Below are 72,089 nucleotides of genomic sequence, written 5' to 3'. Positions count from 1 at the left end.
CAACAAATGGTTCCAAAGATTCTAACATCTGCAACAAATGCAAATTGAATTACTTAACCACATAAAAATTCTAAAAGACACACTAACACACACACATGAAATTAAATCATATATACATTGGTTTTACTACACTCAATTAAGCATAATAATGTTTGAAATACAGCCCGTTTCCAGGCTGCGACAATGGAATTACATCATAATCCACCACCTCGTAGGCACCTTTTGCCAAAACACGCTTGACAATGTAAGGGGCCATCCATAGTGGTTCAAATTTTCTTACTCCTAGTTTATCAACTTCCTGATCATAAAGCAAGACCATGTCTCCTTATAAGAAAATGCGAGGCTTGACGTTTCTGTCGTATTGTGCCTTAATTCGTTTCTTATGTGCTTCGTTAGCCAATTCAGCCTCACGATGGGTTTCATCCAGATAGATGAGTTCTAAGAAACACGCTTCTTCATCAGAAGTGCCAAGTAACAGGTCAATTACAAGTTTAAGAGATGAAATTTCACATTGTATTGGCAAGATTGCCTCCAGACCATACACCAATTGAAAGGGTGTGAATCCAGTTGCATTCCTAACCGAGGTTCGATATGCCCACAAAGCAGAGTACAGGATTAAATGTCAGTTTCATTTATGAACCCCTATCATTCTTTGAAGCATTTGCTTAAGGACTTTGTTGATGGCCTCAACTTGTCCATTAGCTTGCGGATAATAAGGAGTAGAACTATCATGTGAAAGTCCTAACTTGGCAGTTAACTCAGTCATCATGTGATTGCAAAAATGTGACCCATGATCTATAACTATAGCCTGTGGTACACCAAACCAGGCAACCACGTGGTTGAAAAAGAAAAGTGCAGCCGTCTCGCCACTATTGTTTAATGTAGGCATCGCCTCGGCCCATTTTGTGAAATAGTCTGTGACGACTATAATGTACCCATGCCCCCCAGCCGAGGTAGGGTTACATGTCATGTTCAATGCCCCATTTGGCGAATAGCCCAACAATGACGACAAGATGCAATGGTGCAGGTGGTAATCTAGCTTTACGGTCATATATCTGGCATGCATGACAGCTTCTGACGGCAATAATGTGATCTTTGATTATAGTAGGCTAGAAGTAACTAGCACGGAGAATCCTCTTTGCAGTAGCATAACCAGATAAGTGTCGATCGTTCCCTAGTGTAGTCACCAATTTGTTATGTGGAATTTTGCATCTACAGATAAATACAATTTCCCTAGGTGGGTAGCTACACCTAGAACAATAGATTTAAAGTGTTTATCCTTTCTCTATAGAAGATAAATAAGACAAGGGACCTACTTGTTATCTTTCGCTTTCCCTTTGTCTCCTTTGTTTGGCTCGTCGCTCCTTCTCGAACTTAATTCGCTCAACAAGTACCTGCAATCATAAACAAAGGACAAAAACTAATCAAAGCAAGATATCTATCTACTATAAGCAAATGGAATCGAAAGAATTTACACATATAGTCATCATACATAAAGACAAGAATATGGGAAAAGGTGTAAACAACTTTATTAAGTAGAAGGAAGAGTTACAACCATGAAGTCTGATCCAATGTCACTCCTCCACCTTGGGTTCCAACCAACATAACATCAAAAGCACAACATTATAGGAGCATAACAATACTTTCTTACAATCTCAAACCTCACACCAACAATATCTCCTTACAAATTCTCAAAGTCCAACCCCTGATCACTTAGATGAGTGCTCAATATATAGGAAAATGGAGGAGGTTTGGCCATAAATGAGGGTATTGAATGGCCTTCCAAACTTAGAGTTAGTTTCCAAGGAGGAAGGGATGAGAGGATAGGAGGTTACTTAACTCATTCCCTATCCAATTTCGAGCTCATAGGAGATGATAAGTGTGGGAATCTTCTAGAAGGCTTCAGAATATAAGAATATTCCTAGAACGTTATGAGGATTTCACTCAATCTCGCCCAACGCAGGTCAAAGTGGGCCTAAGTTCTCTTAAATTCACCCTAACATGTGCCTTCCTGCACTAAAGCGCACTTAACCCTGACCAAGGTTGCATTGGTCCCTCAAGGAGGCATTTCTGGAGGGCTTCATCCCAGGAAACTCTCAAGGAAGGAGGCATTCAAAGTGATGAATTGTCTAGGGCATGTAGCAACTGAATTAGGGTTTGATGAGACCTAAAAGTATTGATCTGAATGATGGGAGTGATGTGTCCAAATAGACCTGTAACATATACCCTTAGCAACATTTTCCCATTGAAGGCCATACAACCGAAAAAGTGATACTAAATATAATTTTCCTCTTGTAAACTTTTGGGTGTGTGAAAAAAATTTGGTTGAAGTGTTTTCTTCTAGTCCATACCATCAATAATAAAACCCAAATATTTATTTGGATTATCATAACACTTCTTTCGATGCTTGTACAACTTTTTCCTTTCACTTGTTTGTTGTTTGCGATGCTCTTGAAGCGCTTTGACAAGGGAATCTACACAACATAAAAGAAAGTCATTAATAAATACATTTTAATAGTTGATGACTATACAATTTTAAAAATTAATGTTATGAATGCTTACCTATTTCTACCCCTTCACATTTATCCCTTTTTTATTTAAGAGAAGCACATTTACTGCTAATCCGAAATTGATTAAGGATCTAGAAAAGGCCTAAAATTTAAAGTTACTGGATTTAGGTGGAAGCAACGCCATTGCATAGAGCATGTAGAAACGACTCCAACGCAACTTTAACAGGTGCATTTGGACTCCGGATGAATAAGAAACTGCATGTGGAAGTTTGTGACGAACAATGGTTTACTGCTTGACACATAACAGAAGTACAGGTTTAACTTAGTGGCAGATCTCCAACTTCATTACAGTGGTAATGTCTTCAGTTTGGTTTCAAGGTAAAATAATAGGTTAGAAAGGTGATTTTACATGGTGATGGCATGTATACATTAAAATGTCATTTTTAAAAACAAAAACCATATATTAAAATCTATGTTATGAGATTAAATTCATACCTTAGCATAAAATTATTTAAAATCACATAACATATATTAAAAATGGAATGGCACAAATGTAATGGCTTATAAACCTTGGGAACGAAATATTACAAACCATAAAATATATGGTGGGGACATTAATATGTGGTGGATACATTGTATTAACGCTGCAAAGGATGTAAACCTATGTATTAAACATAGCGTATGGCAAAACTTATGGTTGAGCATATGTTAAATGGTGCGAAGTGTTGGTATAGCATGGTAACATTATCCACAGGAACCGTCAGAGTTAATGCTCCAAGCTGCCAACGAAACCACCGCCAGAATTAGCATGCAACGGTTACACAGGTTGAGGTATGTTGCCGCAAAGAGTTATGGTTAATGATAACATTCACCGAAATCGCCGCAGTTGTAAACCGACAAGCCACGGGGCTATGTTATATGCGGTTTGTTTAGTAACATTTTGTGCCATGGGTCAATAGGTTAGCACGCTAGAGTTAAAACATATTATATGGTTGTATGTATATAAATCTCATTGCACCGAATGTAACAATAGAACAATATTGTTATATGGTTATAACAATACGAGATTTTTTAATACATTGCTATATGTGGGTTATTCATATACTACATAATGTAATGCCATGTAAAAAAAATGAGAGTTGTGACATTTTGTACATTAGAGAAGAATTTTTGTGTAGTTTTGGAGATTTGGAGGCAGAACTTTGCAGGTTTATTCTGGGAGTTGTAGGGGGTCTTTTTCAGTGCCATCAGTTGTGTCAGATTTCTGAGGTCGAGCAAAACACAATTGGACTAGCTAGGGATCTTGTTGATGTAACTTTGATGTATTTTTGGGGCTTTGAACTTCTAATATAAAGGCCTCCCCGTTGAAGACTAGGCCCGAAGATGTAGGCTTTGAGATAGCTGAACTTCGTTATCAATCTCTTGATTCACTTTTCTTCTCATGGTTTGTTGTTCTAATTTGATGCAATATTATTATTCAGTTCTCCATGCTTATGTATTTAATGGTGTTTTTAAATCATGCATTAACACTTTCTAACAGCAAATAAATCACAATTTCAATTAAATATCTTTTTGGAGATCAAATGCAAACCCCCATCCTTGTCTTCTTAGGAATATGAGCATTGTTGAATTCTTTCTTCCATATATTCACAAAATATTGATATGTAATAAATCGACCATTTCCTTCAACACCTTCTGCATATCCTTTGTATAAGTTGTAGATTTCTCGTCTTGAGAAATTATCTGGAAATATGTATTATCTCTCTATTTGGCATACACTCTCCATGCTTTAAAAAGAAGTCTTTCATCCATGACATTGCAGTATTTGATAATGGTCGAAACTGTTGTTTATGACGTACTTCTGAATAAGATGTGGGATTCTTTTCCAAATTTTCTTGGATTCTTGATAGACGAAAATTACCCATTGAATGAAACATTTTGAAAGCCTTTCTACTGATAAATAAAGACCCAATATGATAATCATAACCTGACAATGTAGATTGCATGCACCCCACTAAATATGAATTTTGCATGCTTTTATTCATTGACAAATATCTCTTCATTTTCTCCATTGCAAACTTGAAATCCATATGTTTCAAGAAATCATTTTGACAACATTCACTTGAAATGAGAGCACTGATATAACTTCTTCTCGTGAGATATTCTGCTCTACCCCTTGTATAACTAGAACATCTTAGATTGATACGAAAATGTCTGCTCCTACTCCTCAATACAATATTTGCTGGAAACGTCTCCATCATTGAATCATCATCTGTATAAGCATTTTCATCATCATTATGAGGAATATTATCCTCACTATGATCATCTGTTCTTTTGAAATACTTGTTGGATACCTATACCAATAGGTTTCATATTTCATGATTGGCAAGGGAAAGTCCAAATATGCTCTGCTTTGATATCACAAAGATCCCATATTTCCTAAGAAAACAAGAGGTGTGTAAAGTGTTTCAAATGTTGATCACCTTATTTCAATTTTGGTGCATGATCCAACAGTTTAACCTGGATCATGCCATGTTTCAATTTTGAGTTATAGAATAGAGAAAGAAGTCTGTCCAAACTGCTTAATCTTGGCAGACAAGTAGTTCAGGTAGAGAAGAAAAGGCTCCCAACAGCTTAATCTGGGACCTTGGAAGAGATAAGGGTAGAAGTAGATAAAAAAAACAAAGAAAAAGCTAAAGAAAAGAAAAGGCAAGTAAGGGTCTGCAAGTCCAAGTGCACCCTCCAAGAAGAAATAAAAATGCTAGGCAAGTAGCTGGGTAGGTAGCTGGGGTTGCAGAAAGGTTATCCCTATCATTGCAAGAATGGTGATGGTGGGCATCAAAGCAAAAGATACAGCAGGAAGCATGACTAATTTCCCTCATTCCCCTCCAATTTCATTTCTAACATTCCCCCATCAGCTTAGATTCATGAAAATAACTAAGTTTTCATGGTGGTTCTTAATCTTTAAAAGCCACATTTCTTGTCTAAAAATCTTTTCATTTTGATCTACTCTCAAAACCAAGTTTGTTTCACATAAACTTAAATGGTTTCCCCCTCCACTCACCCTCTCATCCATATTAACTCTAATTCTACTATGTAAATCCCCTATATTACCTTTTCCCCTACTAGTATTAAACACCATGGTGTATAAATCCCAGCATTATCTACATATTCTCCTTTTGGCATTATAGCCAAGTAAATGGTCTAAGGGGACTTCAGTCCACCTGGGACTGTGGTCAACCTTGTCTTGGATGTGCTCTGACCTCTGGTTACGAGCAGAAATCCTGTCCCTCAACCCTCATCGTCTCCCTGCTGAAAACGCACAAAACCCCGTTTTCCTATATAAACCCTTGAAAAAGCCCAAAAAACCCAAAAAATGCAAAAAAAAAACCACTTCCCTATAGTCCTCCGCCCAATCATTGAATTGAATATTTTATTACGCTGGCGGGACCCCCCCCCCCAAACATGCTCGACCAGTCGGAAGGCCCGCCAGCCGTCAGATCTCCGTCGCCCGGATCTAAAGGTGGGCGGTCATTTTCACTCCCCGACCTGCCGACCTTTAGCGTCCGGGGAAAGTGGTTTTGGCCATCCCGTACAAGGGACGCGTGGCAGGCGGTGGGGTTGTTCGGAGCCCCCCTCCCCGTTACCGCCTTTGCCCAAAGGTGGTGCGGGAAACCCGCTTACCGCCACCCCTATTACCACTCTCCTCCCACGTCATTTGCACGTCACCCTGACGTCACTTCGCCGGTGCCCGCCCCAGCGTCCCGTGGCCCTCCACGCGGACCCGCCACTCTACCCGCCCGCCACCGTGTCCTGCCACCCTGGCAAACACCTTAGCCGCCACGTCACCTCCATATCTGGGCCCCGCCATGACGTCATCGGCGGAAAAGCGCCAAATGCACACTTTTGCCAAATTTAACGATTTAAACGACTAAATGAGTTGTTTTCGCTCATTTTCATGCGAAAGAGGAACTAGACGTTGCCAACAGCTGCTGTGAAACCTCTCATTCAGCCATCAAATTCGACAATTCGACCATTCAAAGTTCACATTTCGACGGCACCAAGTCTCCACAACCCGGCCCGCGAGCTTCCAAGTCGATTTTCCAGGTATTTTGCCATTTCCTTCCACTTTGCCCATGAATTCCAATTCTCTGCAGAATTCACCATTAAAGACTGATAAATTCACTTAATTCAGCTCCACATGATCACCTAAACCAAACCCAAGCAACCTGCCACATCCCTAAGCCACAATTTGACATTGGAGCAATCAGTTCGTGGGTTAAAACTGCAAAATTGCCCCCGAGGTACTCGGCATTGTTCCCTTTTGCCAAGTACAGGCCACCTGCACTCTTCCTAAAGAATTATCACTGTCTCTGCAACGTCCCCTTAGGCAATCCACATCCCTGAGAATTTGCAGCAATTTACCAACTTGCTTACAATTTTACACTAGAAGAGGACATCACCCTGTGTACAGTTTACCTGCTGCTTAAGTCTTTAAGGACTTATCAAACTATTACCTCTCCCTGCTCAGATACAGATTATATCATGGCAGCCTCTGCATCCTCTTCCCTCAGTGTTACTCCACTAAATCAAACCAATAAGGAACTGGAGGCCTTGCCATTTATTGACAAGGATTGTCTCATTGATGACTTTGAGGGAGACAGGGACTTTTTGAAAACCTTCACTACACTGAGGGAAGACCATAAGGAGGGACTTGGTACAGATGGAATGTGGGAGTCAAACCTGCCCTATTACTGTCTCCCAGCTGTGAATGTTTTCCCTGAAATCATTCACTTGTGTGCTCAAAACTATGATCTGGAGCACAGAGCTGTCAATACTCCATCAGGGAGGATCCTTTTTTATATAAATGCTGAGTCCATCAACAAGATGTTACAGTTTGATCAAACGGAGTTGCTAGTCCCTTTCTCCATGAGGTACTTGCTGGAAGCTGGTGACAAGATGACCAGTGAGGAGCTGCAAAAGGTCACCAGGAACTACATGAGAGCTGAGTGCCAGCCTACAGGGCCACCCCCTTATCTGCATGAACATTTCAATGACTCAGGCAGGCTGCTACTGGACATGATAGCCTATGTGCTAGGTTACCAAAACAGTAAGCATGTGGATCAAGCCATGCTCGTATTGCTGTCTGCTTACAGCCCACGTCAACCCCCTGCCCGAAAGTATAACTTTGCTAAGTTCATAGCCAATAGGATTCATGATCAATTGAGCAAAATGGACAGACAGGGGGTCTTCAGATACTCAGCTTACATCTACCACCTGTTCATGTTTTATCATTCTGAAGCTTTCCCATGCTACATCAGAAGGCTGGATAACAAAGGAGAGAGGAGATCTGTCATTTTTTGGACCTCACTCTATCATGAAATCACAAATTCACCCTATACCTACTGTGAATTTGTTGACCAGTTTGTATACCCAGTCTCCTGCATGCTTATGAAGTCCCCTCCACCTAGAATATCTAATGAGATCAAGAAAGCTTTGCAGCTATCTAAGAAGTACAAAATAGGTGATTGGTACCTATATGAACACCATACTGTGTTCAGAGTATATGGATGTGAGCTCTGTCCATACAGGCTACCCAAGTATGTTCCTATGAGATTATTTGCCTTGGAGTATTATAGGCAATTGATTCAGTCAGACCTTACCCATTTCCACAGCTCCAAGAAAAAGGCACACCTTAACTTCAAAAATGAGTTGGGCCCTTTCATCATGAACAAGAAGGAAGGATGGGAATCTGCAGACCTGATCCTCAAGGACAAATATAAATTGTCATACAGTTTTCGATGGGTCCCTTATGACCCTCAAGGTTTCATCACTGCTAGGAGAACTAAGTACAGACTCCTAGGGATTAAACACTGCCACTACCCACACATAGAAAAGTATGCCAACTTACAAGAATGGCAGCTGGACACTCTAGTTGAGAGCTTAACTGAAGAAGAAAGAATGCTTAAAAATATGAAAGAACTCGAGAAGACTATTGACCTGGACTATGTGCTCCAGGTACCTTTCAGATTGCCTCAATCAGTGGGAGGAGGGACCTCAGTTACCAGGACAGCGCCGCAGACACTCTCTACAGCAGCACCAGGCTTAGATAAAGGAAAAGGAAAGATGGATGCAGAGGATGAAGCAAAAAAGGAACAGTCAGAGCAACAATCACAGCAAAAAGATCAGCAAACAGAACAACAAACAGAGCAGCAACAAGGACAAACTGTCCTGCCACAAACTGGGCTGCCAGAAACCCCCCTAATGCAAACACCGCCACCTCAAATTGAGCCATTAACTACCTCAGTTTTGCAGACCCCAGCACATGAAGAGAGGGGTACTAAAAGGCAAAGAGAAGAGTCCACTCCCCTCAGTGGATCCTCCCACCAGCCAGAAGCCAAAAGGCAAAGGGCAGATTCCCCAGAGGTGGAAGACATTACTGAAGATGTCTTAAACGATACAGCAAAGGACAGGGAAGGCAGCCAACATACAGGGACAAGCTCCTTTCAGCAGGAGCAGAATTTACAGCTTGGTTTGGAGGTGTCATCCTCTTCTCAGCAAAGCCAGAAGCTTAAAGGTGCTAAGGCTTCCTTCAAACAAATCAAGGCAGCAAATGAGTTATTGAGGGCTGAAGTTTACAAACAGTTTATAGATGCCACTCCAGCCCAGCAGGAAAGGTTGATGTCGGTCTACGACTTCAAAGAAGAAAAAATAATATTCAGCCATTTCAAACCCAAGGGGCCGCAGCCAATGACAACTGCAGATTTCATCAAAACAAGAGTGGAGGTCCTGGCCAAAGACATACATCCTATGGACCAAATTGAACTCCACAAGCAGACTGGGGAGATGGTCTATGCCACTTTGGTAGAGAAGGCCACATTGGCTCATGAGCTGAAAGAATCTTTGAAGAACACAAATACTCAACTAGATTTTGAGAGGATGTCCTCTAAGGCCAAGGACAATAGGATAAAATCCCTTGAGGAGATTATTATTGATCTAGGGCATGACCCTAGTGATCCAACCGGGGTAAAAGCCCTCATGAAGAAAAAGGATGATGATCTAAATGCTATGAAGAAGAGGTTGAGGCTGTTACCTACAGAACACCCTCAGACAGCTGAATTGCAAAAAGAAAAGCAAGTTAATGAACAACTTGACCTCTTATTACAGCAAGATCAAAGGATCCAGCAACTAGAGAAAGAGCTGGAGGGAGCATTACAAGACAAACAGGGAGAATCTACACTCCAAGCTCCTCCAACAGATTCCACAACAGCAACAACTTCTGGGGCAGCAGTGGCCCCCACAACAGAAGCAGCAGGTACAACAGCAGCTCCAGATGCCCACCCCAGTGTAGAAGAATTGACCAAAGCTGTCAAGGCAATGGAGCTACAGGCGGATGAAATAAAGAAAGCAAAAGAAAAACTGGCAGAGATAGATGCCAAATATGATCAATCAAAGATAACGGTAGCAGAACAGGGCAGACAGATTAAGGCTCAAAAAGATAAAATAAAGGCCCTGGAGAAGGAGCTCAATCTGGAAAATACTATGGCAGAAATCAGAAGAATCTTGTGGAATAAAATTACCCAATCCATTATCAAACAGTGGAAATCCATTAAAACAATCCATGAGCATATGGATTTAATTGTACAAGCCCAGACAGATGTCCAGAGGGCCAAGACAGTGTTAGAAAACAGACCTGAGCAAGCTAGCCAATTGATAGAATTTTTGAACAGGCAAGACAAAGAGGAGCTGGCAGCCGTTGGAATCACCAACAGAACAGAGGCCATCCTCATGGCTAAAAAGGTGCTAACTCTCAGAGGTTATGTACAGACGGCAGAAAGAAAAAGTTATGAGATACAGACTGAAGTTGAAGATTATAAACTCAGAATGGGAATGCTACAAACAAGAGGACTGCCTAGCCTGTTGAGCAGCACAGGAAAATTGATCAGCAGAGATCAATTTACAAACAGGGTGGCCGCTTACATTGAAAATCAAATCACTGCATCCAGCAGTACTTCTGAGGAAACAGTTCCTCCAACAGGACAAAGCTTGTACACTAAGCTCGAAGGCTCATTTTTTGTTGAAAATGAGGTAAATCATTTATTTGAAACTCTTCCTAGTTTTTTCAGATATACAGAGCTTGATGAGACTCTAATTAAAATTCGAAGGCACCAAATGCCTAAGGAGGACTGGTGGCAGGCCATGCTCCAAATTCTGCCACGGTAGTTTCAAGACATTCGGCCACTGCCAGCTCAGGTCACCAGAAGACAAGTGTAAAAGGGTTAATGTTTGAAAAGCATCCAAAAAGTGATTCATCACTAACGATGACAGCTAGCCACATTTTGAACAGCAGGTCTCCAACCGACTCCAATTGCCACCAAGTCAACAGTCTCTGACCATTTTTGACAACTAAGGGACTAAAAGTTATTACAACATTTACTCTTTCAGCTGCTGCACTCCAGCAGTTGGTAGGACATTTATGGAGCATTTACTCTTTATGCAGATATTTTCCAAATGTAAATTTGTATATATACCCCCCTTAGTAACGCATAAGGGGTTGGTAAATTTTACTCTGAGGCATGTATACTCTGTATTTTCAGAAAAGTTTAATACAATGAGCAATTTCAGCTCAGTGATTTCCTGGAACTCTGGTGTCTTGTTGATAATCTAAGAGCTGTTGCAGAAACCTTGCGTTGTCTGGTGGAATGATATGTCTTCTTTAAACTCTGTTTCGTTTCCCTATGTTATTTCATTTCCATATTTTCGTCATATCTAGCAATAAAGAAAAAGAATAGTTCAGGACATGTTTCTTAACACCCTGTGCTCAATCTTATGTTGCTGTAAATGTTTTCTTCAGGATTAAAACAGACATGAATTCTTAAATGCTCATGTTACATTTAATTCCATGTTGTGAATGTTATCTAGAAATTCTTAAATGCTTCAGGTAACAGTTGTTTCTCCTTTCATACCAGTTTATAGAAAGATCCTTAATTGCCTTTCTTATCCTGGGCATAATACACACAAATTCAATTTCAAAGCCTTGTTTCCCGGACAATTACCTTGCTCTGCAGCTTTCATTACTGTATCAACATAGCACACCAAACCAAAGGACCACTGACTCCATTGCCCAATGTTATATAATATGCTGGGAAGAGCATACACGTTTGACTGAAACTTTTCCAACCAAACAATTGAAACAAGATTAAACTTAATAGCTAGCCTAAAACACCATCATAACAGAGACAAATCATAAAGAGAGAGCCCTCTCTGGTTGCAGTTAGGCTAGGAACTGTAACCCAAAGATTGGTTAGTGGTTACCCCGGCCGTATTCCCTTGGGAGTCAAAGGGAACAACCTGGGTGATAACAATACTGACTTGGAGGATATTCTTCATCTTTCCCTTCGTCAGTTCTACCCTCATAGTCCTTAAAATTAGGATTAAATGGAAAATTTGACTCGATGTTTATTGGATATTCTTCATCATGTGCATTGTCAGTGCTGCTCTCATAGTCCATAGGATTAGGACTACATGGAAATGTGACTCTTTACTTACTGGAAATTCTTCATCCCGCCCTTCGTCACTACTGCTTTCATAGTCCTCAGGATTAGGACTAAGTGCTTCATCCTTCCCTTCGTCAATGTTGCTCTCATATTCCTTAGGATTAGGACTAAGTGCTTCATCCTGCCCTTCATCACTATTGCTCTCATAGTCCTTAGGATTAGGACTAGGTGGAAAATTTGACTCTCTATTTACTGGAAATTCATCATCCTTTCCTTCATCACTATTGCTCTCATAGTCCTTAGGATTAGGAGTAAGTGGAAAATGTGACGCTCGATTTATTCGAAATTCTTCATCCTAGCCTTCATCATTGTTGCTCTCGTAGTCTGTAGGATTAGGACTAAGTGGAAACTGTGACTCTCGATTTATTGGAAATTCTTCATCTTAACCTTCATCATTGTTGCTCTCATAGTCCATAGGATTAGGACTTAGAGGAAACTGTGCCTCTCAATTTATTGGAAATTCTTCATCCTGGCCTTCATCATTGTTGCTCTCATAGTCCATAGGATTAGGACTCAGTGGAAACTGCGACCCTCGATTTATTGGAAATTCTTCATCCGAGCCTTCATCACTGTTGATCTCATAGTCCATAAGATTAGGACTAAGTGGAAACCGTGACTCTTTATTTATTTGAAATTCTTCATCATTGTTACTCTCATAGTCCATAGGATTAGTACTAAGTGGAAACTGTGACTCCTTATTTGTTTAAAATTATTCATCCTACCCTTCATTAGTGTTGCTCTCATAGTCCGTAGGATTAGGACTAAGTGGAAGATTTGACTCTCTATTCATTCATCAATATGAATAGAGTTGAACTACGCGACGAAGATGTTGATGCTTCACAACGTGAAACTTCACTATCAGAAGAATCCATGCCTTTCAAACAAAAGAGGTTGAATGATACAATTGCACTCTCTCCTAATGATAATATATAGCTTAAAGAATGAAAATTTCCCTCCAAATTTTCCCTTTAAAAAAAATTTCAGAAAACTTTCTCTCCAAAAATTTTGTTTCATGTATTTCCCTCCATAATTTTCTTCTACAATTTATTGAAAAATTTTAACTAAATTTTTCTTATGAAATTAATTTTTTAAACTAAATCTTTTACCTAAATTAATTTTTTACTTAAATTATATAGCATTTACTATACAATTGAATATTTATTTAATTTTTATTATATCTTCTATCATACATTTAAAATAAATTACTATATCGCCATAACATGATTTATATGTTAGGTTTTTATAATAAAAAAAATTAATACCACATTCACCATGTGGTAAAACAATTTCGTAATGTTCATTTTATCATAAATTACTATATCACCATAACATGATTTATACGTTAAAGGTTTTATAAAAACAAATTAATATCACATTCACCATGTGGTAAAACAATTACGTAATTTACACTATATCATAAATTTCATTATCACTATTCCTTACATCACATCAAAGCTTTTCGAGGTTCATTATAAGACTTGGATTGATTTGTGGAGAAGCTACATTGTTATCGACAACATATTCAACGAAATATTATCGCATTTGAAAGGTTTGTTTCCCTTTTTTTGAGTGTAGGTCTTAAACTCCCATAGGTTTACTAGTAGATATGTGTCAGTTGGGTTGTTATCTTCATGTAAAATACCAAACAAAAAACAAATTCCAATAAAATAATATTTAACTTTTTATTAATGAAATTTAGATTTCTTTTAGAAATTAAAATTGACATGAGTTAAGCTTACCCGATAGCCCCATGGCAGGCAGGAGGCCACTACGTCAGTAGTGGTTGTGGTGGGCCTAGTCGTGGGCTTACCCGCCTACGGTAGAGCGGAGTGCTGCATCACTCAGCCCTACTGCAGGCGGGCACACCCGTGGCCATGCATGCCTTCCCACCCCCCACAGGATCGATTCTGAGAATCGGCCCTCACCCCTGGTGGACTAGGCCGCAGGTCTGGGTAACGCCGACGAGATAGGCTGCGGGGGTGGGTACCATCGGAGGGCATTCCCATGAGGGGTGAGGACCGATTTGGGCCATGAAGGTGAGTGCTACCGGTGGCACCCACCCCCGCAGCCCATCCCCCCAAGGGTGAGGGTCGATTCCGACCAGGCGCGCTCGCTGGCAGCACCCACACCCGTAGCCCAGCCCCTGGGGGTGAGGGTCGGCACCCACCCCTACGGCCCAGCCCCCCAAGGGTGAGCGTCGATTCTCAAAATCGGCCCTCACCCACGGGGGGCTTGGTCACGTGGGTGGGTGTCGTCAACGAGCGCACCTGCCAGCGAAACCCACTCACGTGGCCTATCCCCCCGAAAGTGAGGGTTGATTCCAGCTAGGCGCGCTTTCCGACGGCACCCTCCCCCGTGGCCCAACTCCCCCAGGGTGAGGGTTGATTCTTAGAATCAACCCTCACCCCTGGCGGGTGCCCCTGGCCATGGGCGTGCCCACCTGCGACAGGGCAGAGTGGTGCAGCGCTCCACCTGGCTGTGGTCATGCCTGCCCAAGGAAAAACACAAAATGACCCTCTGGCCTGCTAGGGGATTGATTCTTAGAATCAACCCCTCGACCTGTCTAAGGCGATTTTGGGAATCGGCCCCCGGCAGACCAAAGGGCCTTTTTACCTGCAGGCCAGAGGGACTTTTTGCCTCGGGTTAGCATGGCCACAGCTAGGCATGCCTGCCCATAGGCACAGGTATGACACAACACTAAGGCACAACAGCCTCCTAGTAGACAGCGTGCTGATTCTGAGAATCAGCCCCTTGGCATGTAGGGGGTTGATTCTCAGATTCGGCCCTGGCCTGCCACGAGACCGAGGACAAATGAAAAAATAAATATTTTTTTTTCTAAGGAATGGATTTTTATTTTTTTCCTATATGAATCTAACATCCAACTTTCCATGGGGGTCGATGTGCATGTTTCTGGTTTTTTTTCGTTTTTACATTTTGTTTTGTTTTATTTGTTTACTTAAGCTATTTTTTTTTTTGTAATATACTAATTTATATGTGTGTGTGTGTGTGTGTGTGTGGATTTTTTACAGGAAAATGGCATCAAGGAAAAACATTTTGAATCTTTTGGACCAAAGACTGCTAAATTAGAGGAGGATCCTCAAAAAATACTGTTGAATGAACCAAACCTGAGCTAACAACTACAAATCAATCAAGTGTCTCAAAGGATAAGAAGTTGATTTCTTACTAGAAGAAATCACAAGAAGTGAAGCACACAGAACATGTATGGTTTGTGAAAGATAGAGAAGGCGAACAACATCTCCAAATATATCTATATGTTGATATCTCTAACAATAGTGGAAGGCATGAGGTGTTGGGAAAAGTACTAGACATATGTTTGATACTGGACACTGAAGTTTGTTTATGTACTTACAAAATCGCCCAAGTCACATAACAAGATTAAATATCAGTTTGCATTTTCAATGTACTACATGACAGATGAATCTACAAAGATGTGTAAACAAATCATAAATGAGATTGCACAAGATATCATAAGTATTGTTATTTATATTTATGTGTTTTGCGTTATTGTAATTGTATCATTATATTTTTTATAACTTAGTTTTTATTGACATATGATAATTTGTTTGACCAAATTTTATTGAAAATTTTTCAATTATGTTGGGAGGCATTTATTTCATAGACCGAGATATTATGAATGTTTTCAGCAATTTCTAATCAGGGTCAAAAGTAGCTATGGAAAATAAGCAAAAAAGTAATTCATGATGCTACAAAGTTACATCCAAGGGATCAGCAAAGAATGCTTATAGTGGATAACTCTAGCAAAGGTAGACTTGTTACTTTTGAATATGAGGAAGTTGAAATTGACACTGAATAATGTGTTGCCGTTACTGAGGATGAGATTAGAACTGATGTTAGAAAGGAGAAGAGTCATAAAAGACCAAAAGTAAAAATTCCCAAGAATGTCTATGTTCAAGTTGATGGTGAGGATGTTGCTTATCTAGAAAAAAAGACGAGGAAGAAAATAAAAGTTGATCATTCTCAAATAGTCAAGGCCAACAATGAAGATCCTAGTGAAAATTCAAAAGAAAGCAGGGAAATCATTACACCAGGATCTGATTTAGAGAATGGAATTATTAAAACAAACAAAATGCCATTCGACATCACTTGACAAAGAAAAACTTAATTGAGGGTGGTCGTACATTTCAGCTTAATGTTAGACAAATCTATAAGCCAAGTGAAAGACAATTTAAATATCAAATCATAAATCCACACCACCTGCATGTTCACAACTTAAAGACATTAATGAGGTATAATCCATATGCTCACGTGGTTGATTATGTGCTTCTTGTTGATCCAGTTCAATTTCCCAAGAAAGAAGCATTTGATAAGTCAAAATGTTTTGAATATAATTATTATGTGCTTGGGGGGAATCATTTTTGTAGAAGCTCAAAGGAAATTGATGGAGGAATATCCCAATAACCCACATTTTGAAACAATGAAATGTATCATTTATGTTGGTTTATCTGATACAGAAGCAAAGTTGTTGGCATGAGATCATAATACAGATAATGAGTATAGGATTTCTATGACTTTCATCCAAAGGTTTATATTTATTCATAATGAATTTGAAGAAAAATGTGGTGGGGATAAGGCAAAGGTTAGTCTAGAATTTCGGAAGGAATGTTGTATGGAAATAGGTTGTCAAATTGAGGGAAAAATCAATTCAAAAGGTAGAAAAGTACATTCTGATATATTCAAAAGTATTGATAGCATTTTCCAGTTGATATTTAGAACTAGAGAGATATGGGAATTTATTAATGATATTTTTAGCATGTGGGAGGACATTGGCATTAAAAATCATAAGGTCAAAAATTCTAAACCAATGATATGTAGCAGCAGCAAATCAGGTCCTAAAATGAAGCAGCTTCTAGAAGATATGACTATCACACCTTGGAGAGCATTGCAAGGAGTGAAGGATGAAAAACTTGTCAAAACAATATTATCTCGTGTGAAGTTAGGGGAATTATCATTGAACAAAATGTGTGAGGAATTTAAAAAGTTTGTTGAATTATTTACTTATTTCTAGTTTATAGATTTCTTTTAAATATAACATATTGTTCTTGGCAATATTTGTTATACATATCATTATATTAACTTTTTTTACTTTATCTATTTAGTCACAAGGTTTACATGAAAATACAAGAACAAATGGTTAAATTGTTGAATGAAGATAATTGGATGATGTTGTAAGCAACTACCCAGATTCATGTTCTACATCAACATTAAAATATTTTTATCTTGCATTTAAAAAGGTATGTTGATTTATACATTCATTTTTATTCATTAGTATACTATTTTTATTTTATAACTTATACATATATTTTGTTTATTTTATTAACGATGAAGAATGATGCAAATGGAGCACTAGATAGTTTCAGAATATTTATTGAAAAAATTAAGATTGAAAGACTGAGAAAGCAACGTCTTAATAATGTTGAACTTGATCCAACTCTTACTCATTTCATTTGGAATGGGCTTGACACTATTCAATATCAAGTAATACAAGGTAACTATGAGGAAATTGTTAAACTCATACCTAAAAGGGATTATTCCCTAGTTATTGTAGATATTCCCCATTCTTTCAATATCCCAAACATTGACTATGATATTGACCCTTATACTTATCAAACTCTTAGTAAAGTGGTTGTGGGATTTGTAGAAGTCGCATCATCACCATTATGGAGAATTGTGACATTTCATTCAGACACACAATTGGAAATGTTATTGACAAGCTTCAAGGGGAAAACAAACTCAAGGATGCAGCTTATATGGTAAGACGTTGAAATTGTATGTTTGATTAATGTTAAAAAATTCATTTATGTACAAGTTAATTGAGCTTTTACTATTTCATGTCATAGGAAAAGTCAAATCTTATTAACCGCGAAGATCAACCAATTATAAGTGATTGTGAGTTCATCCATATAGAAAGTTGGACAAAATATGATAGCTATAAGTCTATGCTTCTTAATCAGGTAGATGGAAACAGTCATAGCCAAGCACTAGTTTATGATGTTGTTGTAAAAAAAACTAACATATGAAGATAAAGAAGCAAGATGAGAGATAGTTAAAATTTATCAAAAACCACAGTCATTGATTAACTATCTTATAGACTTATGTTCAAATGAAGGAGATTGGGTTCTGCATTTATTCTCAGGCTCAGGTAAGTTTTATTATATAGAATTGAATTTCAATATCTTCTTTCTTAATTTATATGTCATTATACTAATTTACTTCGTTATTTCTTTTGTGCTTGATAATTAGGTACACCACTAGCATGTTGCCTACAAAAAGGAAGAAATTGCATTGTCATTGAAAAATACTCAGTATAGTGCAAATTTATTGAGCAAAGAATTAATGCTCTTCAATTTCTTCCAGATGCAATTCAAGAAATTGGGTTGAGAAAAGGGGATTTTAATGAATCACGTGTGGCAAAAAAGGCAAAGGATCCTCAACCACCATTAGATGAAATGATTGGAAAGGCATACATTAGGATATTCGTAGACATCAAAGATCCATCAGAAGAGGAAAATGAGCAAACTAAAACATAAAATATTGTGGAAGAAGACAATAATGAAATTCTGGAGGATGAAGAGTTTGGATTACATTATATTATTAATTAAATTTAAGTTATGCTTGGAAATCAGGCTCATTTTTTGTAACTATTAATTAGTTATACTTGTAATATTTTGACTTTGACATTTTATGAGAAGAATAAGTATTCAATTAATGTTGTTATATGTTCAATATTTGTATTATGTGATTTTCGCTTTAATTTTTATGTGAATCATTATTTTTTGAAAAAAAAATGTGATTATTATTATTATTTGACATGAAATTCATAAAAAAACTATTATTTACCCATTTTTTTGTTAAATTTTTCCTATAAATTTTGTGATTTTGACATGTCATTTCTAGAAAAAAAATATTGAAAATGTGTAATTTTTTGTTATATTTATATTCAAAATGTTTATTTTTATGTCATTTGTTAAAAATTATTTTTTTTTAGAGACAATTATTTGATTTGCATTGAAAACTTAATTAACGATATATAAATTTGTAGAATATCGAAACTTGAAAACATCCACTGATCTAAAAATCACCCTATGAGTGATCTCAGTTAAAGAATTATTGAATGAAAGTATTACAGACTCATGTGCTGGTGTGTGTCTATGTCATTTTAGGCAACAGATTGATCAGATTGCAAAATACATAAACACTAGAAATATGGAAAACAGCAGAGAAACACAGTAAGCAAATATAAGAACACAACAATTAATGAGTTCACCCTATCCTCCAGGGCTACGTCTCCGATCCAGCTTTCAATGGTGACCTTCTTTTATTGTGTCTTAAAGCAGAGAATTACAATGAGGAGCTCAATCTGAGTCTCCTGAAATAGAATTGCTTGGTAGGGTGGTTCTTGAATTCCTCAAGCCACTAGAGTACACAAACCCTTTGCCTTACCAGCTCTTTGACCTCTCTGGTTTTTAATGGGAGAAGCCCAATGTGGTGCTCAATTACCAACAGATTCTCTCAGGTATTGCTCGACACTGCCTTATGTTGCAGGTTAGCTCAGCTCTCTGTCTGTTCTACTCTTTTCTTCACTGTCTTCTTCGCTTTTTCTCTCCATGTCTTTATTTCCTTCCTTTCTCTGTGTGTTATGTTCTGTCTATTCGTGACTTTAAAGCCAATCGATCTCACGACTGTTCAATTCCCCTTCCACCTTCATCGGATCACCTGCTACTGTTCACTTGGAATTCCCTGACTCTGCGTCATGGTCATCGGCTCGTAGGGAGTGGCCACTTGTCCTCTTGCGAACTGTGCCCGCTCTTCCTTCATCGGTTCGGTTCTTCGGTTACGTCGGGAAATGACTCATCCGCAACCTCAGCGATTGAATCAAACCCCAAATTCTTATAGATCGCGGCTTAATCCCCTATCGAATCTGGTTCTTTCATCAGGCGCATTCTCAGCCGTTAGATCTAGATCCTCCAGATCCAATGCCATTTGCACATTTCGCACGGTTGACTTGCTCGATTGTTAGCGTGCGATGAGCGGCAGCTTTTTCTCTCCTCTGCTTGCCATGCATCGGGCGCTGAGTGGAATCTCTCATTTTTCTCCAAATCCACTTACCGCCCAAGGGTGCCCTCGATAAATACTGTCGGTTTCTGGAGCGCGGGTCCCACCTTCAGCCTTTAGCACTTTCCCCCACGGTTTTCCCAGCTTCCATGCGACTGAGTGCTCGGGGCCTCTCCTTCTCGAGGGGATCAGAAACAACCTCATTTTCCCAATCTGGGCTTCCCAGGTGCCAGTTTGGCCTCCTGCACAGTCTCCATGGGCCTCGGCCAATGCACTTTGACCGAGATCCTCGTCGTTCCACGTTGGCTACCAACTGCCACTATTCAAAGGTTTTTCGGATCGCTCTGTGCTCCTAAATTCGAAGTTTGTCCCAATCTGATACAATCATGGCATCTTAACTATTTTCCATGGATCTAATTCGGATCACAGCCTTCCCACTGAAAAATATTTTGGACCACCAAAAGTTGGTTTTCAAGCATCGACTAAGTGAAGATATAATTGTCTCACTTGTCCAATCTCTATCCACTTTGCACCACTCGGCTTTGAACCCTTGAGTCCTACTCTGAGGTACTCAACATCTTCTTTGCATGTCATCCTCACCTTCCTGTCCAAAATTGTGTCTTCCTGTAATCCATTAAGATATTCAGGTAGCAGGTCATCAATAGAAGGCAACTGACTCTGCTCTTCGAGATCCTCAATCATTGAAGGTTCAAACAATCTCAAGTAATTTTCATTTACGACTAAGTAGATATACATGTAAGCTGGTAGATCAAGGCGAAAAGCATTTTCACCAATCTTATCAAGTATCTTGAAGGGTCCATACCTGATAGGCTTTAGCTTTTTACCTTCACCTTGCATCCTATCCTTGCTGATATACAGCCAGACTTGGTCACCAACTTGGAAACTTGCTCCATCAGATGCTTGTCATGCCTTGCCTTGTATTTGGCTTTGTAGAAATTTCACCTGTAGAACAAACCGATATATGAAATGTCCTAAAGCATAATACTTGTTCTACTTCTACAAAACCTTAAGCGGAAGCATAATCGAATTCATGAGCAACATCAAGTAGAAACATGCATAACTGATCAAGAGAAATCAATCACACAACACAGAATATATCACTGGGGAAAGCACTAGCATAAAACCCCAACATTGTATTATCAATCAAGTGGAATTCCTCAACAACATACAAAAAGAATCAGCTTAATAGTTATCCTGATCTCTCTGCACTCTGATGATCTTCAATCAAAATATGAAAATCATGGACTACCTAGGCCTCAATATATAGGCTACAAGTCCTCCAATCTCCTATAATAGATCCTTCTCCATGCAAGGAATACTTACTAGAAATATCCAAGCATCTGATAGTACACTGTCCCTCATTTGATCTCAACTGGGTTTCTGTCTGAACTGAAATGCATCAATTATCCATGAGGGAATGCTCAGTTATCTGAAATAATAGTTGTCACATGCATGCAAGCATTAACAAACTATATTTCATTAATTTAACAACTTGTTAAATTAATCTAACTGAACTTGACTAAGTAAAACTAAGTCAACTGATCCTCTCATTATAGAACTAAACCTTATCTCCTTTAATCAAGGGACAAATTCCTAAATAAAGGGAGAAAATAATTGCATGATCTCACAAAGACTTCAAGTTTAATTTTCCATAATTAATTAACTCAACTGAATTAATTAATTAATATTTCCAACTGCATTTAAGACCAAAATTAATTTTACTTCCTATAGATAGACTAAGGACTGCTATAAATAGGAAGGGACCCAAAAATGCTATTTTTAGAACTTTCTATTTTTAGCAATTTCACCTCTTACCCAATGTGGCCAATGACCTCACTAGCCAAACTGCTATTTTTAGACATGCTATTTTTAGCAGGTCTATTTTTAGCACATTCTAAATTTAACATTTCTTGTTGCACATTTTTCAACACTCCCTCTCAACAAGAAAGGCTTTCTCTCGTACCTGATCCTGTAATTCTGGAATGTTTTGCATGCAACACACTTACCCGGTCCACTTGCTCCAACAACACTTGGAACAAAAACACTCCCAACTAACCACTCTGTTGGGCTAGGAACATACTTTGATGCTGAAGCTCTACCGGCTGTTGACAAGTGCTCCCTCTCTGACATCTGTGCTACTGCAACATCTCCATGCATTTCGCACCATTGCACACCTCTCTATGCCACCTAGCACTGCGAAAAACACTTGTGCCTCTTGCATTGTTGCAGCCTGCTAGCTATGCGTTGTCCTGGGATTCCCTGCACTGTTACTCTCTCTGCCACTCCATCCGCGTCTGTCTCTACTCAATCAATCAGTTCCTGCTACTCCACATCGGGGCTCCTTTAGCAAGGTCTCATCCAAGAGGTTAGGTACCTCAAGGATCCTGCCCCTCCTCCATGGGACGATCACTCCACATTGCCCCACCTTCTACCTGGAGGTATGGCTGCATGTGATCCCTCTACCCACCTGGCTTGAAGTTTCCCCCTACTGGAGGTATCTACATGAGTCGATGTCTCTACTCGATCTTCTCTCAGCATCCCCTGTTGTGGTTGTTCCACAACCTCCTGAAGCTGCTACACCAATCGTGGCTCCTCCATAATTGTCTAAGACTTCTTCTGACGCTGCATGTTGAGAGGTAATATACTCTCCCTCTCAACCACCAAGTCTCTAACATTTGCCTTGCTCCTCAAGGCTTTGTATGCATCTTGTACCTCAAGTGCATACAGGTTCTTGGCTAGCACACCAATCAATTTCCACTTTCTTGCCGTCACGAAATTTTCTAGGAAAAGAGCTGATTTTAAATCAGTGATATCTCCCTCATCCGAACTCCGATTCAACCGATTTTATTTTTTTTTGTATTTTTCTGCAAGGAATCCAAATCTACTATTTATTTCTGAAAATTTTGTACAAAAATTTTCACATCTTCTCTGCAAACTCTCAGCCCAAAACTCAAAACTTTGAAATCTCCTCTCAGTATACTATTCTCTCCTTGATCACCTGTGCTCTGATACCATGTAAAAATTTCAACTGTAGAACAAACCGATATATGCAATGTCCTAAAGCATAATACTTGTTCTACTTCTACAAAACATTAAGTGGAAGCATAATAGAATTCATGAGCAACATCAAGTAGAAACATACATAACTGATCAAGAGAAATCAATCGCACCAGCATAAAACCCCAACACTGTATTATCAATCAAGTGGAAATCCTCAACAACATACAAAAAGAATCAGCTCAATAGCTATCCTGCTCTCTCTGTACTCTGATGATCTTCAATCAGAAGATGAAAATCATGGACTACCTAGGCCTCAATATATAGGCCACAGGTCCTCCAATCTCCTCTAATAGATCCTTCTCCATGCAAGGAATACTTACTAGAAATATCCAAGCATCTGATAGTACATTGTCCCTCATCTGATCTCAACTGGGTCTCTGTCTGAACTGACATGCATCAGTTATCCACGAGGGAATGCTTAGTTATCTGAAATAATAGTTGTCACATGCATGCAAGCATTAAAAAACTATATTTCATTAATTTAACAACTCGTTAAATTAATCTAACTGGACTTGACTAAGTAAAACTAAGTCAACTGATCCTCTCATTATAGAACTTAACCTTATCTCCTTTAATCAAGGGATAAATTCCTAAATCAAGGGAGAAAATAACTGCATGATATCACGAAGACTTCAAGTTTAATTTTCCATAATTAATTAACTCAACTTAATTAACTAATTAATATTTTCAACTGCTATTAAGACCAAAATTAATTTTACTTCCTATAGATAGACTAGGGACTGCTATAAATAGGAAGGGACCCAAAAATGTTATTTTTAGAACTTTCTATTTTTAGCAGTTTCACCTCTCACCCAATGTGGCTAATGACCTCACTAGCCAAACTGCTATTTTTAGACATGCTATTTTTAGTAGGTCTATTTTTAGCACATTCTAAATTTAACATTTCTTGTTGCACATTTTTCAATAGGCTTAGCTCTTTTCTAGTTGTTCTGGTACTGCTTGGTGGATCTCTTGGATTTGTTTAATGAACCTAGTTGCCCTATCCACATCATTGTGTCCCTCAACTATGGTATCTTTACCAAAGACAAAATCCAAAGGAGTCCTTGGTGTGAAACCAAAACAAGTCTCAAAAGGATATCGTTGTGTAGAAGAATGTTTTGCTCAGTTGTAAGCATGTTGCACATAACACAAATGTTCATCCCAAAGCTTAGGATGTTTGCTACAATATCCTCTGAGTAACTGGATCATTGTCCTATTAACTACTTATGTCTGGCCATCAGTTTGTGGATGAAAAGTTGTGCTCTTCTTTAGTTTGGTGTCCATCAGTTCTCACAAACTTGACCAAAACTTCCCCACAAATCGGGTGTCTCGATCAGATACAATGGAAGCGGGTAATCCAAAATAAACCCATACATGTTCAAAGAACAATTTTTGCAGTTTGTTCATTTGTAATATGCTTATTACAAGGTATTAAAATACACATTTTGTTGAACCTATCCACAACAACATATAGATAATCATGACATTTCCTAGATTTAGGCAGTCCTCCAACAAAATCCATGGTGGTGAGAAGGAACTAGAAGTGTACAAGCCTAGTTTTCTATTGTTGGGCTTGCTTTTAGCACACATAGTACACCCTCTTACATATCTAGAAACGGTCTCGTTCATTTTTGGCCAATAACAAAATCTTTGTAGCTATGCAACTATTTTACTTACCCCAAAGTTACCTGATATCATAGAAGTGTGTGCTTCTCTAATTATCTTTAATCTCTCAGTTTGTGGAATGCAGAGTTTTCCACAATGGTATAAGAGTCGGTCCTTTACATGATAATCCAATTCTTCTACTCTTTTGCCTTGACTTAAGGTTGCATATACATCTTTAAAGTCTATATCTTAAGCATATTGTTCAATGTAGCTTTCATGTAACACAGAATTATGCTTAAGCATAGTAGATGCATTTATAATGGGTCTAGATAACATGTCTGCAACTTTATTATGTATGCCCTTTTTATATTTGATGACTAAATGAAACTGTTGTAGAAAACCCATCCATCTGTAGTGTCTTGATTGTTGCAACTTAGTTTGGGAGTTTAGATATTGAAGTGGTTGATGATCAATATGTATTATTGTCTCTTTGCCCATTAAGTAATGTTTCCAATTTTTCACACTCTGAACTAATGCATATAGTTCTTTATCATATGTAGGATAGTTAACTACTGCAAGATTAAAAGTCTCATAATGATAACATATGGGTTTACCATGTTGTGTCAACACTGCTCCCATGGCATAGTCACTGGCATCTGTTTGGATCTCAAATGGTCTTTTCAAATCAAGCAGTGCTAGTACAAGTGTTGTACTAATCTTTTCTTTCAAGGCTTCGAAGGCTTTCTGATGTTTGCCTCCCCACTGAAACACCTTGTTCAATCCTGTTAAAGCATGTAAGGAAGCTGCAATTGAGGAAAAGTTAGAAATGAACTTCCTCCAATATTGTGCTACCCCTAAAAAGCTTCTTACTTCTGTAGCAGACTTGGATTTAGGCTACTTTACAATGACTACCACCTTAGAGGGATCTATCTTCAATTCACCAACCCCCTACTATATGACCCAAATAATTTAGAGATGTTTTGCCAAATTCACATTTTGAGAGTTTCACATGAAGTTTTTCTCTTTTCAAAACATCTAATATCTGCTTAACATGATTTAAGTGTTCTTCCCACGTTTTACTAAAAATCAGAGTGTCATCCAGATACACAATAACAAAATCATCAAGAAAATGTCTGAGTACATCATTCATTAAAATCATGAAAGTAGCAGGAGCATTAGTTAAGCCAAAAGGCATAACCAACCACTCATACAATCCCTGCTTTGTTTTGAAAGCAGTCTTCCATGCATCTTGTTTTGCAACTCTGACCTGATGGTATCCACCGTGCAATTCTAGCTTAGTGAAATAAATAACATCCTTCAATTGATCTAAAAGATCATCTATGCGAGGAAGGGGATAACAATTTTTTATTGTTATCTTATTCAGTGCTCGGTAATCAATGCATATTCTCCACGAGCCATCTTTCTTTCTCACCAAAACGATTGGTGACCCACATGGTGATGTGCTAGGCCTGATGAACCCTTTCTCGAGCAACTCCTGCACCTTCTTCTTGATTTCAGCATTCTCTAAAGCAGACAACCTGTACATTCCAATGTTAGGCAATGGAGCATCTTGCTGCAAAATAATATCATGTACCATTTTCTTTTTGGGTGGCAGACCTTTAGGTTCTTGAAACAAGATATCATACTCTGAAACAACCTTTTCTATATCAGCTTGTTGTTTAGCATTACATCCCTTAAATACATTGGTTTTATCAAGTTTCTTTTCCTTTACAACCATCAGTAAGAATTGTTTGCATGAATTTATCATTCTTTTCATCTGCCCTGAGTTTATGAGAATATAATTATTCTTGAGCTTATGAGCTCTTACAAAGTATTCGATTCCATCTTTGACAAGTAGATACTTGTTCTCAGCTCTATAGAAAATAGCTTTTTTATCATACAAGTAAGGACTTCCTAAAATAATTCCACATATATCCAAAGGAATTATGTCTAACTCAACCTCATCTATAAACGTTGACCCAAAGAAAACTTGAATTTGCACTGCCTAGTCACTTGTAGTTGTGCTTTATCATTCAACCATCCTAATGGGTATGGTTTCTTGTGAGGTGTAGTTTCTAATCCCAATTTCTTTACAATTGCTTCAAAAATTAAATTTACTTGGGAGCCACTATGAAACAAAGTATCAATCTTTTGATATTTGGAAACAACTCAAATATCGAAAAGCTCATGTATTTTTCTCTCATTCTCTTCATCAATAATAGATTGAGCAGAATTACTAGTAGATGCTTCAGAATTCTTACCTTTTATACTTGTGGCTGCAATGGTTGTTTCATCTCTCGAGTCTGACCCCAAATCTTTTTGAATAGTTGTAGCAGTCTTCTTCTTCTTGCCCTCAAATTTCTTAAGTCTCAGTTCTAGATGCAGAATCCAACAATGCTCATCATCATGCCCATCCTTTTTACAGTCATGAAGCTTTGCTTTTATGTGAAGTGTTAGTCTTCCTTGCTTTCCACTTCTTCTTTCTTTTCTCCTTGCTCTTGCTTGCAGTGGGTTGGGATGGTCCCCCAACTTCTGGATTTCCATTCTTTCCTCTAGCTTCTAGATGAGTAGCTTGTACAGATACCTTATCTATACTAGTGGGATTAAACATGAGGATGGTATTCCTCATGTAGCTGTTGGCATTATGTTTCTGGTATGGCTATATGTTACAGATGTTGTACTTGATGGCAACCCCCATGGCAAGGCTCTCAAATAATTGAAAAATTAAGAAGTACGCAGGAGATCAGTTCAGAAGGTGCGTACCCGCAGGTACACCGTGAAGGGACCGCGGCTAGACACGCAGGTCAGCTGTTCAGGAGGTGCGTACCCCCAGTGCACTCATTTCAAGGCAGAGAAAAGCACACGTGGGGTTTCTTATGTTTAACCTGTTATCACCTAGAACTGCAGTCACATGTATATAAGTTTTGTCCAAAGTTTCATTGTCAAAAATGGGTGTCAAATGGTTGTTATCCTATGTTTACCACTTAGGGGTCATGTTTTTCAATGATATTAATGAGAATCATTTTCAAAACCGTTAGTCATCCTTCATCGTGATTGAATAAGACATCTCTTATCTCGTATATGTCATGTGTCCTTTTCGCATTTTCGCAGCGCAGTTTGATTGGTTGATTTTGCAGCGCAATGATGTTTTAGCCTTTTCGTAGCGTCAGCCATTTCGCAGCGCATGTCGCTAAATTATAACTGTCTGCGCTACGAAATCGCGGATTCGGGGATTTTCGCAGCGCAGATTCGTAAAATGTCATGTCCAGGGATGAGTCATTGTGTCCGTTCGGTTGTTGTCAGTTGGTGTACCTTCCAAGCACTTACGAGCCATCATTCCACCAATAGGTTCATAGTCATGCACATTAAGTTCATTTAAACGGTTTTGTCATATATGGTTGTGTCATGATGTTTGTTAATATTGCATGGAGTGGCCAGCTTATATGTTAAGACATTTGAATTGAAAATGAACCCGAGTTTCTTCTTCAAGAGAGCCTGATTGCAAGCGAGCCTGCGTTCTAAAATTTGAATTTGCTTTTCGAGTTGAGGCTGGTGGTGTTTTGCTGTGCGAAATATTTCAAAGCATAATGGAAAAGAAGGAGCATCGGTCTGGAAGGTGTCAAAGGGCAGAACCTGAAGGATTGGACCTTGCATTGAGGGATGAAGGTGTTAAAAGGGCCTTCAAGGACGCTGGTTGCTGGAGTTTTTGTGAAAAGCTGAAGGGAGGACACACTTAGGTAACAAAAGAGTTTGCCTTGAATTTTACAGGCTTAAATTCCAAGGTATCTATGTTAGAATTCCCAGTATCTCCAGAGGCTATTGCTAGTGTGACTGAGATTCCCAGAGGGGGGCAAGAGTGGTTTAAAAATTTCAAATTTGATATGAGCCCCTGTAAAGAATTCTTGAAGGAATCCTATGCGAATGAAGATTTAACCAAGGCTGTGCCTAGAAGTTATGTTAAAGAACACTATGCTATGCTTCTTACCTGTATTCAAAAGTATTTAACTTGTGAGGGCAGATATAACAAAGTTTATTCCTATCATTTTAAGTTGTTGCTGCATTTTACGGGTAAAACATCTATAGACATCCCATTTTACCTGTTTCGAAGCCTCAGCAAGATGTGTGACAAGGTTCAATTGAGAAAGGATGATTGTGAGACGTCACTATTTCATCATGGTCTAGTCAAACTGTTAGTGTTGGATGCTCTGCAAAATATTGGTAGGGATTGGAATTCTTTCATCTATATGGCCGGTTTCCAGAATAAGACAGGCCTCACCCCACAGCCTGTTAGGGAAAGAGAAGAATCAATGGAAGAACCTACAATAGCTGATCTTAGGAAGGAGGCTAGGGAGAAAAAGAAAGTTAAATCTCAGTTGAACAAACCAGTCAAGCCCTTGGTTATTAAAGAGCCACCTCAGCCACCTCAGTCATCATCAAAGGAAAAGGTCAAGCACAAGAAAGATGTACATGGATCAGCTGTGTCCGAAAGAGCATCAAGAGTTAAAACAAGGGGTCAATTAAGCAAGGAGAAAGGTAAATCAGTAGCTGTTGAGGAAAGTCCAATTTCAAAAGCCAGCTTAAGTGATTTACTTGAGGCAATTGAATTTGAGCAGGAAGAACCAGTGCATCTTGAACCTATGCATATTGACTTGACTCAATCATCTCCTGAGAGCACTAAGAAATCAAAAGCTTCGAAGAGATTAAGGTTTGATGAGCCTAGTGAGGAGTTTATGTTCAAACCACGAAGGCCGGTTACAAGGAGGCAAGTTAAAGAAGCTGAGAAAGTGCATAAAGGAGAGAAAGCCATAAAGATGCCCAGAACAGAGGTAATTGAAGTGCTGACCAAAACAGTGGAGGCAGTCAAGCATAAAGATAAGAACAGAAAAGTTATCATTACCCAAGGAGGAAATGTCATAGCTATAAAGAATCAAGCAGGAACAGCAAAAGATGAAGTTGCCCCAGCAGAGAATGTTACTAAGGAACGTGCAGTTAGGTATGCCAACTATCGAAGAGCTGTGTTAAAGGGTAGCAAAAGCCTAGTGAGCCAGGTAGATTCAGTGGCTGATGTATATACATGGACGGTTCCAGCCCTCAAACAAGCTAAACATGTCAGAAAGATGAACATGACCCTGAGAGCTAAAAACAAAGCTTTGAAGAAGGAGATTGCAAATTTGAAGACAAGGCTAGGTCAACTAGCTCACTGATTTGAGGAAAAGGTGATATTCTTAGTTTTGCTCAATTTTGTTTAAGCTCCCCTATTTTGAAGTCACCTAAGTCTTTGACACCTGTAGAAGAAGTTTGAAGAGTCACAAGTTCAAGCACAAGATGCTTTAGTTCAAATATACTCTGTTTTAGCAAAAACAGCAGTTTCGTAGCGCGCTACGAAACTGCTGTAGGTGCTGTTTTATAAGAAAAACAAAGAGTTTAATGATGAGGTCAGCAAATTTTTGAAGGAAATGCCTCAAGAACATGAGGGAGACCATACAAGACTATCCTAGCTATTCAGAGAATGACAGGTGTGCGTTTTGGAGAAAAGGTGAAATATTTTGTTTTTAGCTAAAGCTTTGTTAAAGGTACTTTATGACCGAATTGTTAGGGTTCTGGTAGGGTTACCGGAGTTTTTGGTTTGTACACCTGTTCAGTCCACAAGGCTTCCAGCTCATGGGGAATATGGTGATATGCGTTGTTTTTGAAGAATTAAAGAGCTGGGAACATGTTCTTTAAGTAGTGAAGAATGATGGGAGACAAGGACCGTGGAAACAGGGCACTTATCTTAATTGATTAATGAGCCATCTACGCAGCCAGTATCCAAAGCCAGCTCATTCAGTGTATTCTCCTCCAACATATCTCGGCCAAAACAGAAAATATACAGGTGTCAAGGATCAGAAAGTCATCATGCTACGAGGAGGACAGATTTGAGTTTTGAATTAATTAGGATCTTTTGTAATTACAGTTCAGCACTTATGTAATTAATGAATTAGTTAAACAGCAGATAGGAGTAGTTAATAGCAGCCTTCGAGCTCGCTCTAGGTGGTTAATAGTGTATTCCTATATATGGATCAGACTTGGATGTAATTGGGGTTGGATGTTTTGAAAAAGAACAAGTCTATTTTGGTTTATGTAAAGCAGATTTCAGTAATGCAAATAGCTGTTGTTTCTTCTCAGGATTCTCAATAGATCTTATTGTTCAAATGTATGGTGGTTTATTCTCTTAATGTTCTTTTACAGTCTTGTTATGGCATAATCACTCAGAACTCATGTATCATGCTCTGACTTCTTGTATGCTTTGGCAAACTGTGTTTTATGTAAGTTGTGTTTGAACATTAGATGTAAAGAGCCCTGATTTCTATGAAAAGATGGTTTTTTTGTTTGCTGAGATGTGTGAGACTCCATAAGCCCAATGGGAAACAATTTGATATTTGTCCAGCCAGCTTATTTTCATGTGTTTTTTAAAGAGTTAGCCATCTTTCCTTGTCATTAGTCCATATTCATAATCTGTGAGAGAGCCCTCTCTGACTAAGGAGGCTAAACCTTAGTCTAAAGCCTGGTTTGAAACAGTTACACAGAGTCTTGCTAAGTGGCAGCCTTCAGTACCTGATTTTGTGATAACATAACCTTTGATATTTAGCCGACGGTATTTGTGTTATTATGGTGTTGGCCCGTGGTATTGATCCATGATTTAAGGAAGAACTTTCCTATATAAAGCAAAGGAGATCATTTGGCTTGTGCATGTGCTTGGGTTGAACATCTTATGAGAGCTAGATCTGAAATATTATGATCTCTTGGGAGTAATGTCTAGATCTAAATAAGGCGAATCTACTGATGGATTGAGATCTCTTCGGCGCATGATCAGATCTGTAGATCTGACTGTCTGGGTTATTCTTGAAGTCTTGAAATCATCTATGCCCGAAGGCACGCAGGTACAGTGAAAGAAAAGTGCGTATATACGTTGGAACGAAGCGTTTCAGGTGCGCCGATACGCAGGCACAGAAGGGTTGCAGGTGCGGAGGTCCGCAGGCAGTTCAATGGACACAGAGCGTAGGTAAGCAGGTGAGCAGTTGAGTACAGTGCGTACGTAAGCAGGTGAGCAGTTGACTACAGTGCGTACGTAAGCAGGCGAGCAGTTGAGCAGGGTGCGTACTGTAAGCAGGCAGTACATGGGTGAAGCTGCTTACTTCTCTTGAAATCTCTGTTTATCATTGCTGTGTTCTGGGTTTGGTTCTATTATTGTTGATCTGGTTACTACAGTTGACTGGGTGATTTTCTTATACTTGATGATCATTTGATGCTTATGGATCCAGTTTGAAAATTTATGAAAAGTGGTCCTTGTAAGAAAAGAAGTAGGGGGTTGTAGCTCCCTTCCAGGAGAGACTGGAAAACAAAAGAGAGAGTTGTAGCTCTCTGCAGGTTACAGCCTGCGTACTGGTAAAGGACTGCACCAGTACAAAACCATTGTAAAAGGAGTTTCTAATTTGAAAGAAGATAGAGACATATTGCAGCAGGTGGTTTTTACCCACATTGGGTTTCCACCTTACATCTTGTGTTCTTTGGTGTGACTATCTGTTTTCTTTGTTCATGCTCATTATTTTATGGTACTGACATGCAAAAATAATTCAAAGAACAAATAAGGAAGATTTATTAAAAGAATTAGATAATACTGATTCACCCCCCCCTCTCAGTATTATTTCCAACAGTAGCTGTGTAGACCACCAATGTACTTCAAAAGAGTTTCAGGTGAGTCTAATGAAATTCCTAGAATCAATGCTCTCTTTCTAAATTCTTGAGTGTACCCTTGCACACTTTGCCCTTTCAACAGTCGAAGAGTTTGTCAACTCATCATGGCTTGTTGCATATAGGCCAATGGATAGAACTACTTTTTGATTGTAGACACAAATTCACTCCAGACAGAGATAGTCTTACCATGTCTTTTCATATCAGCTTGGGTTCTGCCTTCCCACCAAACCAAGGTTGTGCATCTAAGGCATAGGCTTGCCAGCTGAATCTTTCTCTTGTCTAAGTCGATGTTCTGTACTCTGCAATACACATCAATTAGTCTAATCCAATTGTCCAACTTTTCTGCATTTAGCTCTCCATCATATATAGGCAAATCAAATTTAACATCTAGTTTGATCAAAGATGATTTGTTTTTGTTTTCAGGGCTGTTAGGAGGTGTGAGAAAGCTTTCCTCTTTCCCTTTTCCTTTTGAGTGGTCATGGAAAGGTGATTCATCTTCTCCTTTGTCTTGTTTAGAGCCTGATGAATCTTCATCCTTGTGTTTTCTAAAGTCCCTATACATTTCTTCTACCATGGACTTTATGGCTAGGAAACTTTCTATGAATTGAGGGTCTGGCCCCACAGATCCTTCCTCTGACATTGTCTTCCAAGGATAGACTCTCCCAATTTCAGGATTAGTTTCGACCAACTCTACTTCTCCTAATTTGAGCTTTGATCTAGTGAGCATTCAATAGCTAAACCAACACAAGCTTGTCTAACCTTGACAGCCTAAGCTCTGATACCACTTGATCTGAAAATCACCCTATGAGTGATCTCAGTTAAAGAATTATTGAATGAAGGTATTACAGACTCATGTGCTGGTGTGTGTCTATGTCATTTTAGGCAATGGATCGGCAGATTGCAAAATACATAGACACTAGAAATATGGAAAACAACAGAGAAACACAGTAAGCAAATATAAGAACACAACAATTAATAAGGAGTTCACCCTATCCTCCAGGACTACGTCTCTAATCCAGCTTTCAGTGGTGGCCTTCTTTTTTTGTGTCTTAAAGCAGAGAATTACAATGAGGAGCTCAATCTGAGTCTCCTGAAACAGAATTGCTTGGTAGGGTGGCTCTTAGATTCCCCAAGCCATTAGAGTACACAGACCCTTTGCCTTACTAGCTCTTTGACCTCTTTTGTTTTCAATGGGAGGAGCCCAATTTGGTGCTCAATTCCCAACAGATCCTCTCAGGGATTGCTCGACGGTGCCTTATGCTGCAGGTCGGCTCGGCTCTCTATCTGTTCTGCTCTTTGCTTCACTGTCTTCTTCACTTTTGCTCTCCCTGTCTTTGTTTCCTTCCTTTCTCTGTGTGTTTTGTTCTGTCTGTCCATGGCTTTAAAGCCAATTGATCTCACGATTGTTCAATTCCCCTTCCACCTCCGTCGGATCTCCTAATGTTGTTCACTTGGAATTCCCTATCTCTGCATCATGGTCATCAGCTCGCAGGGAGTGGCCACTTGTCCTCTTGCGAAATGCGCTAGCTCTTCTTTCATTGGTTCGGTTCTTCGGTTACTTCGGGAAATGACTCATCTACCACCTCAGCGGTCGAATCGGACCTCAAATTCTTATAGATGGCGGCTTAATCCCCTATCGAATCTGGTTCTTTCATCGGGCGTGTTCTCAGCGGTTAGATCTAGAGCCTCCAGATCCGACGCCATTCGCACATTTCGCGTGGTTGACTTGCTCGACTGTTAATGCGCGATGAACGACAGTTTTCTCTCTCCTCCGCTTGCCACGCGTCGAGCGCTGAGTGGAATCTCTCATTTTTCTCCCAATCTGCTTACCGCCCAAGGGTGCCCCCAATAAATACTGCCAGTTTCTGGAGCGTGAGTCTTGCCTTTAGACTTTAGCGCTTGCCCCCACAGTTTTCCCGGCTTCCATGCGACCGAGCACTCGGGGCCTCTCCTTCTCGAGGGGTTTTTCCCAGCGATGCTTGATTAGCGCTAATCGCACATCAAAAACAGCCTCCTTTTCCCAATCCAGGCTTCCCAGGTGCCAGTTTGGCCTCCTACACAGTCTCCATGGGCCTCGGTCAGCGCGCTTTGACCGAGGTCCTCATCATTCCACGCTGGCTGCCAACTGCCACTATTCAGAGGTTTTTCTGATCGCTTTGTGCTCTTGAATTCGAAGTTTGTCCCGATCTAATACAGTCATGGCATCTTAATTATTTTCCATGGATCCAATTCAGATCATCAACCTTCTTCATCTATGCAAAAAAATAAAGACCTCATTACAAAAAAAAATATGAAGAAGAAGACTACTTCAAAAATTGTTGAATTTAGAAAATAATTATTCACATTTAATACATTAGAAAATTTAAAGTAAAAAAATAAACCTTTTAAAAAAAGGGCTTATGAAGAATCATCACTTTTAGAATCAACATGCAAATCACTAACATTCTAAAACTAATGTACATAAAAAAAAATTAAAGTGTCAAAAACTATGATATATATATATATATATATCTATATCACCACTTTTCAAAATCGGTTTATTTTTTTTGCAACCTCAAAATAATGAGTAATCATATCAGTTCCCATTTCAAATTTTACGTTGTTTATTTTCAACTTATCTCCCTACTATTTTACTCAAATTTTGAGCAGAAGCACTCATGGGATGTGGAATTTAACTTTGCATCCAAGGAGTACCCATGTTGCATACTCTTGATGGACCCTATTATACGAAAAATGTGAAATACATGAAAAAACATGATTGCAATCACGTTTTTTCATGTATTTCACATTTTTCATGTAGTAGGGTCCATCAAAAGTATGCAACATGGGTAGTCCTTGGATGCAAAATTTAATTTTGCATCCGATGAGTGCTTCCACTTGAAATTTGAGTAAAATCATAGGGAAATAAGTTGAAAATACATGTTGAAAAAATAGTTTTTTTTCTTTTTTCCCTCCAAAACTTGATGAGATAATCTAATATTATTTTATTATTTCCACTATTATTTTATAATATTCCTTAGGAGATCCATTTTATACCTCAATTTTTTTCAAAAAAAATTCTAATGCCATTTCATTTGAAAAATGTGAGGGGAATCTATTGGGTGGCCAACAGGTTTCTACAACAGTTTCATTTGGTGATCAAGTACAAGAAGAGAAGTATAAAGAAGTTAGCTAACATACTCTTAAGGACACCTACATCAAAGATCATAGTTTTGGGGACTCTTATGCACATGAATCCATTCATCCATGATGCATACAAAGAGGCATATTTCGAGGATGAAGACTTCAAGGAGGTGTTTCAACAGTTGAAGAGTCAGAGTCATGTGCATGATGGCAACAAAACCATTGATTATCATCTCCAGGATGGGTTACTCTTCAGGTTAGATAAGCTATGTGTTCCTAAAGGTAAGTGATTGCAATTGATTAGAGAGGCTCACACCTAAGGTTGTGGGGCACTTTGGTGTAGGGAAGATGATGGTCAACTTGCAGAGGTATGTGTATTAGCCCAAGATGCAAGATAAGGTAGCTAGGTTCATAAGAGGATGCATGTTTTTTTGTACCAGCAAGCGTAACAATAGGAAACAATGTCTATATCATCCCTTACTTATACCCACTTGTCCTTGGGAAAGAATTTCCATGGACTTTATGGGAGGTTTACCAACAACCAAGAAGGGACATGACTACCTATTCATGGTAGTTGATAGGGTCTGCAAGATGTGTGTTCTAATGCCCTATAAAAAGACTATCAGTGGATAAGAAGCAACAAACTTGTACCTTGGACAGGTCTGGGTGCACATTGAGACACCAAGGAGCATCGTTGTAGACAATGACACAATATTTCTCAATGCATTCTAGACTACATTATGGGAGAATATGGATATGAAGTTGAAGAGATCTACAACATTCCATTCACAAACATATGGGCAGACAAAAGTAGTCAACAAGACTTTGGTGCAACTTCTTAGGGGATACAACCAAAAGCATCAAAAAACCTAGGATGAAAATCTAGTATATACACAATATTTTAACAACAGAACAATCCACACTTCTATAGGAAAATCCCCATTTGAAACTTGTTTTGGATATTTGTCACCTTCACCTTAGGATATTGCATATGGGCAGCAAGGAGGAGTGAGGGAATATTTTCCAAGAGGTGCCTTGAGGGCTGAAAATTTGTAGAGAAGATAAGGCATATCCATATATATGTACAAGAGACACTACATAAGTCATAGGAGAAAAATAAGGTTAGGCATGATCAACATAGAACAAAGAAATTGTTTAAGGTGTGGGACAGAATATGGCTACAGTTGAACAGAGAGAGGCTATAGGGGTCTGGTACGAAAATCAAGGCTCTACAGTATGGTCCCTTCAAGATACTATAAAAGGTGGGTGATAATCCCTATCAACTCAGTTTATCAGCATATATGTGCATTTACTCAATTGTGAATGTAGAGAATCTGAAACTCTATGATCCTTACATTCTAGATCAAGAAGACGAACAAGTCCCAGCTTCTGTGGAGGATTTGGCACTAGATGCTCAGGCAGAGTTGAAAAAAGATACAATTTTGCATAAGAGATCCACAAGTACGAGACAGTGGAAATATGACCTTTGGAAAATTGGGTTGGAAGGACAACTTCCAGATAAAGCTAAATGGTACACCCAAGAGAACGTGGAGTCACCTCATTCAGTAGAAGCTTTTCATAACCAAAATCCTCCCAAAATGGGGAGGTTTAATTCAAAATAGATCATTATATTATTTTTCATCCATCTCAATGCTTTTAAAGTGGAAAAAGTGGAGCAATCATCACATAGGACCCTTTTTACCAGTGGGACCCAGTTTGGAAAAACACGATCTTAAACCTTCCAAGAGTGTTTTGAAGCATCAAAGGATGTTTTTTGGGGGTAAAAATTTGTTGCTTTACTGCAACAATTTTTTTTCCTATTCTACACATGGAGAACATACCAACGACGCAAGAATCATGTCAATCAGAGTTTGTATGCGAAATTTATGTCATTCAGGGGTTGACCTTCATATTTTCACCACCATAATTCGAGAGAATGCCATGTCAGCCCCCATAATTCATGGAAAAGGGACAAACCACATGATTATGAAGTTGAAGACTCTAGAAGAGTTTATAATGTAACTCTAGTTAAGAGTTGAGGTAGTCAAACCTAGCCACGAGTAGGCCATTGGGTTGTGTTATAATCGGGCCACTAGGAGGAAAAGGGGTTCCATTCTTTCGAGTCCATTTGTTCCATAACTAAGCAAAAATAGACGAAAGGGATAGGAGATAGAAAACACAAAGAGGATTTGTGTAGTGTAATAGCCACAAGCCACAACTCATACTTCTTTGTACTCGCATACATTTTCTATTAAGAGAAAAAGAGCAGAGCAACCTCAACTTCCAACTGGGTTTTTCTCTCAAAAGGGTTTCCCAGTTCATATCTTGTGTCAAATGTGTGTGTGAGCTTTTATTTCTCTATTCTCTATTTTCTGCATAATTTTAATTCGCATGCATACACTATTAACAATAATCTATATATCTATATTTAACCTAAAGAGAAATAAAATTGTAATATTATAGATCTTGGATTTTTAAGTATAATTTTATGAGATATGTTGTGACAAACTGTCTAGTGGAATATATATAGCATTTTATGGATCACGATGTATTCTAAATATTGAATTCACTCCATGCCAAATGAGCATTTCTCTATATTGGCATACAACTTGATTTGTCATAGGGTGCTTAGGACCTATTGAATGTGTTGCAAATGTTTGGCCCAAGCTCTACTGAAGATGAGAATATCATCCAAATATGCAACCACAAAAAAGTTTGTGACTGACCACAAGGTGTCATCCATCATCCTCATGAATGTTCGTGGATCATTAGTCAAGCCAAAGGGCATAACCAACCACTTAAAAAGGCCTTCTTGAGATTTGATTATTGTCTTCCACACATTGGTTTGTTCAATTGAAACTTGGTGCTAGCCTAACTTCATATGATTGTTACTATAGAACTTGGCATCCATAAGTTGATCAAGAAAATCATCAGTCTTAGGGATCAAGTATCTATTCTTGATAATGATTTTGTTTAAAGATTTGAAATCGATACAAAGTTTCCATGTCCTATCCTTCCTCTGCACCAACACAATTGGGCTCTCGCAAGATGAGGAGCTCGGTCGAATGTGGCCCTTTTGGATGAACTCATGAATTTATTATTTTATTTCCTCATTATACAAAAGAGAGCATTTATATATTGGACCATTAGGTAAAGGAACACCAAGTATCAGAATAATTGAGCGTTTGACTTGGCAATGTTGAGGCACGCCCACATGTGAAACACTGACATCTTTGTATGCCTCTACAATCTTGTCCACCTTCTTCTACTATATAGAGAGACCCCATGTTGAGGCTATGGTGGTTTTAGTGACTTTTCTTTCACATTTTGACCTAACCATGAAGAGAACAAATTTTGTACTCTAAGAATTCACCATTCAACTCTAATTTGCTAAGATCAATGAAATTGCAGTAGTCAAAGCATGACTACTTCTAATACTTTGTAGAACTGATTTTCTAGAATAACAATAACAATACAAGAATTCATAAATTATACAATATTTTCACATATAACATTTTAGAAAAATAATATCATAAACTTCAAATCCAATAATATTACAAATTTCTATTTGTATAATAATTAAAAATACTTACCATCTATATTTTTAAAAATAATTATATATCACATAAAAATATTTTATAGGTTAAAAAAAAAAAAAAAAACAAACCCATAATTATAATTCCACTTTTGAAAAAAACCTATATTTTGTAGATACTATCCGCATATAATTTAGTTAAATCTCAACTAAAAATTACTCTAATTTTAAATAATTATTACCAATAAATACGATAAAAATAAAATTATGTTTATGCTGGGTATTAGATAAAACCATTTAATACTACTTGGGAGATCGTTGCTGGAAAAGTGTAGACAAGTATAAATAACATTTGTTTTTTAAATGTTAATTAAATTTATTTTGAATTGGCAATAGATATGAAGAATATACATTTATTTATTTTTAAATGTTCATTAGGTTTATTTTGATTTCTCATGCGAAAAAAATCTTCCCCTAAAAATTAGGTGATACTCGTGTCTATTTATATTTTTTAAATCAAACAAAGAGAACATCTTTAAAGATAACAAAGATATTTCTCTTTATACTTTTTACTTCGATCAGAATAACAAAGAGATAACATCTTTAAAGATGTAAATATTCATTAGCAATAACAACTCAAATTGAAATTGCAGTACGACTCCGGAGATGAAGCAATATCAGGTTGGTTGAAATTGCAGTACTACTACAGAGATGAAGCAATATCAGGAAGGCCGTGCGTCAGAAAATACATAATAATCAGCCTTTGTTTTTGGATTAATTGATTGTACCTGGTAGCCACTCATCACCCTGTATGAAGCTTTCAATAGAATACATTCCTACATTTCCCCCAGGAATCTGATTAGACCATGGCACTCTTCCAGAAAGCGTAGCACCTGGCCCATAATTTTGGTATTCCCCATAGTAAAGCGTGTCAAGAGCAAAGTCCCCTGACCAAGGCAACCATCCTTCGGGGCTAATGAGCTCTCCCAAGTATGAGTTAGTGAAAATTACTCTGGAGTACATCTTCCATGGCCGACCCAAATACGCCTTGTAAATTTTTGGGTTGGCATAGTAATCTTTCATGTATTCTTCAGTTCCATTGATGGTGCAGTTGTGAAAAACAAATCCTGTGGGCTGAGCTGGGTCTATTCGGCCATGTGCAGTAACAGTATCTGATGATCCTTGGCTTGATTTTACTTGACGAGGACGCACCAGAATAACACAGTTTTCAAAAACTGCTGCTGAGTTTCCAAATATGAAATCAACAGTGCCTTCTATTCTGCAGTTTCTATAGAACTGGCGAAGAGTGTGACTATACAGTGTATCCTGGTGGCCAAGAAGAGCACAGCTGTAAAAGGCAGAGAGATCACTATCTACTCTTAGGGCTACTGCTTGTTGACTGCCTGGCGCTGCTGCATTTTCAAATGCAATGTCCCGTGCTAAAAAACCGTCCGCATTTACAGCTGTAAATGCAATTGTGAAACCAAGTCAATCAGAAATATGCAATTGTGAAACCAAGTCAATCAGAAATTGCCAACAGTCTAAAATAAGGTTTAGTAGAATTGAGGAATATGAAAGTCAAGCTATGGAAAATACATCTGAATGTCAAGCTATGGAACGTATAGTTGTCATAGGCTTGCTTTTCCGAGCTAGCAGAATTGTAGAAATCAATCTCGAGATTCTATTCTTAGCAAGAAAGTGATTGAGATCGATAAAAAGGCCAGGCGATATTGTGTTCCTATTTTCCTGTGTGCTTGCTGTGGATGCGTACTTCGTTTCTTCTGCCAAATATCTGTCGTGCATCTTATCTCTTCAGATTCAAAAATTGGTATCGGAGCAGGGTTATGAGCTTCAGGAAGACACCTTTGTTGTCAGGTTCATGAGATTTTGGATTGTTAAGATCTTGTTTTTGAGGTCTTTGATCAAACAGCTGGACAGATATGATTGTCCAGATTGTGGAGCTCAAATCCGACAGTTCTATGTTTGCTGCTATGACTGATTTTGAAATATTCAACTTCAGTGGGAGGATGGGAATATATCTGTGGCAGAAGAAATGTCTTATAGACATTCGGAAATTGAAGAAATCATGGCCACAACTTCTATTGAGGAAGTTGAAAATGGGATATATTCTTGTTGAGAGAGACCTACAAGAGACGGCGTTGAAGGATACTAAACCTGCTGTTATCCAAAAGGAAGAATGGGACAAGAAGAATGACAAGGCAAAAGCTTTGATTAGAGTAAATATGTCTGATTTTGGTACTCAAGAATATTTTGATTGCCGCAACAGACTAGGATCTTTGGGATCAGCTTGGATTGTTATATGAAGCCAAATTCCTCAATTTGTTTTTGAGATAAAGCTTACTTTGACTATTAATAAAACATGATATACAAAGCTTTTCACAAAAAAAGAGTGGACTGCGCATGCGCCCACCACAAGCACCAACCCAGACAAAGTCATCAGGCCAAAAGAGAGGACCACCCTCAAAATAAAAGCTTAATCTAAACAAGACTAGGTATGGAAAACCAGCACAATAGGGGATCAAGCTCGACAATGTTTCCTTTCGTTTACTTGTCGCTTCTTCATCTGTCCGGAATTTGCCCTCATTGGTGGGCAGCAGAGACATCAATGATCATCAGCTGTCTATTGTCCACTTCAAGAGATTGAGATGCATCATCTGGGTCATGCTTCCATTTACCAACACCAGAAGAGGAATGTATCACAGCTAACGACAATGAAGCAAGCTCCCAAGAATCAGAGGTGATGCCCCTTCCTCGGGAGGGGTGACAGGAGACATGGCATTCCCAGAAAGCTAAAGAGGAATAGATTCTGAGGCAGCTGTACATGTACCACCAGGAGTATTTTCACAAGGCTTGGACATCTCCACCCCGTTGGTAGTATTTGCTGAATTCTTCCACCAAGAAAGGCTCCGAAGAGATGCTTTAGATCTCTTCTGGTCCTTTGCATTTGTGCAAGAAATCACAAAGTGTCCATGTTCAAAGGGTCGTCGCCACCAGAATGCAATATGTTCATAATTCACAACCTGTGTCCAATGGTGATCACCATATTGCAGCACATTTGATCCAACATCCCTGTGCTCATCTCAACATAGACACTATATGAGAGCAAGTAGTTGCAGATTTCGCCTCGATTGTTTTGCACAGACAGAAAACATTTCCAAGAACATCGCCAATAGTTTCCAAGGATTTGAGGCTCCAAAACTCCAAGGGAAGCTTCGGCAAAAGAACCCAGAGGATCCAGGATTTGGGGTTCCAATATCTGAGTTGCTTCATAACATATTTGTGAACTTATGGACAATCGCTTCCATTGTGGGAACTGGATACTTTACACTTTTTCACTGATGACTTCTCTAGGAATTCATGGGTTTACTTTATGAGGAAGAAAAGTGATGCTTGAAAAATTTAACATCTTTGTTGTCTTGTTGGAAAGGAAATAAGGCAAAGTCGGAAGAAGATTAAGGCTTGACAATGGTGGTGAGTATTGCTCCAAGAATTTGAGGCATTTTGCTAATCTCAGGGAATTGCATGGCTTGAAGACAACTCCACATGGTCTCGAGCAAGATGGGCATGCTAAGAGACCAAATCAGACCTTGATAAAAAATTGCATGAAGCATGAGAGAGAATGCTAGCTTAAGCAAAGGATTTTGAGCTGAAGCAGTTGCTACAACTAATTATTTGATTAATATGTCACCAAGTTCAATTTTGGGTGACATGACACTAGAGGAAGTCGGAGTGGAAAGAAGCCCTCTCTTGCACATCTTAGGTTTCTAAAGTGTGAAACATGCATGTATGTGGCTAAGGTGGATAAGACAAAATTTGACAACATATTGGTCAACTGCCTTGACCCTTTGTTGGCTATTCAGGAGTAGTCAAGGGCTACAAGTTGTGATTTTCGTTAGGACATCGACCATACCTACAACCATACATACAACCAGGATGTGATTTTCAAGGAGAAACCTCGTGGAGATCAACATCAACTATCCGTTACAAAACAAAAGTACAGCCTGTGGTGATTCCAGATGAGCTTAGATGAATCACTGTGTTGGCTTGATGGGGCCTGACCCGGGTTTAGTCGTGAGTTAGCCAAACAGAGCCCTAAACTACCGGCCCTTTCGGCAACAGTCCGTGGAGCGTGGACTAAGGTCTCACCCGAGGTAGTATGGGAGGGTGCTGGAACCAAGTTTCCGCACCCTTGGGATGTCTTGATGAGTTTCGAACGTTCGCGGTCCGAACCTGTGCGCTACGCTACCTCCACGCAGTTGTCTATCTAGTGCGATTGCCTTCGCGTAACTTAAATGAAGAGCGCGAATACTCCTTACTCTTTACTGTGCTTATGATTAAAGTAAGTGGGCCCAATACTTTTATTAACCATTCAACATAAACAGGTATGCGCGCAATCATAAAACTGTAAACAGATGCATAAACATAGATACAGGTACACAGATACAAGATATTCAGAACCAACTTATCTCTTATTATCACTTCTTCGGTTACAATCCCAACTCCTACCTTGCGCACTCAGTTGCAGGGGTCCGCGCACATAGCTGCGAACTCTACTAGGCCTTCACGCACTCTGCTGCGGAGCCTCTATCTACTCCTACGACCCAGACTCAGACTCTACAGACTCTCTATTATCACAACTTGCTTCTCTACTCCATTGCTTCCCACAAAAACCTATTTTACAACTTAGAGCCTCGCTCTAGCCGTCTCACTTTACATTACATTACATTATTTTAGGGCGGACAACCCTTTGACTGGACTCTTTACTTCACGCGTCGTGCACTTCGCGGAGCCTTTACAATACAAAGGACCCAAAAATGCAGGCTTTAAGCCCCAAAACCGTTGCGCGGGGGATCCGATGCCCAACAGGCCCCCAACACAAACATCGTGACTCACCCTTGAGTCATTGTTCGGTGTGTCGATCGTTACGCGAAGTCCATCCAGCAACCTTTGTGTAGCCTGAAAATCTGCAGCCAACTGTCCTTCTGGTGGTATCTCTGTCTCCTTCATCTGTGTTCCAAAGTATCCTCGTACCTTAACTCCGGCCTACCTTTATAGTCCCGCGCTGTCGACCGGTTCCCAAGAGCGCAAGGACTCAGGCTGTTGTCGCGTAGTCAAGTAGCTGCGCTACCCGTATAAAGCTTTAAGCGGCTGCCATTTACCTTCCCAGGGAACGGTTCTCTATTTAATTTATCAAGTTGGACTGCGCCTCCATCTGTGATTTCGCGAACCACATATGGTCCAAGCCAATGCATTTTGAATTTTCCCGGAAATTTTTCAACCTTACTGTCATAGAGCAGTACCAAGTCATTTGCTTTGAAGGTTCGTAGCTTGATATGGCGATCGTGCCATGCCTTTTACCATTGTTTCTATACCTACTGATGAAATCCCGCCAGGAATCATTCTTCCTCCAGTTCTTCTAATTGGGCTAATCGTTCTTCCACTGCTTCGCAGTCCGCCATACTGGTAAGCGTTGCAATGCGCAGGCTTGGTACAATATATTCCATTGGCATAACAACTTCAACCCCATAAACTAATCGGAACGGTGTCTGTCCTGTTAGTTTCTTACACGTGGTTCGATATGTCCACAATATGACAGGTACGCGCAAGTCCCAATTGTTGTGTTGCGCGTTGCATACTTTGGTCAACGTGGTCTCCAATATCTTGTTGAAGGCTTCCACCATCCCATTGGCTTGCGGGTGGTACGACGTACTCTTCTAATGGTATATCTGGAACTCTTCTATGAGCGCGCTGATAGTTTCATTCAAAAAATGTGTTCCGCGATCACTCATTAAGATCTTTGGACAGCCAAAACGGGTCAGTACATTGTCGAACAAAAACTTTGCAACTATAGCAGTCGTGCAGTCTTTCACAGGTTGTGCCTCCGCCCATCGCGTTAGATATTTTGTGGCAGTGATGACATATCACGTGCCCATCGTTCCTTGAGGTTTGATTGGTCCCACAAAATCGACGGCCCATTTCTCGAATGGTTGCAGTGTCATTTGTGGATTTAGTGGCATTTCGTCCCTTTGCAAGGGTTTCCCAGTCCTTTGGCATACATCGCAGGCTTTACAATACTCTTTGGAATCCTGGTGCAAAGTTGGCCACCATAACCCTGCGCACATTATCTTCCGCGTTGTCGCACGCCCTGCATAATGTCCTCCTGCAGCGCCCCCATGCGCTTCCATAAGGATTTGTCCATGCTCAAATGCAGGTACATATCATCTCAATATTTCATCAGTTCCCATTTTATATAGGTGTCCCGCAATGACGGAAAAATCCGCCGCGTGTACCACCAACTCCTTCTTCTGGACAGAGTATTCCTCTGGCACAGTCCCTGTTGTTAGAAAGTGGATGATATCTTCGAAGTGCCTATCTGTAACGCGTACTACAAACAACTGAGCATCCAGTAGTCCATCCTCCGAATTAGTAGGTTCTTCGCTTGTCTCAATACGTGACAAATGATCTGGTCCTGTGTTCAGGCGTCCTAGCTTCGCTACCACCTCAAAATCATATTCTTGGAATAATAACAACCATCTGCAGATGCGCCCCCCCAACACAGGCTTATTGACCAAATATTTTAATGCGGAATGATCGATATACATTTTAAAATGCCCCCCAAGCAAATAATGTCTATACTTCTGAAGCGCGTATACCATCGCTAATCCCTCGCACTCGGTCATTGAATAGTTCTTTTCGGCTTTGGATAATCTACGACTTGCAAATGCAATAGGGTGATCCAAGCCCTCACCTCCCTCTTGAGTAAGTACTGCGCCTAGTGCGATACACGACGCATCCACGTGAACGTGAAACTCTTCATCCCAGTTTGGAAAAATCAGGATTGGCGCGGACGCTAACTTTTCCTTCAGAACCTCCAAGCTTTTCATGCAATCATCATTCCAACAATATGTAGCCTCCTTTTTTAAGAGCTTTTCCATTGGCGCGGTAATTTGAGCATAACTCTTGATAAACTTCCTATAGTATCCTGTGTGCCCCAGGGTGGCGCACAGTTGTTTAACGCTACGCAGTGCCTCCAGATTCAAAATTACTGCAATCTTGGCAGGGTCCACCATCAGTGCTTGCTTGCAGACTACATGGCCTAACAGGTTTCCGAAGGGAACAAGGAAAGTGCACTTTTTCAGGTTAAGCGCGATCTGGAGTTGTCGGCAAGCATCCAACATCAAGCGTAGGCTTGCCACATGGTATTTTACTAAGCCAAAAACAGTCCAGTCATCCAGGTATACCTCCAAAAACTTGTGGATGTATTCCTTAAACGCGGCGACAACGATGCGCGAAAAGATGGCTGGTGCGTTCTTTAATCCAAATGGCATAACCGTGTATTGAAAAGAGCCCCATTCTGTCACGAAGGTCGTTTTGCTCCTATCTTTTGGTGCGATCTTAATCTAGTGGTACCCTGAGAATCCATTTGAGAATGAGTATGCTTCCTACCCACCAACGTTTTCCAGCACTTCGTCTATAAATGGAGTTGGGAACAGGTCATGTACACAAGCATCGTTCAACTTCCTAAGGTCCACACATATTCGTATCTCTCCCTTTTGCTTCTTCTCTTGTACTACCATAGGGCTCACCCAATCAGATTCTTCTATGGGCTCAATAATTCTGGCTGCGAGCATTTTATCCAATTCCGCACGGACCTTTTCTTTGTATTTGGGATTCAAACGGTAAGGCCGTTGCTTGACTGGCTTCGCGTTGGGCTTTAGGTTGATCCTCATCATTCCTAAGTCACCAATAATCCCTTTTAGCTCCGTGATCTTGGTTGGGAACAGGTCCTGGTATTCGCGGAGTAAATCTGCAACTTTATCTACGATAATATCCAAGTTTCACGTACTTGGGATCCTCCTCTGTTCCAATATTCACCTGTTTCGTCTTGAGCAACGCAGTAATATCAGGGCCTTCAATCACAGGACCTTGTACTTCGTGACACCCTTCCGTTTCTAGAATGCTAATATTCTGGGGTTCCTCTTCGTCTTCCTCAACGTTCACATTGTAACATTCCAACGCACAGCTTAATTACGTTGCCCATTCTGGCTGAATGACTTCTACAGCCTCCTGGGGTGGCTTGAAAATAGCTGTCTTGACTGCTTGTAGCGCATCATCAACAGTATCCCAACAACGGTCTTTAAATGAAAACGTCAACAGAAACCCTTCGCGCAAGATATCCCACTCGCTCGTACCATGGCGAAGCTCTGTTTCCGTATACCAGTTCATAGGTATGACATCCAGAGTGTGATAGAACAAATGCACCCATTCAAGTTGTGGCTCGTCTCCATAGGCTTTTGTCCACTTCGCGAGGTGGGAGGGCAGATCATCCCTACTGTCATATTTATCTGGTATTCGCAACTGTGGCATCCCAAAGCATAGGCGCATCATCCTTTGGCATTCGGGCCAGCTCTCAAAGCTTCCTTGGTGGGTGCCCCATACGTGCGCGCAGCATCCGCTTAGCCTCAGCAGTTCCTGCTGCAACATGCTGGGCCACAGTATCTGTATGGGGTTGTCGTAGCATAGTCCTTGGATCTGTGCGCTGAGCGCCCCAACACAGTGCTTTGCTTTGTCCGCATCCCCTAGAGCACATCCTGTGCGACGTCCCAAATCACTTTGCTGATATCCAACAGATCACCCTTCGTGATCGAGTCAGCAGTCGTCTTTGTGATCTTTACCTTTTTTCGGGGAGTTGTTTCCTTAAGGTCGCTTGAGCTGTGTTGATGCGGAACCAGGGTCTTCGCACTCCTCTGAGCTGTCCTCTTCCCCAGTCTGTTGTCCCGTGGATATCCTTGTTCCTCCTTAGGCTCTTGGGGTGGTGCAGTTGTAGGTTATGTTGTTGCTGCTGCATCAGCCACCTTCTATTGTGCAGCCGCTTCTTGTTCCTGTCGCCGTCTTTCAGCCAGCTGCGCGAGGTGCAGCTTGGTGTCCTCCTTTCATTTCTACGCGGCGATCCTCTCCATCTCTTCTAAGTCTGGAGCGCGTCATTCTAGAGGCCATGACTCCATTACTGTGAAGATGGCATCATCTGTTGCGATGAACGGAAGCTTCGTCCATGTCTCCGCGGGATCCTTGCACGCCCGGATATACAAGTTATGCATATCCGCCTTGAATTCTGTTGCGCCTTGTAAGTTGTTATGAACTGTGGGGGACAAGCATGGCCTGTAGCGGATCCATGTTTGGATACTCACCTCCACGAACACCCAAAACACCTTTATCTCGCGAATCCTTGTGGCGTCTTTTGTAGCCTAGAGCGAGGTGTACCTCCCGCGGCTTTGGGTAGGTCGACTTCCACATCAGGAAATTGGTAGTCCACTGACAGCTCTCTTGCGACCAACAGAATGGACAAGAGCACCCACGCAAAGTGGAATGTCTCAGAGCTTGCAAGTCTTCTTCCTCCTCCTCTGGTGCGATGGTTTTGCCCTTTTCTACCATTGACAATTTGCTGAACCGTCATGGTGACACTCAGACTAGCCCCATCGTTTGCTTGTCTCTCTGTGGCCGCGACATGTGTGGTGATTTTGGAACTTCAAGCGCAGCTGTAGTCTCTCCAAGGTCTTTAGGGGTCATACGGGGCTCCACAGTAACTTCGGCAAACCGCACTCTTGTTCTTGCAGCCGACATCGAGTCTATACTTGAGGATTGTAAGGGTAGGCGCTCAATGCTCTGTACTTTCTCAATTCTCAAACAACCAAGTGTTGCCTTGTGGCAAGCCCTAGTGTTTATATAGCATCTTTTGAATTTGAATTCGACCCTTCCCCCCTCTTTTGCAGCATTAATGCATCCTTGGCGGCAGATCGTTCCAAATCTAGCCTTTAATTTGTGTCTTAATTTCCCGTCGCCCACTCCTTTTTGCCTTAAATTGGACCTCTTGTCATGAACAGTGACACCAATGGTCACTTCCTTGCCTATCTGCGCAGTAGTGCACCCCTTAGTGCGCCGTTGTAAACCCTGTAACATGTCACCCCTGCGTGCACCCCTGTTGTCGCGCATCTCCCCAACAGACTGTTTTATAGTCCCACGTTATCTTTCAACTGTCTGGAGCGGTGAGACTGTCTCCTCTCCGGCTAGTCAGGTGGTCGCACCCCCTGGTGCAACGCTAGCGCGCCTCGTTGAAGAGTCCGCAGATTAGTCCTCATGGTCGTCACCATGCGCGCTACTAGATGCGGTGCTCTCCCATGATTTCCCTTCAGAGTAAGGTGCGGCCTTAACCACGGCATCTGATCACCTAGCTCGTGGCGATATTCCTCCAATCCATCCCTAGGGTTGTGCGCATCCGGCTACAGCTTTCTAGGTTTGTCGCTAAGGAAGTCTTCCTTTAGTTCCCTTTCCAACTACTTAACCTCCGCGTCCAGCAACATACTCTTCATTCTCAGCAGTACACTGTTTCTCTCTAGTTCGCGAAGGTGCGCATTCCCATGCCGAATGGCTTCCTAAATCCACTCATACTCTTCTTCGCGCGGCCTTGTGACTTCTTCATTCCGGTCTTCGCGCGCGGTTCCTTTCACTGGTATTATTGCATCCAAGGCCTCCTGTGGAGGTTCTTTAGGGACACCAGTTCCTGCGTCATTTCGCAGCCTCGAAATCGACTTTGCGGCCAAGTTTTTGCATATTGCCGTATATGCCCATTTGACCGCTGGAACGCGCAGGTCCCATTTTGTACATTGTATCTTCTGTCCCTTATTCATGACTTCGCGTACCTTGGCAAATGCTTCCTGTCTAACACTTGGTAGGGTGATCCTTCTTTTCTGCCAAAGCGCCTCGTTTTGGTCTTCTATTTCGATATTGGTGCGCACTGGAACAATCTGTTTGGCATACGTCTGTACCCATCGGCAAAGGTGTGCATGCAAGTTGTTCTGCCCTCTACCACCAATCCTTCTTAGTTGGGGTCTTCCAAAACATACGCACATCCTCTTACTACAATCGCACCAACTTCCAAGGGGTCCCTGATGTGTATCCCACCACTTCGTGGGTGTAGCGCATAGCGCCCATTTCAATGCACCAAACCGTTGTGGTTCAAGCACCACGTTCTCAAATTCTTCTAGAAATTCTTCTATAGCAAATAGCCCCTCGTACACTGGTAAGTCGTGCACCTCTGTAGTTACATAGCGTAGTGATCTTATCAATGTACTGCAATTAAGTGTAGTCACCTCGTGCAACCGATTCTGCGATCTTTCAATTTCTTCATTCGAATCCGAGGTACATGAGCTATCGCGCTCCCACGAAATTCTTCCATCAGTAGTTGGATTCACTGAATCTTGTTCGCGCACAGTGATTTGATAAATGCAATCAATCTCGTCGTCGTTATCTTCGTCACGCACCAGCTCAGTGTAGCGTGCGCCTTCCGTAGGGTCTAAAGGTACGACCATGCGCAACGCCTTCTTCTTGAAAATCATTTTGCGCTTTTTCAAATTAATAACTCCATTCATATCTGTAGCCCAATCAATGCCTAACAGCGCGGGATAGGGATTGTTGTCATTAACAATCTCTATTACCTCAAAGTCCGCTAGTGCGCTTGCACCTTCAATATCGACAGTGACCCCTTGCAGTCTCCCCATTGGTATAATTTCTGCTGGTACGCCATTTGCAACTAAATGGGAGACCACTGCAACGCGGGCTTCCCCATTCGTTCCCAGGTCTGCTTCGGGAGTACATTTGCATCTGACCCTAAGTCCAGAATTACCTGGTCCATTTCGTATTCCCCTATCTGCGCAGTCAGCCACATCTCTCTTCCGATGCGCAAAGCATGCTTCCCTACTTTTCGGACCATGTGTGGTTCTCCAGATCCTGCGCACCTAGTAATAAGTTCTTGTAACCCTTTTACCGCTCTACTGTTGCGCAACAATTTCACACATGTCTCCAGAAAGGTAGTAAGCATAGAAGGATCCATTCCTGCCTCTGTTTGATCCTGACTACCTGATGTGGAGGCCTCCATGAAGCTCTTCTTAGCTTCCATAAAGGTTTTCTTTGTGCGCTCCAAATCAAATTCGAGTTCCTTTGTAGGAGCCTTGCAAACCCAATGATCCTCTTCAGGTTGTTTCCCCTTACCGTCTCCCGTCATGCCGCCACTTCTAAGCATCATATTCACCGTTGGCTCTTCTTCGCGGGGTTCTGATCTCATCATCTACACATTCTGGGTAGGTGGTGGCTGAAGGACCCCTTTCTCGCACATCTGTGCTATCAACATAGGACAATCTATCATCTCATGATCAAACTAAGAGCAGTACGAACACAATATTCTTGTCGGGTTTGTGCACTCGCAGGCGTAGTGCCCCGACCCTCCGCAATTATAACAAATCACCTGTCTGTGACCCTTTCTGGGTCCCATTCCTCCTCTTCCCTATCCGTGTCCTTGGAATCCACCACGCATTATCGCTGCGGCTGGATCCAAACCTCACGTCTCAGTCTACATCCTGTAGGCAGGTATCCGGTCCATCATTAATTTATAACTCTGGCAGGTGCACTCGTCATGCCCTACTGATCTACAAAAATTACAGAAAAGTTGTTGCAATGTCTACGTGTACTTCTACAATAAATGACAGTTGTCAGTATTATGCTTTCCTCCTATCTGACATATCGCGCACCACAAGGCAGGTGCCGCGCTGGGCCTTGCTTGTGCCTCCAGCCTCAGCGGCATAGGTCCTCCCATTGCCAAGTAATTCGCAAACACAGGGCAATGATCCTTGTCGTGGCCCTCTCCCTTACACTTAATGCACCATACTTCTTCACGCACTTCAGGTCGCGATGTTCTTTCTTGCTTCAGGCTCTTCATTTCTAAACACAGATTCTGCAACTGCACGTGAATCTGTTGGACTCCCAATGCCGGATCCTGTATTGGTGTCTCATGCAGCCTCATTGCCATCTCCAATGCCTCAGCTTGCGTGGTCAACTTCTATTGTGTCAGCGTCGATTCTCAAATGGGGTGATAATGATGCTATAAACCAGGCGCGGTGTTGTGCATCAGTCAATGTCATATTCGTTTCGCGAATCATGCTTTTCAACCTTTGATCCAAGTCCCAGGGGGTCTCGCCCGGGAGCATCACGCTTTCCTTAAGTCTGATAATCGACTGGGCCTCTATTTCAATCTGCTAAACTCCCTATTCAACGCGGTCTGCACTTCCGTGATCCCTGCGTTCGGGTGATCATTAAAATATTTGATATACCATGTCAATGCGCGGTCTTGCAGCGCACTCACCAGGGTCGCCTTTTTGATGTTATCGTCTACTACACCATGCACTTCCCATACTACGTGTACCACAAACCAGAATTGATTTGGATCTTCGTTTCCTACTCCCTTGAACACCGACAGTTTAATTGTGCTTGCCATACTGAACGGTGACGGTCGTGGAGGTGGAGTGGGTGGAGATATTGGGGAGAATGGTGAGGTGGGTGGCGGTGTGGACAGTGGTGGAAATCGTGGGATCCCTTCCCTTATCAAACTTACCGCGCTCCTCAGTGAAACTACCACGAATTCTTCCGCGCTTTCCCTTCACGGTGAAATCAAAGGACTATCCTTTATTCCTTCGCTATCTAGGTTTCTATAAGATCTTCCACTTCGCATAGTCCCCAACATTAATTTACTTGCATAACCCGTTTCTCACACAACAACATTTTAATCCAAGTATTCAGAGATCTGATGTACTTACCTCGCGGACCCTTGAGAAACCTTCACTCTGCTTTGCTGTAGCTGACAGTCGTATCTACCACGAACTCAGTAATGAATCCTCTTATAACTCGATCCAGCCAATGATCTACAACGCGTGCGATTTTATCCTCCGAGGCTTCTAGTCTATGTACTAACTCTGCAGTCCACGCTATTGGTTTATCCGGTCTGCACCTCCCTTAGCTGTCTGCTAACTTCACAATCCACTCGTACAGTTTGACCGAGAAAGACACGAAGAAAATTTCGTGTACTTCTGTATACAGGTAGCGATCTAACCACTGTTCCTTGGATATTCATGGATTCTTGTTCTCCTGTGTCGCGAACTCATGAATCTTGTTAATCAACTAGTCTTCAACTTCTTTCTTCGTTGGATTCCAACGTTCCGACATCAGACATCCCTTAGGTAGATCCCGGTCCTGGCAATGGAACCATTTGTTGGCTTGATGGGGCCTGACCCAGGTTTAGTCGTGAGTTAGCCGAACAAATCCCTAAACTACTGGCCCTTTCGGCAACAGTCCGCGGAGCGCAAACTGAGGTCTCACCCGAGGTAGTATGGGAGGGTGCTGGAACCAGGTTTCCGCACCCTTGGGATGTCTTGATGAGTTTAGAATGTTCGCGGCCCAAACCTGCGCGCTACACTACCTCCGCAGAGCTGTCTATCTAGTGCAACTGCCTTCGCATAACTTAAATGAAGTGCGCGAATACTCCTTACTCTTTATTGTGCTTATTATTATAGATCTTAGATTAAATTAAGTGGGCCCAATACTTTTTTTAACCATTCAACATAAACAGGTATGCGCACAATCATAAAACTGTAAACAGATACATAAACATAGATAGGGGTACACGGATACAAGATATTCAGAACCAACTTATCTCTTATTATCACTTCTTCGGTTACAACCCCAACTCCTACCCAGAGCACTTAGCTGCAGGGGTCCATGCACACAGCTGCGGACTCTACTAGGCCTCCATGCACTCAGTGGCGTAGCCTCTATCTACTCCTACGACCCAGAGTCGAACTCTACAGACTCTATTATCACAACTTGCTTCTCTACTCCATTGCTTCCCACAAAAACCTATTTTACATCTTAGAGCCTTGCTCTATTTATATTATATCTTATTTCATTGTTTATCTTCCATGGGTGATGACCCACAAAACATGAAAATTTCTGAATCTACACGTCATAAATCCTACTGCAATCACTGGTTTATCATCTCCTACTTGTTTTACATTCAACAAGTTATTTTGTTATTTAAATAGCGACGAAAACACTATTGCAGACTACACATACATACAGATCATGAACTGAAATAGAACGAGACAAATACACAAGGGACACCATTATCTTTGGACAATCGTCCCCGGAAAAACCCAATGCGGGAAAATCGGTGCAACAACTCTGAGGGTTTTCTATTATTAAGCAGTAGTTATGAATACAACTCTGGATGCCCTCTCAGCAATCCAGTTACAGAGATAAAAATATACTAGCAGAAACCTAAGTGAGATTATCTCACTTCACCCGACAAAATTTCTCCATTCCAGCAACTGGACTGGCTGTCCCCGGCTACAACTGTGTTGCTCCCTCGCAGTAGCTACTTGGGCCTGCGTGGAGCACACTGGGACACTGCGTTGTCTCCTTTGCCTCATGGAGCTCTGGCGTCAGCCTTCTCAGCTGATCCTACTGCTCCCCGGTTGAATTCGGATTTCTACTAGAGGGTGGCCCTACCACAGTGCTGGAATTACGTGAGCCTTCTTGGCCCAGCGTCAGCGTCCCTGGGTCTGCGTTGCCTCCTCTTGCATCTCTTTGCCTCTCTTTGTTGTGTATTCGAGGTCCTAGAGAAGATCCTGCCCCTCTACTGCAACAAATCACTTGTTCAATTTTCTCAGAAAACCTCGCCCCAAAAAACTCGAACTTACTGATCTCTCAAGTGTATTTCCAATTGACCCTCAAGCCTCCTCTTATACTCTTCCTGTTGATGAATCAACAGTCGAGATTAAGTCCCTAATCAATGGCTAAGATTAAAACAGACTTGATCCTCGTCACTTAGAAGTTTCTCACCCATATTCTTATTAATACACATTAATATTTTTGTTTTCCTAAGTTTAGACTTAGGAACCCATTAAAAATATTAATTATTTTAATAACTCCTCATTCGGGTGGAATTTCTCCAAACGATTTTTGGGTCTTGGAGATCTCATGTATTCTAGCCCCTCCACAAAATTTCAGAGCTAGAGCACATCCAATGCTACCCAAAATCAACACAAAATGTCAAAGAGGCTCTTAGTGGAGATGAAACTTCTTATTGGAAGAAAGTCATGGATGAAGAAATAAAGACCTTGGAACATTACCAAACCTAGCATTTGGAGGAGTTTCCTGAACGAAGGAAGGTAGGCCAGTAGATGCAAATGAGTGTTTAAGGAGAAGTCCAATGCAGCAATATAAATCTCGTTGTTAACAAAGGGGTACTCTTAAGTTGAGGGTGTTGATTATGATGAGGCTTTTTCTTTGATGACCAAAACAACCTGTATTAGGTTGATGTTGGTGCTAGCAATTTCTTATGATTTGGAAGCGGAGAAAACAGATGTGAAGACCACATTTTTAAATGGTGAGCTCAAAGAAGAAATCTCCACAAAGCAACCAGAACTTAGAAGGAAAGGATTTATGATAGAAGGGAGAGAAGACATGGTGTTTCAATTGAAGATCAGTATATGGATTGAAGCAGTGCCAGGACAGTGGTACCAGTAGTTCAACAAATATGTTGCTGGACAAGGCTTCATAAGGAGTGATGCAGATCATTGCACTTGCTTCAAGCAACAATATAATCACTTCATTATTCTGGGCTTATATGTTGATAACAATTTTGATTAGTCACAATAAAAAAATAATCAAGAAAACCAAGTCCCAATTGTCATGTAAGTCTAACATGAAGTACTAAGTTAAGTTGCACTATTTCTTGGGAATTCAAATGAAGAAAGCAACCAAAATTGGAAATTGTTTATCAACCAGAAAAACTATTCGTAGAACATGATTGACCTTTTTAGGATGGATAAGTGTAAACCAGTTTGCACCCCACCTCAAGTGGGATCGTGTTTGTCCACTCACATGAGTCCTAAGAGCAAACAAGAAGAAGAGGAGATGGCAAGAGTTTCATGTGTAGTGTGGTTGGTAACCTTATATATGTAATAGCATGTACAAGACTAGATATCACTCGACAGGTTTCAAGGGGATATTTAGGTACATATGGGGCACTAATGGCTATGCTATTTGCTATGAGAAAGAGCGAGGCAAAAGCCTTCAACTGCATGGGTTCGTTGGTGCTGACTGGGCAGATGATATGTGTTAGCGCTTGAGATTTCACCCTAGGCTGAGGAAGGTAAACCTTCAAGGCAACATCAAACCATTTCACCTCGTAGCTAGCCCTACGGGGTATGAGAAGGCTCTCTCCGGTCAAACTCGGTAGATATTTCAATAGGATGAGCTGACCCAATTAGGAACACTGATATTAGGCTAGTAAACTGATAAGGAGGGTTGATTTAAAGTTTTTTGGGGTTTTTGGTGGCAATTGGAGGGAGTGCAATTCAGGGTGCGGGGATTGAGCTCAGTTTTTGCAGGTGGGTCTTTGGGGCAAGGTAGGAGTTTGTGCTGATGCCTTTAGCTGAGATGGATGATTAAGGAAGAAAGAGAGGGAGCTAAAGAGGGCAAAAAATGACTTTGAATCCTCTTTAGACAGTGGAAAACATAAATATTAAACAAAATTGAAAGCTGAGCATGGCATGCATGAATTCAAACTTTATCACTTCTTTTGTTTAATTAGCAGCAATAGAATAAGAGATGGAACACATAAACACACTTACAATGACAAGTAGGAAACACACCATCAACACAATAATCCACAAGAATCCACAATGATGTCTGCAAAACCCTGGCCTTCCTTTTCCTCAAATTGCAGAGATACAAGTAAAATATACAATAGAGCTTCTCCCTCAAGAGTCCAACCATGAAAATGAGCAAGAGAAGGCATCATATAGATCATCTAACTCCTTTCCCCACCTCTAGGGGTCGAGCTCAGCTTCCTAGGAGCAGTTTGAACTAATTCTAAACTGAGCACTAGATAATAGGCAGTCAAAACAACTTGCCTCTAAAACTTAGGTAACCCATCCATGCCTTTAATATTCACTATTTACATCAAGGAAACTTCTAGAAGTGTTAAAGGAGAGTAAATGTATCCATGTGCCATGAAAATTACCCAACAATCCATCATTTACATACATCAAAAGTCAACCAAAGTAAAAACAGTGTTTTGCAGGCCGAAATAGTCAAAATGGTGAAATTTCCCTGAGTGGTCGCGCCCCTCCCTTGGAGTGGTCGCGCACATTGGCAGCTGTGTTTGAAGGCCTTCCTGGTGTCCAAATCAGGTGCAAGATAGCTTGTTGGAAAGGTCTATGAGTCTACTTTCCAACCCCACTGGAATTTTTGAATTTGGAGTTGATTTGACCCCTCAAAAGTCATTTCTCCCAAGGCAGCTTTCTGCAACTCAAAAAAGGGGCAGAAAGTCAAAATTTGCATGTATTTTGAGCTTTTGGAAGTCCAAATCTCCATAAAATTTGAAGTCCATCCATAGGCAAGTGTATTTTTGCATGACAATTCCAAAAATGTAGAGTTTTCCCCGTTCTGAGCTGTCCCCACGAGTGGTCGCGCGCGGGGTGAGACCACTCCAATGGCCAAAACCTGTAAAATTCTCAAAAAATTCACAAATGACAAAATTTTCTCCAAATTTCTTGAAATTTGGGCTGGGAGTCCCCAATCAAGTACCATGCTCATTCAAAGAGGCTTTGGCCAAAATTTGGAGTGGATCGGGCGTTTTCCTTCGTTTTTGTGCTTTGGCCAACCGTCCTTGGAGCACCTTCGTTCTCGCCGGTATTTTTGATATTTCTCTCAAACCATGACACTTGTGTAAAAAGTGAAAGAGGTTTTTCTTCCTTGGCATGTTGTGGACAAAAACCTCTCTCAGTTTTGCAAAATTCATCTTTGATTGCTCAAAAACAGCTTTTGAATGAAACTTGTCCCGATGTGTGAAACAAGGGATTTTGTCGAAATGGAGCAAAATGAAGGGGATAGGGGGCTTCTAAATTCTTGGGGAAATTTTTGGGAGTGGGGAGGGATGTTAGGAAGCAGGGGAAAGTGGAATCTCAGAGATTGAGTGAGGGGAAGGGGTCGAAAAGGGCAAAACACAGGTCAAACCTAGAAAATTGCCAGGTTGTAGCTAGAAACTAGGGTTTGTGCAAAAATGAGGAATTTGGCGGATCTAAGGGATGGGAAGTGTTTGATAAGGTACTTTAAGGATAGGGGAAGGTGTATGAACATCAAGAAACAAGTTTTGCCGGTGATTTGACCGTCCAAGAGAAATTGGCTTTCAAAACCCTAGGAGAGGGAAATGACCTTGCCTGGGTGGCAACTGAAGCATGGACAAGGTGTGAAATGACTCATTAGACACTGACATGATAATGACAACCCTACGAATGATGATAAACTCAGCTGAATGGTGACATGGACTGACATTTGGGCAAACCCTAGGCCTAATGCCTAGTGACCAAATTTTGCTTGAAGACTCACTGAAATGACAAAATTTGACCTTGACACTTCAAAATCACTTTGTAAGAGCATATTTGATCACTGGAGGAAGGCTGGAAAGACTGACACTAACAATATGCACAATGGAAATTCTACTGGTGCTTATGTATTTATCTTGTTTTGAAGGAGTTTTGAGTTGGAGTAAGAGGAAAAGAGTGGTTGCCCTATCAAGTATTGAGGCAGAGAACATTGCAGTTTCTTAAACAACCAAGGAAGCCATTTGATTGCAGAAATTATGCAGAGATATTGGGTTTGAATAGGGCACCATGCCTATTCGTTGGGACAGTCAGAATGCAATTTCTTTGACAAAGAATCCCAAATTCATGTCAAGGCAAAATTCCACTATATTAAAAGGCGATGAAATCTAGTGATGTAAAGTTTGAGACTAACAATAATGTTACAGATGCTTTAAGGCAATAGATGGAAAGAAATTAATGGGACAAGGTGGGGAGCCAATCTTGTTTGAAGTTATTGTTCCACGTAGCAGATCTGACTTTTCTCTGTATCAAAAGTATAGTTGGCATGGCCCTTGCTTTCAGAAAGAATAGAATTGCATAACACATTCAGCATTTTTGAAATTTGGTAGAATTTGGATTTAAGTTGAACTCTGCCTATATGTTCCACAATTTACTGTAATTCTTCAAATTTTATCTGATAAATATCAAGAAACATGATCGGAAAAGTTATTTTCTCCCACCATTATTGATAAAGGGGTTTCCCATACAGACGCATTAGAAGCCTCAGACTCTGAGCTTTTTCTTTTAGATTGTCATTCCCCGCCCCCCCACAATGTGTTAGGGTCACTATCGGATTTTAATGACAGCCCCAGCCTTAGGATAATTTTCATTAGATATTTCTGGCCCTTCCTGTGAGCATGGCCATATTGTGAACTTCATGTTGAATTTATATTTTGAAAAACAGAAAGATAATTAAAATGGTGACATTTGCATCTCATAAGTGGAAGATTACTTTGCCTGCTATAGAGCAGTGTTGTCAAACTCGGCCAGTTCACTCAGAATTAGCTGATTTTGACTCAGGTTGGTGACAAAACAAGTTGATTGGTCAGATGACTCCACAGAAGACATGTCAACAACTGACCTGGTCCAAACATAATGACTGTCAAGTCAGTGTTAGTGTTATAACCTTATTTGCCATCCTAAGTGTCTACCAGAGAGATATCCTCATGTCACCTTGCTGAAGCATCGTTTTTCTTCCCTTGGAAACAAAGATTAGCAGGTTCATCACTACCTGTACATTGACAAGGAGCGATACATCGCTCTTTGCCTTACTGCAAGGGGCAATGATTGCTTAACGCCCTTCAGCAGCAAGTGATAACCTGGTCAAGCTTCTAGATTTACTCATTGTCGAGATGATCAGTTTGAATAGGTTTGAATTAACTCATCTAATGGCTTGGGAACTCATATTGGACTCTGAATTTACCAAGACCTAGGGGTCTAGATTCATCCTCTCCTCTCCTCACCAAGTCTATATAATGAAGCCACTCGAGAGAGAGAGGTAATTACATGCTGAAAAATCTTAGAGAGAGCTTTCTTTCTACCATAGGCAAACTCATGGCAGCATAGAAGCTCTCTCTAACATTTTTGAGCAGCATGTGGTTACATATCGCTGTCCCTTAGGAATGACTTCATTATATAGACTTAGTGAGGAGAGGAGAGGATGATTCCAGACCCTTATGTCCTAGTGAATTCAAAGTCTAGTACACATTCCCAGGCGATTAGATGAGGTAATTGAAAATTCAAACCTCTTCAAACTGATCCCCTAAAAAATGAGCAAATCTAAAAGCTTGACCAGGTCATTGCTGCTGAAGGCATTAAGCAATCATTGCTGCTTGCAGTAAGGAAAAGGGCGATGCATTGCTCCTTGTCAGTGTACAGGGAGCAATAAACCTGCTAATCTTTGTTTTTTTAGGGAAGAAAAGTGGTGCTTCAGCAAGGTGACATCGTGGGACCCATTTTAAAACAAATGAACTATATTAAATTTAACCCAAAAGAAAATAAAAAAATTCAACCTTATATTACATCTTCAAAAGCATCCCTTGCCTCATTTGTCAGCCATTGCTTTCGTGGAGAGAGCTTGCAGATGAGATGTTGAGTAAACCTTCCCTACTGTTGTAGCTGATTTGGAGATGATTTCACAGAGGAAACCATTTCTGTCTGAAAATAACATATACATATTTGTACAGTTATCAGCAGAACCCCAGGATCCTATTTATAATTTTAGCGTATGCCCCTGGAAATTATGCTCTACTGTGGTCTAACCTGAGGATCAAACTTGCAAAGCTCAATGCCTGTTAAATGACATTACAGGTGTCATGATGAAAGGTTCCAGATATTTTATCCTTAAAATGTAAAACTATCTTTAAATTTTTCTGCTTTAAATGCCTTAAGAGGAAAACAGAATATGCAGAAATAAATATTATAGTTCTCCTCTCTTGAACAACCCACAATCTAAAGAAAAGCATTGTTCTTGTTTTAGCAATTGACAGAGTGCATTCGAAGCAATCTTGGATTTCAACTGTTTTCTTCTCCCATCTGAATTCTTGTTGATGATTTCTAGATCAACATTTCCTAGCAATCAATTTAATCTGGGTTGAACTTCAGTGGTGAAATTCCAATTCGTTGATTGGATTTTTAAGCGTCATATTCCATTTGGATTTCCTGGAAGGAGGTCTTGTCATCTATATCTGTACTTTTCTTCAGACTGTTATTAATTTTATCTAGCATGCAGGACATCCGCATTGTGTTTTGGCATTTTCAGGCAACAGTTGTAAGCAATACGGTGGAAAAGGCACACCTTCTGTCTGCATTCCTTGACTGCAAGATTTGGACAAGTGATTAGACCCCTTTGGGCTCATTAAGAGGATCCATAAAAGAATCTGCAACTGTATCAAAGGTAGTTGCATCCATGATCAGATTTGCAGACCTTTGAGATTTGGGATGGATTGGATAATTGTTTGTAAGCAGGGTATAAAGAGGTTTTTCCGGGATAATATATAATAATAATAATCCAATTTTTAAGGTCACAGCCAAGCTAGACATCAAATTGATGTATAAGATCTCTTTGTTTGTGGGACAAAGGACCCACCTTTAGGCAGCCATTGGACTACTAAAGTATACAAAAGCATACATAATCCACACTACTCTGGATTTTAACCTGTGACTTCTTAGGAAGAAACACATGTTCTTGAGCTCTCACTGATCTTCTTCTAGACCTGTACCTGGTGTCAAGTTGGCAGTTGCAACAATCAACCGCATTTTGTACGCAAATCACCAAAAGAGAAGCCAGAGTCCTGGATAGAGAAAGGAGGTTGGCAAGCAGTCCCTGAAGCATTTTCTCAGGGAAACGGTTAATTTCCTGTTTTCTTGTTTCACACCAAATGTGTATACTCAGCCGTTAATCCTTTACATGCTTAATGACTCTTAAGCAGTTTGTCTATCTATGTTTTGTACTTTCATCTTCGAAGTTCGAACTAAAACATCTTGAAAATTTTACAAGCTAGGAATCAAACCCAACCCAAGACCAAAGGTGCTCTTTGACCGTGCTACGTGCCATTTTCATGAAGACACGCTTAAGAGTTCGCTGTAGGAATGCGAATTGCAGTATTCAAAAATACCATCTTCCCTGCAATTTGAAGGCAGAGGAAAAGGGCCAATTTTTATAAAATAATATTAAAGAAGGGACTCAACACACCAAACTTGATCATTGACAACCACTCTCTGGTCTCTTTCAATAAAAGAACCATGGTATAAAGCCATAAAGTTCAAAAAAGTTCTTACTTTCCTAACTTTATTAATCCCTTTTGCATGGTGAATCGTTTCTGCTCTTAAGACATTACATCGTTTACACTACCCCGCAGCAACAATAACATGCTGCACAAGCTAGTAGCCATGGAGCTTCAAAGCCTACGATGGAGACTCTTTTTCGACAGCCAGGGTCAACACTTGGTCTAAAGACGATCTCCCATACATAGTCAGGGATGCTTACGCAAAGCATTGAAATAACAAGCCATCTCTTACAGTTCAAGCTGTATTGTGTCTATTTCCCTCTTACATAGACAGCCTGAACCTTTCTAGCTGTATTGTGTCTATGACTATTTCCCTCTTTCTTAGAGGCTGTAAAGCTCATTGGATTTCGAGTAAAATTGATAAAAGCCAAAACACTATGTGATTTGGATAAACTGGAAATATGTATTTGGGATTTCTGAAGCTGCACATTGGGTCCAGTATCCATTTTAAATCATAAATGCACCTAATGCATGGATTTGATTCAATACACGCTTGGTGGGAGCGGGGGGCGTGGGGCAGTGCACACAACTCAAGTTGTAGAATACACCTTCATTTTTTGTTCTTGGAACTATACAGGGAACCTACTTAGCTTAATGGGTATTTGTTTTTCAAATCAAAGAGGTTTTAACTACTTCAGTAGGATTCCTTTGGTTCATAGGTCTAACACATGGAATTCAGGCATGTAAAATCAGCCAGCATTCACACCATCATTAAACACAATAGCACAACCAAGCTCAGGCAAACAAAATTAACTTTATATGAAGGAGAAGAAAGAGCAACCAGGATGAGTATTACCAACAGTTGCAGAGTCATATGTAGTGGGAACACCAGGCAAGGACGGTACACTCCTAGACCCCCTGATCACAGTCCTCTCCATGCCATCGCCCACAAACATTAGATTAGTCTTACTGGGAGGAATCCTAACGATCTCCTCATAAACCCCGGCCTTGATACGTATCACGAATCTCCGCTCAGAATAATCCGGTGCACTGTTCACCGCTTGTTGAATGCTCATGGAGGATTCATCCTTGGAAACAGTAACGTCGGCAACCAATTCATTTACCTCTGATACACTCAAAATTTTATTGAAATGCTGGGAATAATCTGCAGTGCTAGATAAATTCAATGATCTCTCTGTTTTGGGAGGCCTCCATATGACCATATCCTTCCCATAAGTATCCAGAGCATCGACCATGCTTAGAGCATTGCTAGTGAAGTTCATAACTATAATGAGTTCTTGCATGGATCTTCCCACTGCCTGGGTAGTATTAACATATTTGAGAGCCGAATTGCAGTCACTCTGATGACTCAGCGCTGCGCTCATCCAGATCTTGACGTTTTTAATATTCCTCGGGTTCAGCTCCTGAGTCCTGCTCTTGGCAATATATCTTATAGCACCCTCCAGGAACTCCAAGCAGTCGTTAACGGCGCCCGTGAAATTCCTGTTATCCGAAGTAGTGAGTAGCTGTTTAGAATGAAGATAACTTTGTGTGGTGAGGTCCGATGAGAGAACCATGGCTGCACCAATGATTTCCTCTGGCCCTGCATTTTCACTAATATTAGAATTGGCCTGCAGAGATGACTTGCAGAAGTCCGGGTACTGTGATGCCTGGCACGCTAAAACTATGCTATGGCTGGTGGAAGATTTCTGAACTAGGAGAATTTTACGGCCACTGCCAGCTGAGAGGTAATTAGCTGAGGAGAGTTGGGCAGAAAGCGTGAGGAGGATTGTGATTAAGCGAAGCGAAGCCACGATATTAAACCCCCTCATCTTGTTTTTCACCTAGCCTTATATGGTTCTCATGAATTGTTTTATATGTAGAATGAGCGCCTGGGCAAATATATGAAGATGAATCTGCTGGCCGTGAAGTGTTCGAATGGTGCAAGGATCAGCGAGGTGTATGGAATGTCGGGGAATCTAGACGGGGCAGATTATCACGAGAGATTTAATGACAAGATATTAAAATACAGAAGCTGACAGTTGATTCATTATTATCCTTTTAAAGAATGGATATTTGATTACGGAATCTCTCAGTGAAAAAGTTGTTAATTCATGATTATCTGTTTAAGATGTGGGGATATAATTACACTATAACAACATATGGAATCGACTACCGCTCGGAAAAATATTTACTTCTATGTTATCTATTTATGTTTGGGCTATATAATAATAAATACATTAATAATAATTTAATATTTTTCAAATTATAAATAATCATAAGCCATTTGATATTAATATTATTATGTTAAAATATAAATATATAATTACAATATATAAAATAATAATAAACAAAAAAGTTGTAAAACAGTTGGTTGAGTTGGTTTATTTTATTCATGGTAATATAGAATGACAATTTTATCCCAAATGTTTTATAATGGAAAAATAATAAAAAATGAAATTAAATGGTTAGTTTTCAAATGATTTAAAGAAAGGGAAAGTAGTTTCTTTAAGTTTGCAATTTAAAAAGAAATATATTTATGAGTCTGATGATAAAGGTGATAAATAAGAAATATAAGAAATATATTTATGAGTCTGATGATAAAGGTGATAAATAAGAAATATATTTATGATTATGATGATGTGTTTGATGATTTTATTAGAGATTATTTGAAATTTTTAGCATTTTATTTTCATGTTTAAAACTTATTAAGAGTAGTGTTTTAAGTTGACTATGGTTTGTTGATTTAAAAAGTTTAGCAAATTGGTCATATGATAAATGTTTTGAAATTTAGATTGAATTTGACAAATATTTTGAAATTTAGATCAAATATGGCTATAAAATGTATAATCTAAGAAAAAATGTTTTTCATCTTCAACCTGCTTGATGTTGCAAAACAAACATTTTTATCCCATGATATTTTCAGAATTAACCATTGCCCAATTTCACTATATAATGTTTAAAATATTTTAACTTATTTAATTAAGAGTAATAAGAATTGCACTCTATTTGAAGTCACAAGTAGCATCCATTTTTTAACAATTTAAACAAACACGTTAAATCATCTTCTTAAAATTGAGATTATAATTTCTTTACCTAATTATGAAATGCATTTGAATGTGAAAATATTCAATTTTATGACGTGAACACAAAATTTTTCCAATAAAGAAAAGCTCTTAAACATGATTATGCCACAACCTCACTCTTTAGTCCTCCAATTAAAAAAAACTCTTAACCATAATTATGTCCCAACCTCACTCTCCGATCTCTTGATAAAACCATAAAACCACCACTCAACTTTCATCTATTTTACCTATTATCAAAAAAATACAAAATTTCAAAATATATTTACTAATTAAAAAAAATTACTTATCTCAAAATAAAATTATACACCATATTCATATTAACCATTAATAATTAAAAAAAAAACAAACAAACATCTATAAATCACTGATCTCAAAACACACGCACATCATTAACATATTTAATTAACCATTAATAAATAAGAAAACTTGCCAACCTTACTACAAATTACTTGTCTCAAAAAATTACCCGTCTCAAAACATAACAAGCAGACACACATCATATTTAACTAGCCATTAATAAATGAGAAACCTTGCTTCTGGAATTTCAAAGGAAAAATCGCAATCCATTTTGGTAGCAAAATAAATCACAGCTGAAACATTTCCCACTGAATGAGATTTGTTGTAAATTATAATTCAGTGGCGATGTTTGTACTTTGAGTAGCACTAAGGCTTTGAGAATATAGGTTTAGCTATTTAAATAATTATTATTAAATACATTAAAGGACAAATGGACCCCCTGTGTAGGGTATAGTTGAAAAGTTTTGTATCGCCAATCCACGTGGCTTGATTTAATTGTTATAAAGACTTGATTTAATCGTTATAAAGACTTCCGTTGTGGGAATCTTTTTGAGCGCGTTCGGTGAAATACGAAAAGAAGATGTGGATTAGAGGAATGTAATCGAAGTGGGGTCATCGTATCATGTCCCTTTAACGGACTTTTGAGTCGTCACGTTATCTTGTCGCTCAAGAAAATTGAATATGAGCGTTATGATGGGACAACATTACATCAAAGTCCAACTTCAAATATTAGTGGGTACACTTTATCTTTCACATCACGTACATTACTTTTCCAAATTTAGTTTTTTATAAATACTTTTTTCATTAATTTTTAAAATATATATATTTTATAAATATTTGATTTTGATGCTGTGCTTTTAATAATTTTTTTTCCAGATTTGTTTATGTTTTTTTTAAAGATGAATTTATAACTGAGAAGATAATCCTTTGTATTATTTAAGTTGAGTTTTTTTGTTGAATTTTAATGGTATTGAGTAATTAATTATTAATGGTGATTTTTATTGAAATATTTATATATGAAAAAAGAACTTCATTTACATTTAAATAAGGAATTAAGTTAATTCAAATCTTTTTCAAAAAGGATATTATTTTACACTAACTAGTTTAGTAAAGATATATGAATGCGGGAAAGCATTTATTGGATTTTTTACAAGGCTTTGTTTTTTGTCTACAAGATCATAGATTTATGGTCATGCAATGAAAACCAAGACAATTGAGTTTTAGAGTATGGAAGACAAAACAAAGATATACAATATCCTTAATAAGCAGTTGTTATCATTGAGCCCGAATTACATTTAGTCAAGCTTTCTACAAGAGGTCTCTTCCACAATCCATACTCGTATGGCCATTAAAATTAAAAGACAATTGAGAAATCCTTATCATTGAGCTAGCCTTGAATTGTGTAAGTCAATTTTTTATGGCTAATTATGCAAAGTTTGTGAATTTCGTAGCTCATGGGTTTCCCTTCTTCCTTTACTTTTTCCTCTCTTCATATTCCTCATTTATTCCTTTTCTCGGACATAGTAGATTTTCGAAATGTAAAGCATGAAGCTCTATTACCTTGTCCATTTCTTTCCATTCCATGTCCTCAACACTCATCCCTATGTATTCGACCCCTTAATACTTGGCATTGTTCTATGTTCCATATCCTCAACACTCATCCTTATGCATTCACCCTTAGGCTTGGCACTCCTTTGGATTCCATGTCCTCGACACTCATCCATATGCATTCACTATTAGGAATTGGGATTCCTTTGCATTCCATGTCCTCAACACTCATCCCTATGCATTCACCCCTGAGATTTGGCACTAATATGCATTCCATTTCTTCAACATTGTTCCTATGCATTCACTCTTGAGATTTTACGTTTCTTCAATCATAGAAAACCAACATCCACAACCTAAACTTTCACTTCGTGCCCATTTCCTTTCCCAAAAAATTGCATCTACATCTACTATCCATTCCATTCCTCTACCTCAACCATGCCTCTACCCTTTGGATTCCTTCATTTCCTCCCTTTACATCATCCACATCTCTGCATTCCTAATGTGGGATGCAATGTGCAACAAAGTTCACCTCTTTTCACACGTGCCTTGCTTTGATTTTTTGATCAAATTAGCAAAGTTGACATGTCATGGAATAGATCATGGCAACAATTAAGTGTCACATGGACCATTCATTTGAGGTGAAAACTATACGTTATAACTATGTAGACACAAAGTAGTTCACCTCTTTTCACACTTGTGCCTTGCTTTGGTTTTCTCATCAAGTTAGCAACATTGACATAGGGACAATCATGACATGACATGGAATAGGCCATGGCAATGGTGAAGTTCCACATAACCATTCATTTGAGGTGGCAATTATAAGTTATAAGTACACAAACTCATAGAGTTCTAATTAACAAGGTATAAGGGTGACAGATGGAATTTCAAATTTAGCATATGACGTAGGTGTGATTAGCAAGGATAACATAAACTAGGCATTTCACTTGACAACAAAAGGAGTTAGTATTTTCACGATAAATACTAAATAATATCGTTGCACTAGAAATGTGGAATAAATGTTATCGAAAAAATATAATCAATAGGGTTTAGTAGGAGTATTGATAAACCATTGGTGTAGCTTATAAACCTTTTTTTTGGTAAGTTAAATGTTTCATTGATGATTCAAAAAATTACATAATGTTTTTTCAAGAGAATTCTTTCGGTAAATCACATTCCAGATTTTTTTCGCCGATTCATTTCGAACCACTAAGTGTGGTTCATCATCAGGACTTAGTGGTTTGAAACATGGCGGAAAAAAATAACTGGAATGTGATTTACCGGAAGAATTCTCTTGAAAATTCAATATGAATCATAGAATTTTGCATTCTGAAAAATTACATAATATCTAAAATACCCATTGTCTCTAGCCTGTCGCTTGGGAAGCCAGACTAGAGATAGAAGAGTATAGATGGAAGTGAACCAAAATTGAAAATAAAAATCCATTACCTGTCCAAAGAACTAGGAATTGTATTGCTATCTCATAGTTGAGGAAACCATCAATTGAATATGTAAAAAAAGTGGCACCAAAATTATGTGATTTCAAGGAGGACTACCTAATACTAAAGAGAATTAAAATTGCTTAAGATTTGGGGAGGAGATTCCCTAGTAGAACTAACATAACTTCGCAGAAATTTAGCATTAGAAACAATAAGAAAAACATGTGCCTTAGGAGGACATACAAGTGTCCAAGTTGATATATTTCTCATTGACCTTACATGGTGGTAGAACGAGAGATCTTGGAGGCGATCCCACCTCTAGCCTACCCAATCATGCTTCTATATCCAATAGAAAATTCTTCAATTCATTGAGCTTGTGCATTAGATTGTCCTGAGTTTTTTGCATGTTCACTAGAACCCTACCAAGCAGCAGCTTAACATGCTAGTAGATATCAACCATGTGAAGGTATTAGTTTTGACATCCACATGAGTTACCAATGGATGGTCCTTGAAAAGAAACCTCTTCCATAATCTTTGATACCATGATTTTCATGTCTCTCCTAATGGATTTCCTCTGCAACATCTCAAATGTCCTCTTGTGTCTATGATAGTGTGTTTCTGGTAGCTCTGTGTTAAAGATTAAAAGTGAAAGAACCCTTAGAACCACCCACCATGCCTCAGCCTCCTCCTACCCTACAACAATGTGCTCACTATCGTGTCATGGCTACTAGAGGAAGCAACATATAGGTCAAATAGATGCAATTCAGGGCAAATAAATGGAGAAGGAATTGGTAAATGAATATAAAGAGATCATCTTGCAAAGAGGGTTATGTATTCGAGTTGGCCTAAGAAAACCCCACTCCTTCAGTAAAGGCCAATGGGGGTAGAGGGAAATCCAGTGGAAAGAGAATAAATAGTAGCACCTAAGATGCAAAGCCTCATCCAAAGGTCATGGCGGACATAGAGAGAAGCATAAGGATGCAACGAAGGAGTAGTAGCAAGGCCAAGAGGTATATTGTTGAGATTTGCAACAAGAAATGCTAAAAATAGAAAATGCTAAAAATAGCACTGCTATAAATAGTTGGGCTATAAATAGTAGTTTAGCCATTGGAGATCTTAGCAACAATGGGTGAAAAGTGAAAGTGCTAAAAATAGCTTTTCTAAAAATAGCATTTCGGGATCCCTTCTTATTTTAGTTAGTCCCTGGACTAAACATAGGAAGTAAAATTCGAATTTGATATCAACAGTAGTTTGGAAATTAATTAATTAATTCATCTTGAGTTAATTAGTTAAGGAAAATCAAACTTGAAGTCTATGTGAGGACATGCAACAGTTTCTCCTTTGATTGAGGAATTTAACCTTTAGTTAAAGAGATAAGGATGAGTTGTAATATTGAGTTGTAATTAGTTGACTTAGTTTAACTTAGTCAAGTCCAGTTAGATTAATTTAACAGTTTGTTAAATTAATGAGAGTTCAGTTAGTTAATGCTTGCATGCATGTAACTACTGTAATTCAGATAACTGAAGATTCACTCATGGATAACTCATGCATGTCAATTCAGTCAAGGACCCAGTTAAGATCAGATGGAGAGACAATGTACTATTAGTTGCTAGGATATTCCTTGGTGAATATTCCTTGCATGCAGAAGGAATATTATTCCTTATGGATTGCACAGTTGGACCTGAGGTTACAATGAGTGTGATGAGGCCAATTCACACATGTGATATCATTGGACCCCAATCAAAACTACGCAAGGAAATAGGAGGCTTGGAGGGCTTGAGGAAGAGTTATTCTAAGTCTATTGAGTCTGTGAGTTGTATTGTTTGAGTGCAAAGAGATTAGGATAGCTTGAGAGCTAATTCTTTTTGTAACTTGAACAAAATTTCCACTTGTATGATAATACAGAGTTGGAGTTTTAGGCTGGTGCTTTCCCCAGTGATATATCTTATGTGTTATGGTTGATTACTTCTCATTCTCAGTTATATTTGTTCATTCTTGATGATACTCATATCTGTTTAAGCTTCCGCAAAGTTTATGGTAGAAGTAGATCAAGTATTATGCTTTAGGACATTGCATATATAAGGTTGATCTACATGTGAAATTTCTACATGGTATCAGAGCAAAGGTGATCAAGTTAGAACAGTATATAAGCAGGAGAAGTACGAAGTTTGGTTTCTAAATATTTAATTGAGTTCTTATCACATCTATTTCACCGATGGCGTTCAGTGGCTTAAGACTCGAATATGCCCTTGATGGTGTTCAAATTATATATCTTGGAAGGATCGCATGGAGGCAGTATTGGAATATAACGGTCTTAAGGACTTCATTGATCAAGAAGTCCAAAAGCCGACCGATGCTACTCAACTGGCAGAATGGAAAAAGTGTGTGGCTAGAGCAAGGAGAATCCTCCTAGAGGGAGTTCAAGATCACATTGTCTCGAGCCTCCATGGGAAGGAGACTCTGTTTTCAATGTGGAAAAGATTGAAAGATCTTTATCAGAATAGCAGTGATCAGAGGAAGCTGGTGCTGAAGGATAAACTTCACAAGATCAAGTGCGAAAAGGGTGACACAATCTCTATGTTCCTGAACAAGCTCACCACATGTAGGGATGAGCTTGCAAGTGTAGGGGTTGTGATTGCTGATGACAGCATGATTAGTCTAGCACTCCTCGGTCTTCCTAAGAGCTGGCATAACTACCAGGACTCAGTTAATGGAAGAGCGAAACTGATAGATTGGGAATGACTTTGGTCGGACCTAATGCAGGAGGAGATAAGGCGGAGCACCAGGGATGGATCTTCATCAAAACAAGATGATGAAGAAAATCTAGCTTTAGCGAGTAAAGCTAAGAAAGGGAAAGGGAAGGCGTCCCAATCCAAATCTTCTCATGGTGGGAAGAAGGTTGACAAGTCGAAGGTGTGATTATTTCACTGTCATGAAGTGGGCCATTATGCTATGCATTTCCCACAGAAGAAATCCAAGAAGGGTTCCTCAAAGGGATCTGATGGTGATGCACTAGCTTCACAATTTGAGCTGGATTTCTCGCTTATCGCATGCATGGTTTCATCCATGGTGGGATGTGTTTGGTACCTGGACAGTGGAGCTTCTTTCCACATGTCGGGTGACAAGAATCTTTTCAGTACATTGGAGGAGAAGGATCTCCAGATGCGGATCGAGATGGGAAATGATGGAAGATATTGTGTCTCTGGTGAAGGTACAATTGTGTTTCAGAGGGAGCATGGTGCTCCTCTCACCCTATCTGTTATTAAATATGTACCAGGTTTGAAAAAGAATCTTGTGTTTGTTGCTATGCTAGAAGATAAAGGCTATGATGTAGTCTTTAGTAAAGGAAAAGTGTTCCCGAGGCATATCGGCACTGGATAGACCAAGTGAATAGGTATTTGAGTAAAGAATCTCTACAAGT

The 72,089-nt window shown here is 39.7% G+C and overlaps 1 protein-coding gene across 1 annotated transcript; it reads right to left on the bottom strand.

Moving 5' to 3' along the window:
* Window positions 1–39,773: 39,773 nt before the first annotated feature.
* Window positions 39,774–64,291, bottom strand: LOC149162502 (putative pectinesterase/pectinesterase inhibitor 51). Its single transcript, XM_089437304.1, has 2 exons — window positions 63,158–64,291; window positions 39,774–40,702 (listed from the first exon to the last, which is right to left on the bottom strand). The coding sequence occupies exons 1-2, from the start codon at window positions 64,131–64,133 to the stop codon at window positions 40,014–40,016; spliced, it is 1,665 nt and encodes a 554-aa protein (XP_089293430.1). The 5' UTR covers window positions 64,134–64,291; the 3' UTR covers window positions 39,774–40,013.
* Between the last annotated feature and the right edge of the window lie 7,798 nt (window positions 64,292–72,089).

Source organism: Pinus tabuliformis, chromosome 5_2 (genome assembly GCF_031772625.1).
Source record: "Pinus tabuliformis cultivar Carrire ecotype Pingquan chromosome 5_2, CPIR1, whole genome shotgun sequence".
In the NCBI taxonomy this organism is placed as follows: Eukaryota; Viridiplantae; Streptophyta; class Pinopsida; order Pinales; family Pinaceae; genus Pinus; species Pinus tabuliformis.
This window is presented reverse-complemented; position numbering and strand designations above follow the sequence as displayed.

Bases quoted from the DNA above. Each gene is read 5' to 3' on its own strand.
- LOC149162502 (XM_089437304.1), bottom strand. From the start codon at position 64,133: ATGAGGGGGTTTAATATCGTGGCTTCGCTTCGCTTAATCACAATCCTC. The intron at 40,703-63,157 runs GTAATACTCATC...TTGCATTTACAG, and splicing joins ATATGACTCTGCAACTGTTG to CTGTAAATGCGGACGGTTTT.